This window comes from Salmo salar, chromosome 16 (genome assembly GCF_965601325.2).
Source record: "Salmo salar chromosome 16, fSalSal1, whole genome shotgun sequence".
NCBI lineage: Eukaryota > Metazoa > Chordata > Actinopteri > Salmoniformes > Salmonidae > Salmo > Salmo salar.
In genome coordinates, this window is record NC_138306.1 from 11536373 (window position 1) to 11597320 (window position 60948).

A 60948-nucleotide genomic window follows, 5' to 3' on the forward strand; every position below is an offset into this window, starting at 1 on the left:
GTACGCTACTTCAGTGTCATGGACGCCAGATCAGGCTACTGGGCTATCAAGCTCACAGAAGAGTCATCTAAGGTCACAACGTTCAACACACTGTTTGGAGGATACAGGAAACAGTGCTTGGCATGGTCAACTACTTAGCCAAGTTTGCACCCAGCCTCTCCAATTCTAATGCAACCCTGCGTCAGCTGCTAAAGCAGTCCAGTGAGTTCCTCTGGGACAAGCAACACGACATTGCTTTCCAGAATGTGAAAGACTTGATCACGAGAGACCAGGACCAATCCTTGCCTACTATGACCCCAACAAAGAGCTCAGACTCCAAGTGGACGCGTCAAAGTATGGACTAGGTGCAGTGCTACTGCAAGAAAAAAAGCCCATCGACTACACTTCCAAATCTTTCACAGACTGAAATCAGCTACGCTCAAATCAAAAAGGAGCAGTTCGCCATTCTGTTCAGATGTAAGCATTTCCATTTATTACGTCTATGGATGACAAGTCATTGTGGAATCCGGCCACAAGCCCCTCGAGTCAATTATGAGGAAACCGCTAGCCGCAGCCCAGCCAAGGCTAGAGAGAATGATCCTTCAACTACAAAAATACGACTTCACAATCACTCACAGTCCCGGCAAAGACATCCCTGTCGCAGACACACTCTCCAGGAAGTGTCTTACCTACAAGGACAGCAGCCTCAGTGAAGGCATGGACATGCAGGTGCACACTGTGTACAACAACTTACCAGTTAGTGACACAAAACTGAAGGAGATCAGAGCAGAAACAGAAAATGACACAACTCACACAGCTGAGGAAAGTCATACAGGATGGATGGCTTAAGGAGAGGAGAAAATGCCCTCCGAGCGTCTCAGAGTTCTGGAACCATCGTGATGAACGATCACAGATCAACGGAATCATTTTCAAAGGAGAGAAAATCATCAATCCTGCCAGTCTCAGAGAATAGGTTTTGACAAAGATCCATGCTGGACACATGGGCATGGAAAAGTGCAGACAGAGAGCACTGGGCATTTTGTTTTGGCCCATGTGTGTGCAAACAAATAGAGGACATTGTTGGTAAATGCCCCACCTGTCTTGAACAACGCCCTCAAACACCAAAGAGCCAATGTTACCTCACTGTATCCCAGACTGACCCTGGCAGGTAATGGAAACCGATCGGTTCACTTGGAACAACGAGGACTACAACGTAACAGTGGACTACTACAGCAGATACTTCAAACTTGACAAGCCTCACAGCAGAACATTTACAGCTGTGATCCACAAGTTGAAAGCAGCCTTTGCCAGGCATGGCATTGTAGAGACTGTAATATCTGACAATGGCCCCTGTTACAAATCAAATGAGTTTGAATCCTTCACAAAAGCATGTGAGTTCACACACATCACCACAAGCCCACATTACCCTCAAAGTAATGGCCTTGTTGAAAAATCTATGCAGATTGCATGGACAAAGCAAATGCAGACAAGAGAGACCCCTACTTCCGTCTCCTTGAATACCGCAACACTCCAGTTGACAACTTCAAATCACCAGCCCAGCTGTTGAGGAGCCGCAAACTTCGCTCAATCCTTCCCAGCACCAACCAGCAGCTGCAACCTGAAGTCATCAGCTACAGGGAAGTCCATGCAAAACGTGCACAGAAACAATAACACCAAAAGCGATCCTACAAAAGGTCAGCTAGACCACTGCCACCACTGAACGACGGAGAGTTAGTTAGAATTCAGGAGCATGGCCTCTGGAAGCTAGCAGCCGTCATCCAGTCAGCTGACACTGAACGTTTATATCACGTCCGCACCGCAGAAGGAGCGGTGTACTGCCGCAATTTTTGTCACCTACTGAACATAAAAGAACAACACACTGACGAGATTAACTGTTCCCCTGAAAGAGAACGTGAGGGAGTAAGTATTGAGTCATTTTCCCTTCAAAGATTACGTGAAGGACTAAGTATTGAGTCATTGTTTCAGAGTCTGTTATGTTGATGCAGTTGGTGCAGTATGCAGAATAAATAGTTACTTACCTTGAGTTCAAACTACAGAGCATGTATTGGTTGCATTCAACTGTCGTATCATACTGTGATATGATTGGTTAAGACCACCCAGGTCGTGAGGTCATTTCTTCCAGTTGATCTTGGCCAGAGACACATGAACATGCCAGTTATAGCTAGCTAATAAAGAGCTACGTTTAGTAAGGTCCTGTCAAACTGCATTTTATTATTTTGTACAAAGAGTGCAAAACACGACACAACACACCTGGTCTTCCAGGTTGGTTAAATCAAAAACATGAAGTGCCTGCGGCACTCCAGGACCAGGGTTGCCTATCCCTGAGCTAAACTGTCACACAGCAACAGGAGCACTTGACTGACAGGCCAAACGCCCATCCTCCCTCCCTCCCTACCTCGCCTCAATCTCATTGACTCTGAAAGACACAAAAAAGGGATTTGTAGAGGGGGGTCCTTGGCAGAGAGAGACCAGACTCATTATTCTCATTGGCCATATGGAAACATGCTTTTGTGTACAGAGAGAGTGTCTGAAGACAGCGACGCTGAGGGCCTGTGTGTCTGGGTGAATGGTACAGGCTGACTCTAAGCATATGGCTGTCTATACTGGCAGGAGGGTTCCACAAACAAGGCCTCTGACCTGGCACACCACCACAGGGATCCTGCAGATTTGGTCCCGAGTCCCAAATGCCACCCTATTCCCTATATAGTGCACTACTTCTGGCCAGGGCCTAGAGGAAGGGCCCATATGGCTCTGGTCAAAAGTAGTGCACTATATAGGGAATAGGGTACCATTTGCGACGCAAGCCTTGATCATGAATTGCTCCACTGGGCTTCATAGCTTGGTTAGACGCATTAGAGCCAATATGTACTTATTGGCCTCTCCTTTTGCGAGTTGGCTCGGCAGCGTCTAGCCGTGTCATCTGATGGAGGAGTTTGGTGCTTTGTTTCAGCTCTAACCAAGGTCATTTGGGATGCGGTATTCTTTAGATTGGCTTTCAGACAAGCCTTGAATGCATGATCTGCATCCAGCCTTCTCTCGCAGAGTCTGAACCCATATGTCATATCCTGTGTGCAATACGCATTTTAAACACTTTACAGCAGCTACAATGTAACATATGTGCAAGAACAGTAGTTGTAGGCAAACAGTTGTAGGAACGTGTTTCTGGTGTGTGTTTATAGTCTGATATGGTAAAGATATCAGAAAGATGTGCTGCATTATGATTAGAACAAAAGTAGAGTAAACGAGTCAGGTTGGTGTAATCACTTACTGTAGATGTTGATCAGGAGCTGGATGATGTGGTGGTGTCCGTGTATAGAGGCCAGGTGAAGCGCTGTGTAGCCCTACAGTCCCAAACAAAACAATCAGTGGTATGAACTCAAATCCCATTTTGCTCATGCTGTGTCATAAAATCCAAACATGTGTTACTATGAGTGGGGATCTTAGAGCACAAGGTCTGTGGGAAGTGCTTTGGAATATGGATTGTGAACGGCAGAGTAAAGTATTTGTAACCGGTATGTCTCTCATTCTGTCTATCTGCATCAGTCTGAATGGTTCTATCTGTACATTCTGATATCATCACTAACCAAATGACATTTCCTGCTTTGAAGTGTGAGGAATCTTTGTATTTACTCTGTCTAATGTGGGCTACTACACTTGACTCACATCGAGTCATTCTCTGGCATCATTATCATACAAACACAGTGCTCAGAAACTTGAAAGTTGTTTTCTTTGTCAGAGAGAAGTTAAGTGACAACAGGGTGAGAATTTGATGTCAGTATTGATAGAGTAATGGGTCTTTATGAGGCGCTGGAACACAGTCATGCTAAACTCTTATCACAACAGAGACTTATACTGGGCCCGGGGAGACTCTTTGATCCAGAGTACATCTAGAGAGCTATCAGACAAGCTGAAACACTGTACTGTCACTTTATTTCCTCTGTTTCTTTCTTGTCACTTTCTTTCCAAATGGGTCTTAAATACATTTATCCAATTGTCCACTGAAAATAAGTGTGGATGGATGACTGCAAAGTGATAGGATCGATTTTGAGCAGATTAATATGCTGTACATAAACTTAATGCACTTAACATACTGTACTGTATGAGTATGTATTGTGAGGTCTACATTTGTATGGGTATTAAAGACATGCTCCGGTACTTTGGCGACTAAGTATGTTTTACACCTCTGCTTTGGGCTGGATGTGTCAATGTGTAGTTCATACATGCAGAATTACTGTCTTAACTCAATTAGCCACAAAATCCCTAGTTTGAAAGCAACTGTTTTCATGAAGTTGTGCCGCGTCATTTTCCCTACATTTCCCCCCACATGGGCCAGCCCCCTAGCAATTCAAGTTCAAGCCAATGAGCTCCAGCCCCTCCCATTTGAGTGACAACTAGTTAGAGGCCTGCCCAGCTTTATCCAATGAGGTTGCAAGGTGGGCCCAACGGCTCAGTAGACCCAGCAGAGAGAGAAAGAGCAATGACGTGATGCACATATATGCACATATGTGACATGGTTAGAGCTGTTGCGGTGACTGTATTACCACCACACCAGCAGTCATGACCGCAGTAAAATTCTACGTGACCGTTGAGTCAAGGTAATCTCCTCTTATGCACTCTGGACATCATCAGGTCGCTAATGGCCTGGTACTCAGGGCTCTATTGTCCCTCTAAATGACCTCAGTCATCAATGCAAATGCGATTGAAAATCACATCAAACACTTATCATCAAAACAGTATGTACTGTTAAAAACTCACCTTACTGTGATTGATCAATTTGAAGAAAGATGTTCAATAACGGGTTAAAACTGAGTGGAAAACATGGTCGTTGTGGATGTTGTTGTAAAGCCTAACACAAGGAAATTGACAGCGCTTTCTAAGGTGATGATTCCTTCAAAACATCCATATTAGAGCTTATGGATAAAGCATAGGCCTATATACAGTGCATTTGGAAAGTATTCAGACCCCTTTACTTTTTCCACATTTTGTTACGGTACAGCTTAATTCTAATATGGATTAAATGTATTATTTTGTATTATAATGACAAAGCAAAAACTGTTTTTTTAGGAATTGTTGCTAATTAATTTAAAATAAAAATAGAAATACCTTATTTACATAAGTATTCAGAACCTTTGCTATGAGACTCGAAATTGAGCACAGGTGGAACCTGTTTCCCTTGATCATCTTTGAGATGTTTCTACAACTTGATTGTGGTCAATTAGATTGATTGGACATGATTTGGAAATGCACACACCTCGTCTATTTAAGGTCTCACAGTTGACAGTTCATCTGTGGAGATGGGAGAACATTCCAGAAGGACAACCATCTCTGCAGCACTCCACCAATCAGGCCTTTATGGTAGAGTGGCCGGACGGAAGCCACTCCTCAGTAAAAGGCCCATGACAGCCCACTTGGAGTTTACCAAAAGGCACCTAAAGACTCTCAGACCATGAGAAATACAATTCTCTGGTCTGATGAAACCAAGATTGAACTCTTAGGCTCGAATGCCAAGCATTACGTCTGGAGTAAACCTGGCACCATCCCTACGGTGAAGCATAGTGGTGGCAGCATCATGCTGCGGGGATGTTTTTCAGCGGCAGGGACTGGGAGACTAGTCAGGATCGTGGGAAAGATGAACGGAGCAAAGTACAGAGAGATCCTTGATGAAAACCTGCTCCAGAGCGCTCAGAATCTAAGACTGGAGCGAAGGTTCACCTTCCAACAGGACAACTACCCTAAGCACACAGCCAAGACAACACAGGAGTGGCTTTGGGTCAAGTCTCTGAATGTCCTTGAGTGGCCCAGCCAGAGCCCGGACTTGAACCCAATCTAACATCTCTGGAGAGAACTGAATAGCTGTGCTATTTTCAAAATGTGGAAAAAGTCAAGGGGTCTGAATACTTTTCGAATGCACTTTATATTCAATTGATTTATACAACTTTTTAAAATGTAGATGTTCCAAAGGCACTCATCAGCGGCTTGTATTCGTTGAGGCCTGGCGATGCTAAACGTGTTTATGTTAATTAACTGTCAATTTAACATGAGATCGGCATTCTTTTGCATGACAATAATCGTCTGACAAAATGTCATGACCACCACAGCCCTAGACATAGCACGCAGTTTTCTGGGACCACTTTTGGCTCGTGAGTGCTACTTTCAGAACTACTGGCTAAAATGTATACAAAAGTATTGGAGAATCTCTTTAAGGTAGGTAAAAGAAAAACAGTAAATATATGTGTGGTGGAAGCTATAGTATGCAGAAGCATGTACTGTAGATACTGTATGCTGCTTTTTCAAGGTAAAGGAGACCACCCTTCACTTATAGAATTTCCTGAAAGGTCAAAGCCCCTTTAGTGTGTACTTTGAGCTTTAGATTGGAGGTAAAGGGCATTTAACTAGAGGGTCGAGGGAGCAGGGTGAGATCAAGGCACAGTACATGAATTCAGTGGGAATCCAACTATGTCATTGGTTGGCTAGCTTGTTTTGTTACTTGTCCAAGACAACCCATAAGCTACTGATGTAAACACTGATGTAAGTCCACTGACAAACAGGGAGACGATCTAAACAGACACAGAATACCCTCTCCTTTCACTGATACATGCTGACTTTGCCATGTCAGTGAGTACAAGTTTCAGTTCATTCTGATTGAGGACACGAACCCTCCATGTATGATAACAGTTAATTCAACAACCCAATGTAACTTCACCCCTCTCCTACTCCTGTCTGTTGGATGCCTATGGTGGGCAGGCTGGTATTGACTTCCTTCTGTATGCCTGTTCGTATGAGTCCTCCAGTCCACACATCCTGTCTCCAAACACATGTGAGGAGGGGATATCGCTATAAGGCGTGACAGCTCTCCTTTACCATATTCATGACCACCATAGTATGGACTCATTTCAAATGTGTATTAGAATATTACAATATAACTTACCCCCTTCAGAGTAGAACACGTCGACAGTCAAATCGCCAGGCATGGGGAAGGCCAGAGGAATACGGGGAGAATTAGCAAACATCAAGAGACAGAGGCACAACCTCATTTTACACTACCAACACAGGTCATTTGACTTAGTAAATTGTTTGTCAATGCTCAATTCATATTTTGGTATTTTTGGTATTTTATTAAGATCCCCATTAGCTGTTGCAAAAGCAGCAACTAATCTTCCTGGGATCCGCACAAAACATGAAACATGACATAATACAGAACATAATACAGAACTACATAGATATAAAAAAAAAGGCAAATGTAGCCTACATATCAATGCATACACACAAACTATCTAGGTCGAATAGGGGAGAGGCGTTGTGCCGTGAGCTGTTGCTTTAACTGTTTTTTAAAACCAGGCTTGCTGATTATTTGAGCAATATCTGATGGAACAGAGGTCGATTGCAATAAATGCTCTATATAAAACTGTACACTTTCGTGAATTTGTTCTGGATTTGGGAACTGTGAATAGACCACTGGTGGCATGTCTGGTGGGGTAAGTGTGTGTGTCAGAGCAATGTATAAGTAGACTATGCAAACAATTTGGGATTTTCAACACATTAATGATTCATATAAAAATAAGAAGTGATGCATATGAAGTGCATATACAGTTGAAGTTGGAAGTTTACATACACCTTAGCCAAATACATTTAAACTCGGTTTTGACAATTCCTGTCATTTAATCGTCGTAAAAATTCCCTGTCTTAGGTCAGTTAGGATCACCACTTATTTTAAGAATGTGAAATGTCAGAATAATTCCCAGTGGGTCAACACATTCCCAGTGGGTCAGAAGTTTACATACACTCAATTAGTATTTGGTAGCATTGCATTTAAATTGTTTCACTTGGGTCAAACGTTTCAGGTTGCCTTCCACAAGCTTCCCACAATAAGTTGGGTGAATGTTGGCCCATTCCTCCTGACAGAGCTGGTGGAACTGAGTCAGGTTTGTAGGCCTCCTTGCTCGAACACGCTTTTTCAGTTCTGCTCACAAATCTTCTATAGGATTGAGGTCAGGGCTTTGTGATGGTCACTCCAATACCTTGACTTTGCTGTCCTTAAGCCATTTTGCCACAACTTTGGAAGTATGCTTGGGGTCATTGTCCATTTTGAAGACCCATTTGCGACCAAGCTTTAACTTCCTGACTGATGTCTTGAGATATTGCTTCAATATATCCACATAATCTTCCTACCTCATGATGCCATCTATTTTGTAAAGTGCACCAGTCCCTCCTCCAGCAAAGCACTCCACAACATGATGCTGCCACCCCCGTGCTTCACGGTTGGGATGGTGTTCTTCGGCTTGCAAGCATCCCCCTTTTTCCTCCAAACATGGGTCATTATGGCCAAACAGTTCTATTGATGTTTCATCAGACCAGAGGACATTTCTCCAAAAAGTACGATCTTTGTCCTCATGTGCAGTTGCAAACCGTAGTCTGGCATTTTTATAGAGGTTTTGGAGCAGTGGCTTCTTCCTTGCTGAGCGGCCTTTCAAGTTATGTCAATATAGGACTCGTTTTACTATGGATATAGATTCTTTTGTACCTGTTTCCTCCAGCATCTTCACAAGGTCCTTTGCTGTTGTTCTGGGATTGATTTGCAGATGTCCGACTTGCCAAAACTATAGCTGGTTAACAAGAAATTTGTGGAGTGGTTGAAAAACGGGTTTTAATGACTCCAACCTAAGTGTATGTAAACAAACGACTTCAACTGTAGCAGCCCTAGGGCTATTCATATTTCTAGCATTTGCATATACGTTTTGTGGTACTGGCCACAGTGAGGTAAGGGACTACTTACATGCTTTGTAGAGATGGTGAGGATTGTGTGTCATAGGAAGGGGCAGGAGGTAAGAGGAGAGCAAATTCGTTTTTAATCTTGTTCACAATGTCATTTTTCAAATAAATATATGTACAGTACCAGTCAAAGGTTTGGACACACCTACTCATTGAAGAGTTTTTTTGTTTGTTACCATTTTCTACATTGCAGAATAATAGTGAAGACATCAAAACTATGAAATAACACATATGGAACCATTTAGTAACCAAAATAGTCACCTGGAATGCTTTTCCAACAGTCTTGAAGAAGTTCCCACATATGCTGAGCACTTGTTGGCTGCTTTTCCTTCACTCTGTGGTCCAACTCATCCCAAACCATCTCAATTGGGTTGAGGTCGGGTGATTGTGGAGGCCAGGTCATCTGATGCAGCACTCCATCACTCTCCTTGGTCAAATAGCCCATACACAGCCTGGAGGTGTATTTTGGGTCATTGTCCTGTTAAAAAACAAATAATAGTCCTACTAAGCGCAGACCAGATGGGATGGCGTATCACTGCAGAATTCTGTGGAAGCCATGCTGGTTAAGTGTGCCTTGAATTCTAAAGAAATCACAGACAGTGTCACCAGCAAAGCACCATCACACCACCTCCTCCATGCTTCACAGTGGGAACCACACTTGCGGAGATCATCAGTTCAACCTTCTCTGTGTCTCACAAAGACACGGCGGTTGGAACCAAAAATCTCAAATTTGAACTCATCAGACCAAAAGGACAGATTTCCACCAGTCTATTGTCCATTGCTCGTGTTTCTTGGCCCAAGCAAGTCCCTTCTTATTATTAGTGTCCTTCAGTGGTGGTTTATTTGCAGCTATTCAACCACGAAGGCCTGATTCACGCAGTCTCCTGTGAACAGTTGATGTTGAGATGTGTCTGTTACTTGAACTCTGTGAAGCATTTATTTGGGCTGCAATCTGAGGTGCAGATATTCTAATGAACGTATCCTCTTCAGCAGAGGTAACTCTGGGTCTTCCTTTCCTGTGGCAGTCCTCATGATAGCCAGGTTCATCATAGCGCTTGATGGTTTTTGCGACTGCACTTGAAGAAACGTTCAAAATTCTTGAAATGTTGACTGACCTTAATGTCTTTAAGTAATGATGGACTGTCGTTTCTCTTTGCTTATTTGAGCTGTTCTTGCCATAATATGGACTTGGTTTTTTACCAAATAGGGCTAACTTCTGTATACCACCCCTACCTTGTCACAACACAACTGATTGACTCAAACGCATTAAGAAGGAAAGAAATTCCACAAATTAACACACCTATTAATTGAAATGCATTCCAGGTTAGGGTTAGGTCATGAAGCTGGTTGAGATAATGCCAAGAGTGTGCAAAGGTGTCATCAAGGCAAAGGGTGGCTACTTTGAAGAATTTCAAATTTGATTTGTTAAACACTTTTTTGGTTACTACATGATTCCGTATGTGTTATTTCATAGTTTTGATGTCTTCACTATTATTCTACAATGTTTGAAAATAGTACAAATAAAGCAAACCCCTTGAATAAGTAGGTGTGTGCAATGTTTGACTTGTACTGAATATATATATATATAATATAAAAAAATATATATATAATGGACTAAGGTGAACTGGGCAATACCATATCTATGTGATACATTGTGTGTCCTCCCTTTCGAGTTCAGCTGACAGTGATGGCTCTTTAATGTCAGATGAAAGCTGACTTGGGGGATAACACACACACATAGATACCCCCACATGAAATTCATCGGCAGCCAAAGAAAAAGCTACAAAACCCTCTAAACTGCCTCCAGTGACTGGAGTATGTTAAGTGAATCCAACGGTTTCACAGCTCTTAATGCCATTCTATGGATTATAGATTTTTTATTTGCTTTCTGCTTTGGCTGAAAAGCCGTTTTATCAGTGCCATTACCCCTGTAACGATTAGAGACAAAAAGTTAATTATGTAATTATAGAGCCAATAACTGACTTGTCTGGTGTACTTTGCTCTGGTAAGGATTAAACATTATCTCTCCTGTTTATTTGTATTTTTTTATTTCACCTTTATTTAACCAGGTAGGCTAGTTGAGAACAAGTTCTCATTTGCAACTGCGACCTGGCCAAGATAAAGCATAGCAATTTGACACATACAACAACACAGAGTTACGCATGGAATAAACAAAACATACAGTCAATAATACAGTAGAACAAAAGAAAACAAAAAGTCTTTATACAGTGAGTGCAAATGAGGTAAGATAAAGGAGTTAAGGCAATAAATAGGCCATGGTGGCGAAGTAACTACAATATAGCAATTAAACACTGGAATAGTAGAAGATGAATGTGCAAGTAGAGATACTGGGGTGCAAAGGAGCAAGATAAATAAATAAATACAGTATGGGGATGAGGTAGGTAGATAGATGGGCTGTTTACAGATGGGCTATGTACAGGTGCAGTGATCTGTGAGCTGCTCTGACAGATGGTGCTTAAAGCTAGTGAGGGAGATATGAGTCTCCAGCTTCAGAGATTTTTGCAGTTCGTTCCAGTCATTGGCAGCAGAGAACTGGAAGGAAAGACGACCAAAGGAGGAATTGGCTTTGGGGGTGACCAGTGAGATATACCTGCTGGAGCGCGTGCTACGAGTGGGTGCTGCTATGGTGACGAGTGAGCTGAGATAAGGCAGGGCTTTACCTAGCAGAGACTTGTAGATAACCTGTAGCCAGTGGGTTTGGCGACGAGTATGAAGCGATGGCCAACCAACGCGAGCATACAGGTCTCAATGGTGGGTAGTGTATGGGGCTTTGGTGACAAAACGGATGGCACTGTGATAGACTGCATCCAGTTTGTTGAGTAGAGTGTTGGAGGCTATTTTATAGATGACATCACCGAAGTCGAGGATCGGTAGGATGGTCAGTTTTACGAGGGTATGTTTGGCAGCATGAGTGAAGGATGCTTTGTTGTGATATAGGAAGCCGATTCTAGATTTAATTTTGGATTGGATATGCTTAATGTGAGTCTGGAAGGAGAGTTTACAGTCTAACCAGGCACCTAGGTATTTGTAGTTGTCCACGTATTCTAAGTCAGAGCCGTCCAGAGTAGTGATGCTGGACGGGCGAGCAGGTGCGGGCAGTGATCGATTGAATAGCATGCATTTAGTTTTACTTGCATTTAAAAGCAGTTGGAGGCCACGGAAGGAGAGTTGTATGACATTGAAGCTCGTCTGGAGGTGTCCAAAGATGGGCCAGAAGTATACAGAATGGTGTCGTCTGCGTAGAGGTGGATCAGAGAATCACCAGCAGCAAGAGCAACATCATTGATGTATACAGAGAAGAGTCGGCCCGAGAATTGAACCCTTTGGCACACCCATAGAGACCGCCAGAGGTCCAGACAACAGGCCCTCCGATTTTACACACTGAACTATATCAGAGAAGTAGTTGGTAAACCAAGCGAGGAAATCATTTGAGAAACCAAGGCTGTTGAGTCTGCCAATAAGAATGTGGTGATTGACAGAGTCGAAAGCCTTGGCCAAGTAGATGAATACGGCTGCACAGTAATGTCTCTTATCGATGGCGGTTATGATGTCGTTTAGGACCTTGGGCGTGGCTGAGTTGCACCCATGACCACCTCTGAAACCAGATTGCATAGCGGAGAAGGTACGGTGGGATTCGAAATGGTCGGTAATCTGTTTGTTAACTTGGCTTTCGAAGACCTTAGAAAGACAGGGTAGGATAGATATAGGTCTGTAGCAGTTTGGGTCTAGAGTGTCACCCCCTTTGAAGAGGGGGATGACCGCGGCAGCTTTCCAATCTTTGGGAATCTCAGACAATACGAAAGAGAGGTTGAACAGGCTAGTAATAGGGGTTGCAACAATTTCTGCAAATCATTTTAGAAAAATAGGGTCCAGATTGTCTAGCCCGGCTGATTTGTATGGGTCCAGATTTTGCAGCTCTTTCAGAACATCAGCTATCTGGATATGGATGAAGGAGAAATGGTGGGGGCTTTGGCGGGTTGCTGTGGAGGGTGCCGGGCAGTTGACCGGGGTAGGGGTAGCCAGGTGGAAAGCATGGCCAGCCGTAGAGAAATGCTTATTGGAATTTTCAATTATAGTGGATTTATTGGTGGTAACAGTGTTTCCTAGCCTCAGAGCAGTGGGCAGCTGGGAGGTGCTGCTCTTATTCTCCATGGACTTTACAGTGTCCCAGAACTTTTTTGAGTTAGTACTACATGATGCAAATTTCTGTTTGAAAAAGCTAGCCTTAGCTTTTCTAACTATTTGTTCCTAACTTCCCTGAAAAGTTGCATATCATGGGGGCTATTCGATGCTAATGCAGAACGCCAAAGGATGTTTTTGTGCTGGTCAAGGGCAGACAGGTCTGGAGTGAACCAAGGACTATATCTATTCCTAGTTCTAAATTTTTTGAGTGGGGCATGCTTGATTAAGATGGTGAGGAAGGCACTTTTAAAGAATAGCCAGGCATCATCTACTGACGGGATGAGGTCAATGTCATTCCAGGATACCCCGGCCAGGTCGATTAGAAAGCCTGCTCGCAGAAGTGTTTTAGGGAGCATTTGACAGTGATGAGGGGTGGTCGTTTGGTTGCAGCCCCATTACAGATGCAGACAATGAGGCAGTGATCACTGAGATCTTGATTGAAAACAGCAGAGGTGTATTTGGAGGGTGAGTTAGTTAGGATGACATCTATGAGGGTGCCCGTGTTTACGGATTTGGGGTTGTACCTGGTAGATTCATTGATCATTTGTGTGAGATTGAGGGTATCAAGTTTAGATTGTAGGATGGCCGGGGTGTTAAGCATGTCCCAGTTTAGGTCACCTAGTAGCACGAGCTCAGAAGATAGATGGGGGGCAATCAATTCACATATGGTATCGAGGGCACAGGTGGGGGCAGAGGGAGGTCTATAGCAAGCGGCAACAGTGAGAGGCTTGTTTCTGGAAAGGTGAATTTTTAGAAGTAGAAGCTCGAATTGTTTGGGTACAGACTTGGATAGTAATACAGAACTCTGCAGGCTACCTTTGCAGTAGATTGCAACACCGCCCCCTTTGGCAGTTCTATCTTGGCGGAAAATGTTATAGTTAGCGAATGGAGATTTCAGGGTTTTTGGTGGTTTTCCTAAGCCAGGATTCAGACACCCGGGTTGTCAGAGTGTGCTAAAGCAGTGAGTAAAACAAACTTAGGGAGTAGGCTTCTAATGTTAACGTCCATGAAACCAAGGCTTTTACGGTTACAGAAGTCAACAAATGAGAGCACCTGGGGAGTGGGAGTGGAGCTAGGCACTACAGGACCTGGAATAACCTCCACATCACCAGAGGAGAAGTAGGATAAGGGTACGGTTAAAGGCTATACGAACTGGTCGTCTAGCACGTTCGGAATAGAGAGTAAAAGGAGCAGGTTTCTGGGCACGATAGCGTAGATTCAAGGCATTGTGTACATACAAAGGTAAGGTAGGATGTGAGTACATTGGAGGTAAACCTAGGCATTGAGTAATGATGAGAGAGATATAGTCTCTAGAGACGTTTAAACCAGGTGATGTCATCGCATATGTAGGAGGTGGAACAACATGGTTGGTTAAGGCATATTGAGCAGGGCTAGAGGCTCTACAGTGAAATAAGACAGTAATCACTAACCAGGACAGTAATGCACGAGGCATATTGATATTAGAGAGAGGCATGGGTATGGGTCCAGTGAGTGGTTGGGTTGACTGGGGACACGGTGATTCAGACAGTTAGCAGGCCGATGCTAACAAGCTAACAGTTAGTAGGCCGGGGCTAAACAAGCTAGCAGTTAGCAGACCGGTGCTGGCAAACTAGCAGTTAGCAGACCGTGTTAGCAAGCAAGCTGTTGGCAGACCGGGGCTAGCAGTTAGCAGACCTGGGCAGGCAAATTTAGCAGTTAGCAGACCGGGGCTAGCAAGCTAGCAGTTAACAGACCAGGGCTAGCAAGTTAGCCTTTGTGGGACGTCGCGATGGGGGTAAGTCTGTTTTTGCCTCTTCGTGCGGTGACGTCGATAGACCAGTCGTGGAATTAGTAGGGTTCGAAGTAGCTCTTGGTAGCTAGTAGGCCGCGGTTAGCAGAATGGGCCTTCAGCGGACGTCGCGCCTGAGGAGCCTGTTGGAATCCTCGGGCAGGTTCCGTGCCCCGTACCGGCAGTAGAAGGGGTCCGGATATTGTAGTCCAGGAGTGGGCTTCGGTAGTAGAACAGGAGCCCTGGCCGGGCTAGCTTTAGGCGAATTGGTGCTTGCTCCGGGATGGAAACGCTAGCCAGGAGTAGTCACCCGGGATTGCGGTTAGCTAGTTGCGAAGATCCAGATGAAAATGTTCAGAGTTTGCGGTAGGAATCCGGGGATATGGGGGGAAAAAAAGAATAATAGGTCCGTTATGCTCTGGTTTGAGTCACGTTGTTCTAACTGGCGAGAGTTTTCCGAGCTAAAGGTTAGCTAATGACCGCTAGCAGTGGTTTGCTGACTGATAGCTGGTAGGTAGTTAGCTGGCTAGCTTCAGTTGAGGGATTCCAGATCCGAAGTAAATAGAAATACTTTCGAAAAAAAACAGATCCACGCCACATTGGGTGAGGCGGGTTGCAGGAGAGTATTTAGAAGTTGAGGTTAAGGAAAATATTTTTAAAAGATATGTGAAGAAAAATATGTAAAAATATATATACAAGGGACACGACAGGACAAAGACGTCTGACTGCTACGCCATCTTGGATTATCACATCACATCATAACCAGGCAGCGGGCTGCGAGGACAGGAGATTAACACTTAGAGAGGCAGACGCTAAATTGAATTCTACAGGCCCATGGCTGTCTGAGAAGCCATTAAGTAATCACAACATTGCCCCTTCGAATAAATCCACCACCCACCTGCCTCTGCTGCCTCTCTACATACAAGACAGCAGGGTTTGTGTGTGTTTGTGTGTGGTATGGTTTTCATTTTTATTGACTGTGAAGGCAAACTTAGCCCCGGGCTGAGAAAATAACAAAGCTCTCAAATGTCTATATCTGCCCCGAAATGAATGACAAAAAGAGTATGATGTGACAGATAAAAGAGAAATTAGCATTTTTTAAATAACGAAATGACAGAAAACAAACAATGAATATTTTCACACTACTTAACCAGATAGGGAGGGATATGACATTGAGTGAAAATCCTCATGAGGTAATGCTTAACTGATATTTATTCAGTGCTGCACATTAGACAATGTCAACTGTCTTGGGGTGGAATGGGTTTAAGTGTAGCTAGAGATTGTACACCAGATAATGTATAATACAAACCACTGCCATAGATTTTTCAACTAACCTGTATTCGGCAATACCTTTTTAGTTGTCGATTCAGGCAAAGAAGTATATTATAAAAGTCTGTGTCCAGTTGCAGGTGGTTCATTTTGAATTTAGAAAATGCTCTGTTAGCAACCCTTTCCACTCACAGCCCCTGTCACCCCGTATACGGATTTTGTTATTGATAAGTGCCTAAAGTGGAATTTTTTATTTATTTATTTCACCTTTATTTAACCAGGTAGGCAAGTTGAGAACAAGTTCTCATTTACAATTGCGACCTGGCAATGCAGAGGCTGTACATTAACGTCAGAGTTCCTGTTCTCCGTTTCACAGCGCTGTATTGGTTTTGACTGACAGCCGTTATAAACTTGAGCACCGCGCGCGACAAGAAGATGCCCCCCCATCTCTACCGCTAATTGGGCTACTTTTGCATATTTGTTGTTGTCTGAGTGAACCAAAAATCTCTAGTTATATCAAATTATCTGGTGTTCAATCTGTAGCTAGTTTAAGTGGTGCGGTCCTTTATCAAACCAGCAGCCCAGAGTTGAGGAGAAGTTCCTTTGAAAGACTTTGGACTAAAACACCACAGGGAAACTGAAGTATAACCTCAGCAGGAATCTTAAAGAGTAGCCACACCTGTTCATGTGTGTGTGTGCGTCTGCATCTGTGGTGGACAATTGACGGACATAGCAAATGATAACTGCATGAGGAGATGTGGTAGCTGTGGTCTGTATGAGGTGCGAGTAAAGAGTCAGTGTGAACTGAAGTCATTGACCCTTCACAGCCCGACACCACCTGTCACCGCGGCGTCCGCTCACCGATTTGATGTTGACGTCCACGCCGGTGCGAGCCATCATGTCCACACCCTCCACGCTGCCTTGCTTGGCTGCCCAGTGAAGCGCCGTCTGAGAACACACACAGACAGAGAGGAGGGGCCAGTCATTCAACACTGAGACTGCTCCTACCATACGCACGTACTGACTGAGTGACTGACTGGGTGGAATCCTGACTAGGAACTAGGCTACGTAACATGTAAATAAAGCACTGATGTCAATGGGAGATTTGTGCAGAGGTTTGAGTTGAAGTTTGTTTTGTACATAACCAATAAGTAATTGTATGGTCACAGATACTATTCAATATCTTTAATGAAGGCATATTTCTTGAGTAAAATTTCAGTTAGGACTTACTACGTTTCAATGTTACAATAGAAGGGATAACCGCTCCTCACTCAGGCCAACTGTCAATTAATATAAGAAGAATTGTACATCTACACAGCCTCCACAACAGCAGTGACACAAAAAGAAAAAACATGAATGGCTCATTTAAATAAAATGTCCCTTTGAATTTAATTGATGCCTAATTTGCCTAAACAGATTTGGCTGTGAAGAATGGCCAGGCATTGTGTCTGCTCTGTAATAAGCTGGCTTAATTCGGCCCAATGTTGAGTTTATTGATGCCTCACTAAAGGGCCAGATTCAAGGACAGTTATCCAATTTCTATTGTGTAGAACTGAATGAGTCCAAATCAGATCATTTAATGTATTATAATGAATCGACTGGTAACTAGCTACACAATTAGGGAACACAACAGTCTTATGGGAGAGAAAGAGGAACACTTAGTACACACACCCACACAAACAGAGTCATTGAAGCCCATCTATAATATTGATGTTTATTCTATATACTTACAAACTTGATGTCCAATTTACGGGGATAGAAGAAAAACAAGACGAAAGGAAGGAAGGAGTGAAAGTTTATCGTATGAGCACTGCTCTAACCATTATAATCAATCACAATGTGATACATGGTGGGTATCATAACCTGTGCATCCCCTTTGTATTATGTCCGGATTCCATCCCTGTTCTGCCTTTTCTCCAGAGCAGCTATTCTAATTGTGCGCATGGACGTATTGATGTAGAGCCGGGACTTTAGCCATTCCCCTCCATCCACATTCCCAGTCGAAGCACATCAAAGTAGAGAGAGGTGAGAGGAGAGGCATGCTTTGATGGGTTCACTCTCTGACATGTCCATTCATTGACACCTTTGGTCCTATTCTGTTCAGATTTGGCATGGGTTCAAACTAAACCCTTCAATCAACAAGAGTTCCCCGTAATCTTCCTTTTAAGATTAAGATAGTCCCCATAGAGAACACAGGGAACTATAGTAACAGTAATCTTCTTGTCCTTCTGAACTGATTCTTTGTATCTTTTAACACAGAGACTGTTAAAACTCTGCACGTTTGTGCTTCCACCCCATCCCTTTCATAAGGACACACAGTGTCAACCCTGGCCTTTCCTACCCCGGCCCGCTCCCTACCAACCTCACACTGTCACTACCATGTTGCGGTACAGTAGATTAGATGAAACAAATAGAACAGTGTTTCCCACTGCTTTCCAAGCGTTTAATTATCTCTCGCCTATATATTTCATTCAGCCAACAACCGAGAGCGCGGAAATCTAGCAAAAACCAATGGCTGGGAGGAGGAAAAAAATGGTGTTTTGTCTGTCTGCGGGATAGCTAATGGGAGTTATTTTGGGTTCGGGAGCACATGCATGCGTGCGTGTGTTAATGTAGACTGACCACTGTGCCCGTCGAGGCGGGATGCTGCCAAGCTGCTTTAACCGGCCTGGTTTCATTACAAGGTGCTAACCGAGCTCTGTGATGCCTGTTGGGGTTCTTCCGTCACTCAGTCAGACTGTTTGGCCTCCCTAACGCTCCAGACACAAACTGATTAAAAACGCTTCTCCATCCAGGTCTGGAGCTACTGTCACTCACCATGTTATGATGAGCAACTGTGACCAGTATCTGACTGTCCACTTTACATCAGCTATTTAAAAAATGTAAATATGTTTTGCTGTTAAACTTATAGGATTAGTAATGATGCACATAGTTGCTGAATACAATACAATCGAACAGTATCATATTGTGCTTCAACCAGTACCTACTGTTTACAAAATGTCCCATGTTAGTTAGCATTATAGCACACTATAATTGCATTAGATTTACTGTGGCCATAAGGTACAACCTTTCTTTTCAACAGGGTGTTTTAAATCCGGGCCCATGAATAGAGAGAAAAACCTTCTGGGAGGTATCTGCCATGCATCATGGGACAGTTTGACAACAGTGACCCTGTTCAAACTGGTAACTGCCATCCGACCGTCTGCTACCATCAGATTGGCATCTGTGGCCCTTTAGTGGGTGGTATTCTGGTACAGGGACGAACAACAAAACCAGTTCCCAATGCCCATCTGAAAGCAGCAGGAAAAAGAACATCAAAAAGGCGTAAATTCCACTTCTTCCATTTTGATCAAGTGAAGCATAGAAAGAAATGTAATAATCTCAAGTGGCAAGGGTTTACACCATTGATGTTGTTACTTCTGCATGGTGGGGCCCATGGAGCTGGTATCGGGGGGCTATACAAACCGACTGAAGGAGGGAGAGTTTTAGGAGAGGCCATATGGACGAGGTCTTTTGCTTTGGAGCCTTTCAATAGACAGCTTAGCGCTTGTTTATGCAGTCTCGCTCAATGCTGTGTGAAATTCCTGCTCTGGCTTCAGCAGTTGCCTTTCAAAGCCGGACTGTGGCAATAGGCTACCATATGCGCTGCTGTTCTCAACAGACATACCTCAACAACGTTTTCATAGCGCGTGAAATAATGCCTTTGTGTTGTAGCATACTGGTGTAGAGCCAGTTATAGAGAAAGTATTGGTTGGGGTTCAACTAAACCAAAGTAATGCTGAATTTCTGTACAATGACAGTGGCAGTGAAATTCCGTGTTTAAAACACACAAAATGTTCAAACAAAAAACCTATGTAAAAAAAAAAAAAAAAACACTACAAAATTCATGGAATTGTTTCATTCTACGAAAAAATTATCAGTAGCTCTCATCTGGTGAGGACGGTATAGTGGTATAAATCTGCCTTCAGGCAGTGAAAGCTGTGTTTTTTCAACTATTAATTACCATTCAATTACAATATCATTACACACCATGATCATCTGGGCTCCGGCGTCATGTCTGCATCCCAAACGGCACCCTAGTCTCTAAATAGCTCTATGGGCCCTGATGAAAAGTAATGCATTATATAGGGAATAAGGTGTCATTTGGGACCTAGCCCATGACTACAGAGTGAGCTAAACTCAGTGGATACAGTCATTTGGATTCTCTGGCCCATCACACTGACTGACCGCTAATACTAAACAAAACTCAGACGCCTGAAGAAAGGCTTAATAAAAAATAACATTGTGTATGTAGGACAGTACAGTATGTTTTTATTCAGCTGTGTGTGTGTGTGTGTGTGTGTGTGTGTGTGTGTGTGTGTGTGTGTAGGTGTGTGTGTAGGTGTGTGTGTAGGTGTGTGTGTAGGTGTGTGTGTAGGTGTGTGTGTGTTTGACTGTAGGGTGATAGGGAGAACCAAGGCATGTCAGAATGTATGGAGGGTGTTTGTGTGCCTTGCAAAATAATTCCAGCTTTTTGTTTGTTTTGTAGATAAACATGCTGTCACGCCCTGAGTTGTTTCACCTGTCTTTGTGCTCGTCTCCACCCCCCTCCAGGTGTCGCCCATCTTCCCCATTATCCCCTGTGTATTTATACCTGTGTTCCCTGTTTGTCTGTTGCCAGTTCGTTTTGTTCGTGGAACCTACCAGCGTTTTGTTTCCCTGCTCCTGCCTGTTCCTTACTCCTGTTTTCTAGTTTCCCAATTCTGACTGTTCTGCCTGCCTTGACCCCTGCCTGCCTTGACCTGTCATTTGCCTGCCCCTGTTTAAAGAATAAACTTTAGTTTCTTCAACACTGTCTGCACCTGGGTCCTACCTTAAAACTTGATACATGTCAGAAATTGGATGTTGGTGTGAATCCCATTTAGTAGACTTCTGAATAAATGTTGCTCCTGTTTTAAAGAACAACGAGACACCAACCTTTGACACTGCCGGAGCACTATGAAAGAGCACTATGAATTATCAATGATTAGCTAATTGAAATAAAAGTATTGGGGATGTTTTGTTTTAGCTGTAAGCCAACAGCAACATTTTTGATCAGTACAGAAAGGAGGCACATGGACATCGTGAAAATGCCACTACTCACCCCCTTGGTTTCCAGCAGCAGGTTAACACAAAAGAGTTGTAGAACGGCCATCGGGCAGTACAATTCATAGGAGAAAGAGAATATTGAATATTATGGTGCTTGTTATAGTATAAGATGTCATTCCTATAGGAGTAAGTTACATCCTGGACACTCCCTGAGGTTGTGGTCAGAAATATTAACTCCTTGTTTGTGTTCAGTTTTGTCTGCAGAATTTGTCAATTATGTATTATTTGATCGTTTGAATCATTTACAAAATTCATCCTATCATGGTTCACAACAGCTGGTTGTTGAGATTTTTTAACACCTTCCACCTTTAATCTTGGATAGAATCATACGTTTTGGAAACGGGGATAACCCGTCCTTTTTGTCACATGTTCTTCTCTAATCTGGCTCTCATGTCCCTCTGATAAAGGTGGGGAGTCTCTTTCCCTTCATCCCTCTATCTCCCTTCATCTCTCTGTCCCTACATCTCTCCATCCTCCATCATTTTAATTCGCTATGCTAAGAAGTTTACTAACTGCTTATTTGTTGTAGCTGAAGTGTCTGATTTCCTTAAGACCATTGTTTTGTAAGTGCTCAACTCTAACGCCAGAGTTTCAGTGGGAAGGGAGGGATTGATTTAACAAGCCAGCGGACCGGTCAGATAGAAATGAATACAGACGTGTTAGCCAATAGGTGGAGGAGAGGGGCTGTCGATGCACACTGGAGAGAATGCAGTATATTTAGTGGGGGTCTGAAGAATTTAAACCTGTGTCTTTAGAGTCCACCGCCTGTTTCCCCATTACTCACTGGGTAAATCAAGGAGGCCATTTACATTTACATTTTAGTCATTTAGCAGATGCTCTTATCCAGAGCGACTTACAGTAGTGAATGCATACATTTCTTTTTTTTTTCTCCTACTGGCCCCCCGTGGGAATCGAACCCACAACCCTGGCGTTGCAAACACCATGCGGACTTTGCAAACACCATGCTCTACCAACTGAGCCACAGGGAAGCCAAGAGTAGAGGGTATACACTTAATATGTTGATGTCACACTAAGTTTCCTCTTCATCTGTACAGTTTGGCAAAGTACTGACTATTCAAGAAGGTATTACGTATTTGTTTTTGGTAAAACATCAAACTGCAGAAATAAAACAAAAAAACGAAGCTACTGTATCTGGACTACTTTTCTGTGTGAATTAGCAACGTAACAGATAGGTTAGGGCCAGTGAAAGAGGAAGGGAGGACGGTAGGAGAAATATTGGAGGCTACTTACAGTGATGAAGTCCTGGTGAGAGCGTCAAACACATGGGAATAGAGTGCAAATGTTAGGCATCTGGAAAAAAAATGGGTCTAATTTATTACCTTAATATTTATGGTATATATCATAACTTTTTCATGTGCTCCGCATTAACTGTATTATAAGAACATCCTTCAATATAAGTACCAGATGGCTTTCAGAGGATCCTTATCTGAAGATCTCATCTTTAAACAAGGTCAATGACATCAACATTGCGATCTGACAGCTTTTGTGGAGGTGAAATGGTCCATGAAAACCTGATGTCTCAAGAGAGGGCGACAAGACAGCTACTATGTGCTGGTTCAATTCTGTGTGACAACGCTTGATGGGATTGACTGATAAGGGATCAAGCTACCTTTCCTGATGTTTGTTTTTTGTCTTTCAATCTCAGTAGCCTCAGTAGCTAGATGCCCATCAACCCCATCAACAGAGGCTCCCTTATCTGATCCTAGATGAAGAGAGGAAGCTCCCGTGTGCCATCATGCTGAATCCTATAGGAGGCCAGAGTGTGTGTGTTTAGTGTCAATCCTATGGGAGATGGGCTTGAAAATGTGCCAATCAAATGCATGGCTTTGGATAGACCAGATCAAAACAGGTTTACCCTAGTCCAGAGCCTTATATTTGGTATCTTCTTGGAGGCCGGGATGGGGCTGATGGTGAGGTAGAGGGTGAGGGTTAGGGGGAGGTAGTACCTTCTTTGAGGCCAGGCTGGAGTCCTGTGTGAGGAGCTGTCGGAGAGCAGCTGTGTTCCCCAGGGCACAGGATCGTAGCCAGTCCTTCTCCAGAGGATCCAACTGAATCCTGGGGAACACAGACTGAGTAGAGAGAGACAGAGAGAAAGATAATCAGTAGAAATGAAACAATGAAAATATTTTACACTTGTCTACAGTTGCTGGTAGAGTCTGACTAAAACTACACCATGCTAATATTCCCTAAAAGCTACACAAACATGATGTTTGTTGGTAATTTCACACCAAGAAGAGCATCTCTGAACAACTCTTGTCATTCTTCTTGAGAAACAAAACAATCTCTTTCACTCAGCCTATAATTATTTCACATCATTTTCACTACAATCCTCAGCTTTCTTCCAAAGCACACATTTTTTCATCCAGTCTGAAGACTCTCCCGGGCTGTGTCCCAAAGTACCTTATTGCCTACATAGTGCAGTACTTCGCTGATCAGAAGTAGTGCACTATATAGGGAATAGGGTGCCATTTCTGAATCTTTCATGAGCCTCTGCTTGCAAGGTGATGAGTAGGGAGGACAATCCATTTATCTTCACCGAGTGGAAAGGCTATTATCAGTGGGAAGTGAGGGAATTATTCCCGATAGTAAACAAACAAAGCCAACTAATAAAGTAGATAAGGATCTATATGCAGGCAGGGAATCTGTGGTAGAAACGGCAGGTACTCGCTCCAGGGCTAAAGAGAGGCAACCAACCCAAATCTGGCTTAAGCTGGCAAATCAAGGTCAATGATTAACTTGAGGGGATTTTCAGCATTCGAGGCTGAGGCAAAGACGAATTGTCAACACTGCTACTCTGAATAGTAGAGCATCAATCTAACAAACAGAGCGACATGAGTACCTTTGAGTGCACTCGCTTGTGCAAACCAATCTAAAAATATTGATGTCTTTTTTTAGGTTGTAGAATCATATTAAACTTTTCTGAAAGTCCCAGCCCCACCACCCACCCCCCTGTTATGTTTGACCTTTATCCGTGCCCGTGGGCTGGGTGGGTGGTCTGATACCATTAGTGGTGTTTATTGACCAGCAGGACAGCGTGAATGAGAGAGAAGCAGAGAGCCAGGCTTTAATCAGTGGCCTGCCAGGGAGGGCCTCTTCTTCACAGTTCACCTGTTTACACTGGCCATGCAGGTGTCAGCTCCACATTAATTATAAAATCCTGCCTCTCTACCTTTCACCCTGGGAGGCTGTCCCTCAGCCTGACAACAGCACCACAGTGGGGGGAATGGTGGGAGCAGAGAGGCAGAGTTAGCTAGAGGATAGAGGGCGGGAGGGACACTTTGAAAGAAAGTGAGAGGACATACAGTATAACAAGTGAGCATAATGCGGTATGGCAACGCCAGGGTCGTGGGTTCGATTTCAGCGGCGGCTACCCATACAGAGCGGGAATGAGGGAAGAAAAATGTATTCAAATTTAAAATGATAGTTTTCATACTATTTGTGTAACTGGAGAAGTCTCCACGTTTTTCCAAAGCCAATATACAGTAAGAGACTGTAGTAAAGTAGGTCTAATTATGGACACGAACCCCTAGTGTTATGATGAGCATCACTGTAGGGACCCATCTCACTCTCCTACCTTCTTATGGGTACCGTTCTCTAATTACCCCACTTCCTCTCTCCCGCACCCTCTTTCTCCCTCCCTCCATCCTTCCCCTCTCGTTCAGTTATAGGAGATACCCTGCTATTTCCATCGATGGCTCCTCTCAGGCCCCTGCTGCTTCCAGTCAGTGAGAGGTAGGAGGCTGTCACAGCCAATGAGCAAATGAGTCTGTGTCCCACCACGGAGGAAGACAGGAGTGATTATGGGATATCACCATGGGAACGGCGTGGGGGAAAAGAGGCTCCATTTCATCCTGATGGCAGCTCAGAATACTGACGGCCTCCCAATGCCCCACGAACACACTGCCTGTTAGACTGCTGTTCGCTGTTCTCTCTCTCATATATGTAAACACACACTCACACAACGTTTTTGGGTAATGCATAGACAGGAAGATACTCTCTTATATTGGAATAGAATACATGGCACCAGAATGCTGAGCATACCATGACAGACGATGCAGCCACACTTCTGGTATCTTCTTCCTGGACATATCCCTCGCTCTAAAACAGAAGAAGAATCAGGAGTTAGCATGAGCATCAGAGATTTCGAGAATTTTTTTTTGTTGCAACATTTGTGGCAAATAACAGTACTATTTCCATATTGTCAATTATAAAATATTTGGACAAAAACGCCTCTGTGCTTAAATTTTTGGGTATGAACCTCCCTTAGGGAAAAGGAAAAGAGGGAATATATAATGAATCTATTAAAATCCTAAAATGATTCTCTAAATTCTCAAAGGCTTCCCAAAACACAGAGACGAAACTGCTTTCATCTTCAAACTGACATCTTTATTTCCAGTCTACAGTCAGATGAGGTCTCTAGTGATTAATGAGCAAGCTTGATTTTTGGTTTAATTCTTTCATTTTCTAAAATCCTTTGTTTCGTTTCGACCGATCAACGCTCCCTCTCTCTCTCTCTCTCATTACTATGCTGTGTGATTACCTTCAGAAACATAAACAAACTAGAGCACATCTTGCATTGTTGAGGTAAGCTGTCAATGAGGAGTTTAATCATTGTATTTCAAGACGGAGGACTTTAGTAATATACTTCTTGTAGCTTACGTGAGCACACAGGGAAGGAAGAAAAAAACCTACGGAGGACGTTGTGGGTTGTTATTAATATTAAAGGGAGACTACACTCAAAAACTATCTTTCATATGATGCAAAACGCATCATCAAGGCAAGTTTTGCTCCGTAATGAAAGTGCTCCATTGTGAAAACTGCTGACATGCATACTTTTTGGGGATTGTATTAATAGTGGACTAATGAACAAACATTTTTGAGTGTATCATTCCTTGAAACATGCCCACTCCTGCTATACCCTACTTGGTGTTACCTTATCCCCCATCCTGTCAATTCTAACCCCTCTTTTCCTAACAATACCTCTATTTTGAAATGTGAAATGTACCAGCTCGATTTGGCATTGATGATGTAACTTTTTGTGATGACAGTTTTGGTAAACAGTATCTATCTATATATATCTATATATATCTAAAGACAAGCCTTTGATCAACCAATATATATATATATATTTAAACATTTTATTTTTTTTTTTAAACATGGAAAAAAAGACCCAAGAGGGGTGGGGAAGACCAAGAGTTCTTGAGAAGCCCACCATAACACTCCCTCCCTTATCCATCCCCCAATTCTCTCCACAGCATGAGAGCATCATCGCAGAAACCCCTAGTGTTGTGATGGATGCTTGCTGTTTTGAAATGGACACGATGGCAATGCCTTGTCAGAGAGGGAGGGGGAAATATCCCAGGAGAGAGAGGGAAGGAGGGTGCCTCAACTTTCCTCATTAGCAACCTAAGGACAGATTTTCATTGTGAAAATTACATTTCTTTATGGTGATGGGTTACCAGCACATCATTAGACAGTCAACCACAAATGAAAGGGTAAAATATTCACCAAACCAAGGAATGAGGAAATAGAAATACTTGAAATTACCTCTACTCCTTTTCTCCATACAACATCACCATCCAGCCTTCCTTCCTTCCTTCCTTCCTTTCACATCCACAGCCTCTAAATATGGGCCAATGAGATAGAAAAAAATAAACTTTCTCTGTGTTGATAAATGAATGAGGCTCCTCTCCTCTACCTCGGCTGAATAAAGTGGCCAGCTCTTAGCATAACAAAGCCATTTGCCAGCCTGCCCTGCACTTCCACTCCTCTATCTGCTCACACTGTCTAAACACAGGTGTTTCACTTTCTCTTCATTTTCTCTTCTTTCTCCTCCCTCGCTTTCGAACACAATGCGAGCCCCCTTTGGATGCACTGACAGCTTAAGAGGGGGGCAGAGGGGGGCATCCGACCTCTCTTCCATTCAGGAGTAGAGGAGTAGCTAGTCTCCCTAATTAGCTGTGTGTTTACGGGGCCACTCGATTCCGTCAAGGAAACTCTACATTCTGCTTGAGCAATTAGAGTTGCGTATGAAAAAGGAGGGACTTTGTAGAATACAAAAGAAAGAAGAATAGTTAAGGACACAGAGAAAAAGAGAGCGAGATAGCAAGAAAAAGAGAGAGTCAGGGTAGTATTATGAACATATTATACAACCGCAATCTGAACAGGAAAAAAGCCTGGTCCCTTCATGTATAAAAGAGGTGTGGTATACTGAGTGGACTAAACATTAGGCACACCTGCTCTTTCCATTTGAAAGACTGACCAAGTGAATCCAGGTGAAAGCTATGATCCCTTATTGATGTCATTGTTAAACCCACTTCAATCAGCGTAGATGAAGAGGAGGAGACGGGTTAAAGAGACAGTTGAGACATGGATTGTGTATATGTGCCATTCAGAGGGTGAATGGGCAAGACAATTGAGGCTGTTCTGAGGGCAAAAAGGGGGGGGGGGGGGGTGCAACTCAATAATAGGAAGGTGTGCTTAATGTTTTGTACACTCAGTGTATATCAGTGTTGTGTGTCCCCTCACCAACCTATACAGAATAAAACAATATTGACCCAAAGGAGCCTGAGAGATCCACATCCCTTTTCCATCACCAAAGCCAGTTAATGACTGACGCGACTGTTTTCAGCTTTTCTCATCGTCAAAAACAAGAGAGAAAACATCCAACAATGAATACATTATTTTGTAGTAACAAGAGAGATAAAGGCTAGCTTTGTAATTTCAGAAACTTGAAGTTCAGGTTTTATCAAGACCCTCAAAAGACAAGCCTTTGATCATCCAATTAAATGTAATTAACTGTCTTGTCCATCATAGTGTTTTCATCTTATTTGATTAAGGTATTAGGCAGAAACATTAATGCAAAATAATTCAGAAATAAAATAAAAATAAGAGTGTTGTAGTAGAAAGAGTTTTGCCTTATAATCTATAAGATTTTATAGCCAATTTCCATTTCTACGGAATTTACTTTGGGAACACCTGAGGCGCTAAATGATTTACTTTGCCTATGTCCCAAGCCATATTCCCAACATAGAGCTTATAGGGCCCTGGTCAAAAGTAACTATGGACTATGTAAGGAGTAGGGTGCTATTTGGGATGCAGTCAATAACAACAGAAACCCACTACTCTCTGGTTTTTGCACTACTTCCCTTTTAATTACTCTTACCCTTTTTTTCTCCCCAATTTCGGAGTTACAATCTTGTTCCATCGCTGCAACTCCCCTACGGACTCGGGAGAAGCGAAGGTCAAAAGCCATGCGTCCTCCGAAACACAACCCTGCAGACTCTGCTTCTTGACACACTGCTTGCTTAACCCGGAAGCCAGGAAACACCATCCAGCTGGTGACCGAAGTCAGCTTGCAGGCACCCGGCCTGCCACAACGAGTCACTAGAGCCAAACCCTCCTCTAACCCGGACGATACTGGGGCAAATGTGCACCGCCTCATGGGTCTCTCAGTCACGGCCGGCTGTGACACAGCCTGGGATCGAACCCGGGTCTGTAGTGACGCCTCAAGCACTGCGTTAGACCGCTGCGCCACTCGGGAGGCCCCTATTATTAAAATCTAAAGTTAGCCCTGCAGTCATGATTTAATAATTCGGTCTGAAAATTAAATGGCCTAAATAGTCGAGTGAGATGGAAAGGAACAAGTGGGGGCTTACAGCCTACTCTCTAATCACACAGTAGTTAGGGAAGTCAACTTTTGCTGATGCATGTCTAAGCTACGTCTATGCTACTAACGAGGATATCAACATTAACTCTCACACATTTCCTTTGGCATAATGTCCAAGGTGGTGGCACTGGCTCATTTGCCCCATAATAGTTAAGAAAGTCAATGGAGCACCATTTATAAATAATGAATGTACAGTGTTAGTAAAGGAAAGGAGGTTTACTTAGAAACATTTGAGTTATTTCTGAATACTGATACTGATTTAACTACGATAATACATCAAGGTAGCAAGTTATAAGTTGAAGATGTGTCAACACAATGACTGTTACGAATCAAGCATATCAATGGTAGTTATTCCTTCTTGGTTGAGGATTTCAATTTATGATTTGTAATTGAAAAAACCCCTCCAGCACCAACAGGCAATATAAACAAAGCAATGCCCCCCTAAAAAAAAAACATTCCTGAAAAAAATTACGGCAATAACTCTTCTGGTAACTAATGAAAAATCTCAGACACATTAACATATTAATTGAGATTTTGACAACAGGGCTGCAGCAGTGATGAGCATATTCAAATTGGGCTTTCAGGAACGCTCAAGGAGCTAAATTAAATGAGAGGGGAAAAATAAGATAACAGTACCGTCAGCACGTACACTAGGGTCAGACCACACGCTTCTGGAGTTTAGAAAAAAGCACTTATCTCAAACCAGAGAACCCACAGCTTATGTCATCTGCCCTTCCATTCAGAGGATCTAGCGTATGATTGTTTGAGGAATGAAAAAGCCATTTTGGCGTCGGCGGGCGTGAAAGAGAGTGCCTGTTCTGTAGCATGGCCCCGCGTTGTCAAAGCCTCCGAGGGTCACCAAGGTCAGGGGAATTATGATTTGACGAGCGCTCTGCCCGATGTCTGAAACAACGATACAGCCTCGCTGCTCATTGGAGAGGTGCCATGGTTCCATATTCCCAGCTGACCTCTGGATAAAGCGGTCCTTTTTTCAGCGATAATGAAACTGGATAGCTCTGAGGTGAGACATGAATGTTTTGTTAACAAAGGAATATCTGTGTCGTTTGGTTAGAGAGGTACATCTTGGGAAGATGAGGGTCTTGGTGAATGAGAGCCCACCTAGGCCAATCTCTTACAGCTTGTCGTGGCTTTATCAGACTGGGCCCAGGTGCCATAAACACAATAGGCTATCAACAAAATGGATGCTGTCAGGAAGAAGGGAATCGATGGCAGAGAAAGCATCTGAATGCTATTCTGATATGTGCTTCAGAGCTCGCTTTACATAACACTGTAATGGCAATGACATATCACCTGTCAAGACAAAGTCACCATGAGAGTACCTGGAGGGGTGCTCTCATTTGATCTATCAGGGCTCTAACTCCTCTAGCTCCAGAATGAGACAGGGTGCACTACAGTGCCTTCTTCACCACACTGTCTGTGTGGGTGGACTATTTCAGATTGTCAGCGATGTTTACGCCGAGGAACTTGAAGCTTTTCACCTTCTCCACTGCGGTCCCGCTGATGTGGATGGGGGCGTGCTACCCCTTATGTTTCCTGAAACCCACAATCAGCTCCTTCGTTTTGTTGATGTTGAGGGAGAGGTTATTTTCCTGGCACCACTCCGCCAGGGCTCTCACCTCCACCCTGTAGGCTGTCTCATCATTGTTGGTAATCAGGCCTACTACTGTTGTGTCATCTGCAAACTTGATGACTGAGTTGAAGGCGTGCATGACCACGCAGTCAGGGGTGAACATGGAGTACAGGAGGGGGCTGAGCACGCACCCTTGTGGGGCCCCTGTGTTGAGGATCAGCATAGTGGAGGTGTTGTTGCCTACCTTCACCACCTAGGGTTAGCCCGTCAGGAAGTCCAAGACTCAGTCGCACAAGGCGGGGTTCAGACCCAGGGCCTCAAGCTTAATAATGAGCTTGATGATCAGCATTCTTACATAGGTATTCCTCTTGTTCAGATGGGATAGGGCAGCGTGCAGTGCGATGGCGATTGCATCGTCTCTGGATCTATTGGGGACGTATAGAAATTGAAGTGGGTCTAGGGTGTCAGGTAAGGTGGAGGTGATATGATCTTTAACTAGCCTCTTAAAGCACTTCAGTTGCGCCAGCTGATCGTGGTGTTGGCGAAGTAGGTCTTCCTGTTCGACCGACCATCTGGGAGATGTCTCGGTTGGCTGCTGCTTCCATTCTGTGAGGCAATATTCTGTAACGTAGACGCAGGGAGTCAGGAAGCAATGTTTAATGACGAAGAACATGGAGCGATACAAAACTAGAGAAGCGTCTAACACGGAAACATAAACAATATTGCCTGGTGGATGATAACAACGGAGTGCTAGATAAAGGGGAAGTAATCAGGGAGGTGATGAAGTCCCGGTGGGCCTAATAATGAGGCGCAGGTGTGCATAATGAAGGTTGCCAGGTGTGTGTAAATATGGGTTGCCAGGCCCAATGGTTAGTAGACCGGCGACGTCGAGCGCTGGAGAGGGGAAGTGGGAGTAGATGTGACAGTTACTGAGATTTACCGCCCAAAAGTAACTCCCTTTTCCCGTGATAAATTACTGAGAGAAAGTGGTAAATTATTTCTATGAACAACATGGCGTGAAAAGGAACTGTTAAATTATATGGCTTCTCTACGGCCTCTGCGTGATGAATCATCAACGCTCATGGTGGGAACAGACAGACCATCTCAGTATGGAACGCAGTTCAGAATGCATGTAGACCAACGTATCATCTCATCATGGTAACTTTTTTCTTGTGACAAGGAGGCCTACATTTGCTACAACACCGTCTATGCTACAGTAATATAAAGACTGAATGCGCGTCTAATTTACCCATCTAAATCTGGCTTTCGGGGGTCACTTTGTTTTTTAATTGTAAAGATATTTTGTTTTTTTAAATTGCAACTGCAGAGTTTTAAAACAGCCTATCACTCGAATATTGTTTCTTTAAATCAGTTCACGTGCCAGAATTCTATCGCAGTCTTTCTCTCTATCAACTCCATTCAAATTGCATCCAAAATATATAATCCTGATCTAGATTGATACTGTATATAGCCCTATATATAAAGTGCATCCGGAAAGCATTCAGACCCCTTCACTTTTTCCACATTTTGTTACGTTACAGCCTTATTCTAAAATTGATTAAATTGTTTTTTTCCCCCTCAATCTACAAACAATACCCCATATAGCAAAAACTGTTTTTAATACATTTTTCCAAATGTATCACAAATACATAACTGAAATATTACATTTACGTAAGTATTCAGACCCTTTACCTTTGACAGCGATTACAGCCTTAAGTTTTCTTGGGTATGACACTATAAGCTTGGCACACCTGTATTTGGGGAGTTTCTCCCATTCTTCTCTGCATATCCTCTCAAGCTCTGTCAGGTTGGATGTGGAGCATCACATCTTGTTTCTCATGGTCTGAGAGTCTTTTGGCAAACTCAAAGTGGGCTGTCATGTGTCTTTTACTGAGGATTGCCTTCAGTCTGGCCTCTCTACCATAAAGGCCTGATTGGTGGAGTGCTGCAGAGATGGTTGTCCTTCTGGAAGGTTCTCCCATCTCCACAGAGGAACTCTGGAGCTCTGACAGAGTGACCATTGAGTTCTCGGTCACCTCCCTGACCAAGGCCCTTCTCCCCCGATTGCTCAGTTTGGTCGGGTGGCCAGCTCTAGGAAGAGTCTTGGTGCTTCCAAACTTCTTTCATTTAAGAATGCTGGAGGCCACTGTGTTCTTGGGGACCTTCAATGCTGCACACATGTTTTGGTACCCTTCCCCAGATCTGTGCCTCAACACAATCCTGTCTTGGAGTTCTACGGACAATTCCTTCGACCTCATGGCTTGGTTTTTGCTCTGACATGCAATGTCAACTGTGGGACCTTATATAAACAGGTGTGTGCCTTTCCAAATCATGTCCGATCAATCGAATTTACCACAGGTGGACTCCAATGAAGTTGTAGAAACATCTCAAGGATGATCAATGGAAACAGGCTGGACCTGAGCTCAAATTCGAGTCTCATAGCATAGGGTCTGAATACTTATGTATTTGTGTGTTTTATTTTTTAAATACATTTGCTAAAATGTCTAAAATCCTGTTTTCACTTTGTCGTTATGGGGTAATTAATCCATTTTAGAATAAGGCTGCAACGTAACAAAACGTCGTAAAAGTGAAGGGGTCTGAATACTTTTCCGAATGCACTGCATGCTACCTCTTTGTGATGTAATTCAGAAACACAATGTCAAACTTTCAATGCTATTGCAGACGACACACTGCAAATTGCAAATAAACGTGGTGAAGCCCGAAAACTGCCTGGCATGGCGGCAAATATTTTACTTTTAAACTCGGACAAAACAGAGATGCTAGTTCTAGTTTTCTTGAAACAACGACATCTGCTGTTGGATCTGACAATGAATCTTCATGGATTGTCTTACTCTTGTTGGGTTCAACATTTTGAACATTGAGATGTTAAATAAATGATAGAGAAAGAAGCATAGAATCAAAGGAGAAAGTTAGGGGTTCTCTGCAGAAAGACAGAGAGCTGTGGAATGTGTTGAGGGACGGGAGCAGAGCACCGTGTTGATATAGGGAAGACAGATGGATATCTGCGGATTAGGCGAAGGAGGGGTTGAGGGCAGGAGGTGAGGGGTGAGGTCAGTTCCCCTGAAGGGAGTAATCAGGGTTAGTATCTGGTTACCTTCTTTCTCTTGGGCATAAACTAAGGATTGGAGAGAGGGAGTGTCTTAAGTAGGATGTATATAACCAATGGAGAGAAATGTTTTGCTGTCTGATTACAGCTGTACATAACCTTTGGGAAGAATTAAACTTGGTTGAAGCTTCTCTAGTGTCCGTGGGTTATTTACTCTGAAAAATAAGAACCTAACACTCTGTATCCTGATCTCTCTTTTGACGAACATATCAAAAATATTTCAAGAGCAGCTTTTTTTTCCATCTTCGTAGCATTTGAAGAATCAGAAACTTTTTGTCCAAAAACGATGCAGAAAAGCTCATCCACGCTTTTGTCACTTCAAGATTATACTACTGTAATGCTCTACCGCGTGCTACCCAGATAAGGCAGTAAATAAACTTCAGCTAGTGCCAAAAACGTCTGCTAGAACTTTGACTAGAACCAAAATATTTGATCATATTACTCCTGTGCTAGCCTGTTAAGGCTAGGGCTGATTTCAAGGTTTTACTGTTAACCTACAAAGCATTTCTACTACTTATCTCTCCGATTAGGTCCTGCCGTACATACTTTACACGTACGATATGGTCACAAGACGCATGCCTCCTTATTGTTCCTCGAATTTCAAAGCAAACAGATGGAGGCAGGGCTTTCTCCAATAGAGCAACATTTTTATTGAATGGTCTTCCTTTCCATGTCAGAGACGAAGACACGGTCACAACCTTTAAGTCTTTACTGAAGACTCATCTCTTCAGTAGATCCTATAATTGAGTGTAGTCTGGCCCAGGGGTGTGAAGGTGAACGACAAGGCACTGGAGTAACCAACCACCCTTGCTGTATCTGCCTAGCCGGCTCCCCTCTCTCCACTGTGATTGTCTGCCTCTGACCCTATTACGGGCCTGAGTTACTGGCCTGCTCTCGCTCTCCCATGTCGTCCCTAAGAGGGTGCATCATGTCATGACAGGCTTTTTTTGCTATACTTGACTTAAATGGGTTGAGTCACTGACGTGATCTTCCTGTCCGGTTTTGTGCCCCATCGGGCTTGTGCAGTGGGGGAGATCTTCGTGGGCTATACCCTGCATTGTCTCTGGGTAGTAAGTTGTGCTTTGGCAAAGTGGGTGAAGTTATATCCTACCTTGTTGGCCCTGTCTGGGGGTAAATTTGGACAGGGCCACAGTGTCCCCCGACCCCCCCGTCTCAGTCCCCAGTAACTATACTGCAATAGTTAGGGCTAGAGGGCAGTCTGTCCTATCTGGTGTAATTCTCCTGTCTTATCCAGTGTCCTGTGTGATCTTAGGTATGCTCCGTCTAATTATCCTCTCTCCTTCTCTCTCTCTTTACCTAACCTCCTGGAGGACCTGAGCCCTAGGACCATGCCTCAGGACTACCTGGCCTGACGACTCCTGGCTGTCTATCTAATGTTCTCTCTCTCTATTTCGCTCTCTCACCTTCTGTTTCAACCTCTGAATACTCAGCTATGACAAGCCAACTGACATTTACTCCTGAGGTGCTGACCTGTTGCACCCGCTATAACCACAGTGACTATTATTTGACCCTGCTGGTCACATATAAACGTTTGAACAGCTTGAAAAATGATCTGGCGTAAATGACCGTGTACTCTTATAATCTCGACCCGGCCACCCCTCGGAGACTGGTTCCTCTCTAGGTTTCTTCCTAGGGAGTTTTTCCTAGCCACTGTGCTTCTACATCTGCATTGTTTGTTCCTTGGGGTTTTAGGCTGGGTATCTGTCTAAGCAATTTGATGTAAAAAGTGCTTTATAAAATACATTTTATTGATTTATTGATGAGCTTAACATTCAGGATGTGTGTTGCCCTCTTATGGAACTAAACCAGGGGAAACGTTTACATTTTTACATGTTAGTCATTTAGCAGACTCTCTTACCCAGAGTGACCTACAGTTAGTTAGTGCATTCATTTTAAGATAGCTAGGTGAGACAACCACATATCACAGTCATAGTAAGTCAATGTTTTCCTCAATAAAGAAGAAGTTATCAGCAAAGTCAGTGCAAGTAGGAAAAGTGCACGTTTAAAAAAATAAAATAAACGAGTACCTAGACTTGGACCCACGCCGCTTCTTCTGTGAGAAAATGTTGTACTCTACGGATGCTGCAGAGCATGAACCTGCAGGAGCGATTCACTGTTCTGATGTTTGCAGAGAACGACAGGGTGTTGTCCAGGGTCATGCCAAGGATCTTTGCACTTTGGGAGGGGGAAACAGTGGAGTTGTCAACCGTGATAAAGAGGTATTGGAGTGGGCAGGCTTTCCCCAGGAGGAAGAGCAGCTCCGTCTTGTCGAGGTTGAGCCTGACGTAGTGGGCCGACATCCAAGCTGAGATATCTGCCAGGCACACAGAGATGCATGTCGCCACCTGAGTGTCTGAAGTGGGAATGAGAAAAGTAATTGAGTATCATCTGCATAGCAATAATTGGAGAGACCATGTGAGGATATGACGGAGCCGAGTGACTTGGTGTATAGAGAAAAGAGGAGAGGTGCTTAGAACCGAGCCCTGGGGGACACCAGTAGTGAGAGCACGATGTGCAGACACAGATCCACTCCATGCCAGCTGGTAGGAGCGACCTGTCAGGTAGGATGCAATCCAGGAGTGTGCAGAACCTGAGATGCCCAGCCCTGAGAGGGTGGAGAGGAGGATTTGATGGTTCATGGTGTTGAAGGCAACAGATAGATTTAGGAGGATGAGAAAAGAGGAGAGTCAGCTTTGGCAGAGCAGAGAGCCTCCGTGACACAGAGGAGAGCAGTCTCAGTTGAGTGACTCATCTTGAAGCCTGACCGGTTAAAGTGAAGAAGATTGTTCTGGGTGAGATAACGAGAGAGCTGGTCAGAGATAGCCCGCTCAGGTTTTTTGGAAAGAAAAGAAAGAAGAGATACTGGTCTGTAGTTTTTTTTAATCAGAGGGGTCGAGTGTTGGTTTCTTGAGGAGGGGAGCGACTCTGGCCATCATGACATCAGAGGAGACGTAGCCATTGGTGAGGGATGAGTTGATGAGGGAAGTGAGGAATAGGAGAAGGTCTCCAGAGATGGAGTGTGGAGAAGGGGATGGGGTTGAGTGGGCAGGTTGTCGGGTGGCTGAACATCACTAGTTGCAGGATTTAACCTGGAGAGAGAGGGGCGAAAGAGGTCAAGGAGTAAGGTGGTTCTGTGTGAGTGGGCCCAGTGGACTCAGTAGGCTGAGTGAATGACGAGCGGATGTTGTCAACCTTTTTTTCAAAGTAGTTGACAAAGTCGATCACAGAGAGGGAGGAGGGATGGGGAGAAGGTGGAGGATTAAGGAGGGAGGAGAAGGTGGAAAATAGTTTCCCAGGGTTGGAGAAGAAGAGCATGTAGAGAGGAGGGAGTGGAAGGATGAAGTTTAGTTTTTCCTCCATTTTCACTCAGCTGCCCACAGCCTGTTCTGTGAGCACGCAGTGCAGGAGGAATGGTCGAGCCAGCCGGGAGGAAAGGGGAGAGTGGGAGTTAAATGAGTAATTGTGATGGCGCATGACCATCTGGGTAGGGGCTGAGTAGGTAGGGTTGGAGGAGAGTGGGAAGGAGAAAAAAATAAACAAAATAGTAAAATTGAAAATCTCAGTTTCGGAGAAATGAGTAATAGCAGTGTTCTCATGGGTAATCTATGTCTCAGCCTTGTTGACCACCGATTGGCAGTTCCAAACACTACCAGAGACTAGGAATTGCACATGGGTTGTGCGGGCAGGGTACACTAGATTAGAAGGGTTGCAGCCACGGAGTGGGGAGTTTCTGTAAAACCTAAAGGCAGAGGAGTGAACAGGAAATCACACATACTTGACAAAATTATACAATAGCAAAATCTGATCATCTGAAATATCTTGTTTCGGCGACTGTCTTCATTTTGGGCGACAACGCGGTGAAAAACTAAGGGAGATTGAAGTACTTACACTAATTGCTGATTGCCTAGCAGAGGTGAAGAAAAATACCCCCTCCAACAGACATACCCACCAATTATCAGAAAGCTCTCACAAATTCCCTTGAAACCAGTTGAAGTCAATGGTCCAACACTTCAAAGTCACAAGTACTGAGCATTCAGCAGTTCAAAAAGCAATGATTAGGCTACTAGCTAGAAAGAGGCAGCATTTAACTAGAAAGGTCCTAGCCAGACTATACCAACAACACTTATTGAAAGACAAAAATAAACTTTGGCTACTCTTGCAGAGATGAGTTGTCTTCCCAGGCTATAGATGAGCACTGATCGGATGACAGCCCTGTAATGTGTATACATGTATGTGAGAAGCTACTCACCCTCCCTGTAATGTGTGTGTTCGGGAGAAGTCACTCACCCTCCCTGTAATGTGTGTGTTCGGGAGAAGTCACTCACCCTCCCTGTAATGTGTGTGTTTGGGAGAAGTCACTCACCCTCCCTGTAATGTGTGTGTTTGGGAGAAGTCACTTACCCTGGCCAGGGACACAGTGTCACTCTTCAGGGACAGCAGATCACAGCAGGCCAGTAGGTCTCCCCCTTCGATGAGGCTGGGACTGAGGTCTGCACTGAGAGGGCTGGGGCTGAGGTCTAAAGTGGTCACTGGAATCATAGCTGCGATTGCTAGTTCTTGTGGTCTCTCTGGTCCTGTTGGTATCTCTGGCCTCTCTGCTGGTGTCTGTGGCCACAGGGGTCCAGCCTCCACTCTGCTCTCAGTTACCTCTGGCGCTGTCTCTCCACCTTGATTCACCACTGGCCCCCGGCTCTGATGACACACAGGAGAAAAAACATTAGTCAATGGGGAAACACACATGCACACACACACACTTGGATGCAATATTCCAAACATTTTGTTTTTAAGTACCGTCCTGTAGTAGTGGCAGTAGTGGCAGTCAGTGCCATTTAAGATGACGGAGGATGATAAAAAAAAAATGTCTGAGCAGAGACTGCGACGAATACAACCGGTGTAGACCTTACAGTGAAATACTTACTTCACAGTAAGGTCTACAACTGTTGTATTTGGTGCATGTGACAAATAAAGGCCATGCTCAAAAAAATGTAAAGAATCATCCTCCGTCATCTCATCTTAAACGGCACTGACAACCACTGCTCCAAAGATGGGACAGTACTTAGAAACAAAAAGTTTTGAATATTGCATCCAAGTGTGTTTTTCTATTACAGCTTATTGGATGACAGTCAGTCATATTCCATTCACCCAGCTCAATGCAACATCGATAGGTTTAGACTACTACATGATACTAACATTTTCCATATACCCATGATGAGGTTACTACAACCTAGAATGAACGTTTACAACGTAGGGGCACATGTCAAGAGAATTTTGAGTAATCAAGGTGACAGACAGTGACACATTCAATACCGCCTTGCACACTCTTCCCTGCATCTAGCTGATCTAGGGTATAATCATTAGTCCAACAGGTGCAAATTTGAGTTTCTATTGTACAAATTCAGTTATGTTTATCCCTGTTTCGTTCTGTTTGCTTCCGTTTAAGAAATCGGTGGAATGAATACACCCCGATCATACGCAAACACCATTCACTTTCATAGCAGCCACATAAAAACAGCATGATCACTTTGCTCATTGTGTATACAGTGCATTCAGAAAGTTTTCAAACCCCTTGACTTTTGCCACATTTTGTTACGTTACAGCCTTATTCTGAAATGTATTAAATTAATTGTTTTCCTCATCAAATCTACACACAACACCCCATAATGCAAAGTGAAAACAGGTTTTTAGAAATTTCTGCAAATGTATTAAAAATAAAAAACAGAATTACATTATTCACTTAAGTATTCAGACCCGAAATTGAGACTCGAAATTGAGCTCAGGTGCATCCCGTTTCCATTGATCAACTTGATTGGACATCATTTGTAAAGGCACACACCTGTCTATATAAGGTCCCACAGTTGACAATGCATGTCAGAGCAAAAACCAAGCCATGAGGTTGAAGGAATTCTCCGTGGAGCTCTGAGACAGGATTGTGTCGAGGCACAGATCTGGGGAAGGGTACCAAAACATGTCTGCAGCATTGAAGGTCCCCAAGAACACAGTGGCCTCCATCATTCTTAAATAGACGAAGCTTGGACTCTTCCAAAAGCTGACCACCCAGGGCAAACTGAGCAATCGGGGGAGAAGGGCCTTAGTCAGGGAGGTGACCAAGAACCTGATGGTCACTCTGACACAGCTCCAGAGCCTCTGTGGAGATGGGGGAATCTTCCAGAAGGACAACCATCTCTGCAGCACTCCACCAATCAGGCCTTTATGGTAGAGTGGCCATCGGAAGCCACTCCTCAGTAAAAGGCACATGACAGCCCGCTTGGAGTTTGCCAAAAGGCACCTAAAGGACTCCGAGATTGGACTCCAAGACTCCAACTGTTTGGCCTGAATGCCAACTGTCAAGCCTGGAGGAAACCTGGCACCATCCCTACGGTAAAGCATTGTGGTGGCAGCATCATGCTGCGGGGATGTTTTTCAGCAGCAGGGACTGGGAGACTAGTCAGGATCGAGGGAAAGATGAACGGAGCAAAGTACAGAGAGATCCTTGATGAAAACCTGGTCCAGAGTGCTCAGGACCTCAGACTGGGGCGAAGGTTCACCTTCCAACAGGACAATGACCCTAAGCACACAGCCAAGACAATGCAGGAGTTGCTTCGGAACAAGTCTCTGAATGTCCTTGAGTGGCCAGAGCCCGGTCTTGAACCCGATCGAACATCTCTGGAGAGACTTGAAAATAGCTGTGCAGCAACGCTCCCCATCCAACCTGACAGAGCATGAGAGGATCTGCAGAGAATGGGAGAAACTCCCCAAATACAGGTGTGCCAAGCTTGTAGTGTCATACCCAAGAAGACTTGAGGCTGTAATCGCTGCCAAAGGTGCTTCAACAAAGTACTGAGTAAAAGGTCTGAATACTTATGTAAATATGATATTTCTGTTGTTTTTTGTTGTTGATAAATTAGCAAAAAACTCTAAACCTGTTTTTGCTGTCATTATGGGGTATTGTGTGTAAATTGATGAGTGGAAAAAACGATTTAATCCATTTCAGAATAAGGTTGTAACGTAACAAAATGTGGAAAAAGTTAAGGGGTACTGAATACTTTCCGAATGAACTATATGATTTCTTCTCGCAACTATCGACACGCTCTCCTCCTCTCACCTTTTTCCTTCACTTTTGGACTTCAGTGCACAAAAAAAACATTCCAAGCCAAACCTTCATATCATGACTGCTAACCGCTACACACAGCCTACATCGTTGTCATATCATAGTCAACACAGCTACTAGAACTAACATGTTAGTAAACCCGCTACAATAATGCAGTACAGTATACAGTCAGAAAGCAGTTTAGCAGTTTTACCGGCGGGCCCGGTGGCAATAAATGAATCAAACCAAAAACGTACCTTGACTTGGAAGAGTTCCAGTGTTGGATAGCCATAGCCAGCTAGCTAAAATAGCATCCCTCTCTGTTTGAGCCAGGTGTTTGAGTAGGCTAAACTAGCGAGCTGCATTTGCTAGCTAAGTAAGTGAATGTGAAATTTTAACAAAAATATTACAAAATATAACAAAATCTCTCTCTCACTCTTGCTTCTCCTTAATTTTGGAGGAAATTAATTTGTTCAAAACTGTTAAACTATTGTCTTTCTCTGTCTTTGAGTGAACTACTCGCCACATTTTATGCACTGTAGTCCTAGCTAGCTGTAGCTTATGCTTTCGGTACTAGATTCATTCTCTGATCCTTTGATTGGGTGGACAACAAGTCACAGTTCATGCAGCAAGAGCTTGGAGGACGTCTTCCGGAAGTTGTCATAATTACTGTGTAAGTCTATGGAAGGGGGTGAGAACCATGAGCCTTCTGGGTTTTGTATTGTCCATGTACCCAGGAGGACAGAAGCTAGCTGTCCTCTGGCTACACCATGGTGCTACCCTACAGAGTGAGGCTACTGAGACTACTGTAGACCTCCATTGTGACGTGAATCCATTTAGTATAGTTTTATCCTAAAAGGGTAACTTTTTTAATGTTTCACTCTTCTTATTTTCATTAAATTCACTGAGGAGGATCGTCCTCACCTTCCTCCTATGAGGAGCCTCCACTGCTATGGAGAGCTATGGTTATTTTGTGAACTTCAAGGGCTGTTTTGCAGACATAATATGTAGGCCAATATCTTCTATTCTAATCCTGCTCAGATATCTTGAAGTCATTGTAAAATTAACTTAAATTCCAGATGCTCGGCTATGCAAATCTGAATTAATCATCTCTTGCAAAACACAATTGTGTTTGTCCTGAATGAATGCAAAACTAATTTACCAAAAACAAAAAATGCAGAGAGAGAAACCCACTGTCGGCACTCTACACGATACGATCTACCCCCATCAATTCCAATAAGAGACCTGTCTTTCAAATGTGCTTTCGTGTGCCACTGAATTATCATATGAGAGAGTGTTTACAACTCAACAAAATATCAGTCCGTCTGCTTGTGTGAAAGTCACTCGTTCCTATGAAGGTACAAAATGAAGCACCTGCCTGGCCTGTAGAAAACAATTAGGTCGCAGTAAAAGACAAAGGCAGCAGGCAGCAGTTTAACATCCCATAGTGCTATGATTGTCCTTTAACTGTTCCGACTGTCATCCCTCGAGAGCTAATTATCCAGACGAGTCTGTAGCATACACACACACATTGACACTTTACACAGATTCATTGTTCAATCACAGTGTAAAATGCACTAAAATTGGTATTGTAGAGGATATCGCTCCAATCAGTTTGATTTCAGTTAATTACAGTATGTCTATGTGCTCGAGTGTTTCTGCGTTGCATAATTATGACACCATTTGAAAAGAGACACCATTTGAAAGACTGGCGCCTGTCTGCATTGTAATTCGGATCTAATAGTGAGATTAAAAGTCAGGAAAAACAAGTATTTGACAGGCGGCTGGTAGGGAGCATACACCAAAGTCGGGTTTAAAAGCTTGGCCCTTCTGAGTGTCAACCAGGGATGTATAGGGTTATACTGTAGCTAGTGCAATACAGTGATACAGTGATATAAAATTCACATTTGGTGAAAGAGCGAGAGAGTTATTGTACTCACCATTTGCTCATTTAGTTTTCATGGCAGGCAATGACCAGGCACACAAACACAATGTTATCCTCCTACTGTTAAAGAGTAACGTTGGTGAGCTTTTCTGTTGAAATCCGTGGTGAAGATATGAGTTGTAGTCATGTACATCAATTCTTTTTAATTCACAACTGAGAGCATGTAAATGATCAAGTGGGTTTGAATTGGGAAGACAAACGCCAACAGAAAACAAGATGGGAGACATTTCTACATATATGGCACGGGGGGGGGACTCTAATTGGTACAGTATCTGACAAACAATATACATCAATGTTTCTCTATTACACAAATAGCACCACATAGACCATTAACAAGGACACGCAAATGAAGTGTGAAGGCAGTAAGAAACCATAGATGTGAAGGGCAGTATGGAGATGAAGAGGCAAAAGGAGGGGAAGGAGACGACATACACGATGTCGCCCAATCAAAGACAATAGAAGGAGAGCAGTGATTTGCTATGCCGCGACAGCCAGCAGCACAAAAAAGGGAAGAAAACTCCAACAACTAAATGTCAATTGCAGGGCTATTGCTAATTCCCTCTGTTGTTGAAATGTATGTTGACACTGTTTTGTGTGGCTCCCACTTTTAGTACTATTGTGGGACCATAATTGAATTACATTTATTGTGATATCAGATGCTATTGCTCTGGGTATAAAGATCAGGGGTACTGGGAGATCTCTTCAGATTAGGGTTTGGTGCCATAGCTGTTGCTAGCTCTCTGCTCATATGATTTCTCCTTATATTTTATTTGTCCCCCAGAAGTTGAGTAATTAAACGTTGAGTCATATCTGAAGTCATAGTGTCCAGGGATAATCATTCTTTACCCCGGGCCTTACACTATTTATTTACTCAATTGCTCAGATGTGGTTGCTCTGTTTATCTCCTTCATGAGTCTTAAAAAGTTAAATGGAGACTTCTTTCAATGGCTGCCGTAAAAACAAATCACACACTCCATCAAGCATGTGTCTACCGTTATGGCATTCCAAACACAATTTTTCACTTTAACCAAACCTTAAGGAAGTCGATGAGCTGAAAATGCGGATGATTATTTTTAAAGAGCCACCGAACACGTCGATTGGCAAGTGTGTATTTAATACGAGAATTCAGTCTTGGAGGTGTGTTTCCTGACCGATTCTGCGTTTCATTAATTATGTTTGTCCCCCACGAGACACTGTAGACGTGGAAACCGATTTCACTTCCTCAAAATTCCCAGAAAGAATCTAAGATAACTTTGATGTTAATTTTGATGTTTTTGCTGAGGATGTTTTAGTTGCGCAATTTTACATCTAACTAACGGTGTTCGGTGTAGTATTTCTGAAGTAAAAAAAATGTGCGACGTGTTGTCTTATGTAAACAAAGTCGGAGCTGCTGGGCAGGTCTGTTTCACAGTCTATGCTACTGCCTGCTAGTGGGCAAATGGACAACGTCAAATCAAAACCCAACCTTAATTTACCCACTGTGACGCACGGATGTTTCAAACTCTATTTTAGACAAAACTGACTACATGATCAAAATGATCCTATTTACACTAAATGTTGACACTGCCACAGAGGCCATTTTCAAAGGGATTCGTTTTCGTTTCTTTTTAAAGGAAGTCATTCTTTAACATTGAAAGCAGGAGGAGGACAACAATAACAAAAATCCCTATAGACAAAATGGCCAAATACCATGGGAAATGGCAGAATACCTACGGTAAAAAGGACATCCAAAAGAAATGACAACTGTAGATACACTACATGACCAAAAGTATGTGGACACCTGCTCGTTGAACATCTCATTCCAAAATCACGGGCATTAATATGGAGTTGGTTCCTCCTTTGCTGCTATAACAGCCTTCACTCTAGTGGGAAGGCTTTCCATTAGATGTTGGAACATTGATGTGGGGACTTACTTCCATTCAGCCATAAGAGCCATAAGAGTGGTCGGGCACCGATGTTGGGCGATTAGGCCTGGCTCACAGTCGGCGTTCCATTTCATCCCAAAGGATTCGATGGAGTTGAGGTCAGGGCTCTGGGCAGGCCAGTCAAGTTCTTCCACACTGATTTTGACAAACCATTTCTTTATGGACCTCGCTTTGAGCACACATTGTCATGCTGAAACAGGAAAGGGCCTTCCCAAACAGTTGCTACAAAGTTGGAAGCACAGAATCGTCTAGAATGGAATTGTATGTTGTAGCGTTAAGATTTCCCTTCACTAAAACTAATAGAGATTGTCTATGGAGAATGCATGGCTGTGTGCTTGATTTTAAAGACCTGTCAGCAACGGGTGTGGCTGAAATAGCCGAATCGACTAATTTGAAGGGGTGTCCACATACTTTTGTATAGCTAGTCACTAGCTGCTAGTGTATGCTTAAATTATATTTCATGCTATATAGTTAATCATGCTAAAATGTAACAGGGTGGTCTGATCTAGTTCTAATAATTCCAGAAGCTCAAGGGGTTAATAGAGATAAGGATGTCTAAAGAAAGGGGATGCTGGAACAGACCCTCTCTCTCCAGATTGGCATCTTCCCCATTTCCTCCTGTGCGGGGAGGGGGGGGGGGGGGGGGGGGGGGAGTGTGTGTGTGTGTGTGCGTGTGTGGCCAGGAGAGTGTGTATTCCCCAGTGAACACTGAGGCCTGTAAATTGTTTATCAGACACTAATGCAGGAGGCTAACCCTATTTGCATTCATATTAGTTCCCCCCGTACCGCCATCTGAGGGAATTACTTATTCCAATTCTTCAGAGGAGTAAATAACTTTATGCATGATATCGGTATCTTCATAATTCAGATCGGTATAGTCAATTTGGTTTAAGTGCTCCTCGGCTCCGCCTGCCGTGTGTGAGGGAGAGGCTGTGAGGGAAACTTATTTGGAGGCGGTTTGGATCACTGAACATGAGAGCGGGAAATGGATTCTGTCGTAGGAGCGCTGGCTGTAAGAGAGTTAAATTCTCACATGTTTACCCCCTCGGAATCCTTCCGCCTCTGAATAAAGCATCTTACAGTCTATAACTACAGTATGTGTGGCTTGGTTTAAACATTCTGTTCCACTGTGCTGAATAGCTACTTAAGAAACGTACCTGGACTCATTTGTAGGCCTACTTTAATATTGTTTTATTTTTGAAAGTGGAGTTTTCGCCAGAAGTGCAGGTGAGACTAGTATAAAGACAATAGTGCAAACTAAATCAAGATGGAAAACGGAGGGTCGGATAGAAAATGAACGATAGAGAGATGCCCCTTACCTAAACACACACAACCTATTCACTAAGGAGGGCTTTGTGATTTAAGAATGCATTTGCTTGAATAAGAAAATCAGCTGCAGTAGGGAAAAAAAATCTATATTATTAAGGAAGTTCAGACCATCTCTAATCAACATTGGGATATGTGGAACCAGGACATAAATGCCTTATTACCACCCTAAACCTATAAAAACATGTACAATATGAACATAGAGAAACAGATTTGAGTGGAAGAAATTAAAAAATGGTTTGATGAAACCGGATAAAGAGAGGATGGGTGAGAGAGAAAAAGCTGTCAGAAAAGCTGGGCTTTGAACATGATCAGAGACATCGTTTAAACAAAGAACAAAGAACAAATACGGAGAAGAAAGGCCTACCTGCGAGTTGGGAAAACAAAGGGGTTCAGGAAGAGAAGACATTTGGCAGTGTGAGCCGTGTGGCAGAGCTCTAGTCTAGAGTGGTGTGGAACAGTACAGTTGAAAACCATGAATATCAATGAGTGAATATTATTATTTTCCATCAGGTATTGTATCTTTACTCACCCCTTCTGTCTGAGTGATCACCACCGCTGGGATACAGCCGCCTTGTTCCCCTCCCGCATCTTCCCCACAAGCCTCATCTGTGGTGTGGTCCTGGTTTGGGTTAAGTCGTCTATCTGGGTCCACTAGGGCCTGCTCCTGGTCTGATCCAAGCAGTTTCTCTTGGTCCTGTTTTGGGGTTGGATCTGTGCAGTGTGGTAGATCCATTCCACCAGCTAGATCATGGTTTGAGTCCTGTGTTTGGTTCTGGTTCCCAGCTGATACCAGAATGGGGATGTCATGAGGGCTGCTGGGGTCTTGTGCGGGACCAAGATATACTGGATCCTGGTTCACACCACTCAGCCTGTTTTCACCCTGGTCTGCGCTATGAGCTGTGCATTGCTCCAGGTCTAAATTACATTGATAGTCCTGGTTCCCTGGTGGATCCTCATCCTGGACTGAGACCTTTATGGAAGGATCCTGTTCTTCCGTTGTGCATTTATTGGAGCCTAGTGAACGATCCTGATCCTGGACTTGATGGAAGAATTTCCGACTCGCCTGGTCTTGTGCTGGTCCATGGTTAAAAACATGCAGTGTTTCCTCATCTTGCACTAAACCCTGTTCTAGACCTTGCGGTCTCTCCTTGTCTTGTGCTAGACCCTGGTCTGGACCCGGCAGTGTTTCCTCATTTTGTGCTGGACCCTGGTCAAGACCTGGCAGTGTTTCCTTGTCTTGTGCTGGACCCTGGTCAAGACCTTGCAGGTTCAGTCTATCCTGGTCTGGTGCTGAACTCTTGCCTAGACTATTCCGCCAGTCTTGGAACTGTCTCGGTGTCATGGGCTGTTGGTGATGTTCTGAACGCCTTGACTCCCCGTCCATGTCCTGCTGGGACTCCTGGAACTGAGGTAACACAGAAGAACACTCTTTCATAGGGCACAGAGTCACCTGCCAGTGGAGAACAACATGATGCAATAGTTAAAACATACACATATACAAACGTGTGCAGCTGGGCGCACTGACACAAACACACACGCATTTGAATTCTAGGCTAAAAGCCTTCTTTCTTAAATACTGTGGTTAATGGGATATCTAGTCTATACTAACAAAGGCGTCATGTCCATAGGGGGCACATGCCTCCTCAGATTTGTCCTGTTTAAAAAAAAATACAATAATAATAATAATAATATTGTGGTTACAATTTTGTTGTTGTTTCTCTGTAATATTACTAGCCACCTAGTAATTTTATGAAATTGGCTTTAGCTAGCCCAGATTGGGAACCTATCTCCCAGCCTCATTGCTTCTTGGTATGTAGCTATTTCAGTCTTTAAATCAAGTTAGAGTAGCTAGCTTGTCTAACTATCTTAGCTGGCATGCCTGCTGGCAAGATTGGTAGACTTTAGAAAAGCAAACAATTACTACATTTACTGAATAAGTCTCAAATTACTTTCAATCTTTTATACAGATTTTAGCAGAGATGCATATAAGAATATTTCGTTTCTTAAAAAATATAACCACCAGTCAGGAGGATTTACAGAGATGTATCCTCCTGACTAGGCTACCTAGGGCTACCTACACCTGGGGCAACAGGTAGCCTAGTGGTTAGAGCCTAGGGCCAATAACCGAAAGGTTGCTAGATCGAAGCTGACAAGGTAAAAATCTGTTGTTCTGTCCCTGAACAAGGCAGTTAACCCACTGTTCCTAGGGCGTCACTGTAAATAAGAAATTGTTCTTAACTGACTTGCCTAGTTAAATAAAATACAGACAGCTTAAGAGGTACAACGGAGCCAGGGCCTGTTCACCCCACTACCATCTAGAAGGTGGAGACAGTACAAAATGTGATTTGATATGAAGAAAATACAATTTTTGGGATCGAATTAAGCATAATGATTATGGCCCTAGATTGCAGGAAAATATGCTTCACGTTTGAAAAATGTATGTTCATCACCACCCTGGATTTGACGAAGGGATATTGGCAAGTGCCGGTGGCTCCGGAGGATTGCCCAAAGACTGCCTTTGCCACACCGGAGGGGCTGTTTCAGTATGTGTTGATGCCCTTCGGACTGCATGGTGCCGCTGCAACTTTCCAACGCCTCATGGATGCCATTCTACGGCCCCATCAAGAGTACGCAGCGGCGTACATAGACGATGTGGTCATCCACAGCGAGGACTGGGATAGTCACCTCCTGCAACTACGGGCGGTGCTCGTGAGCCTGGAAGCCACAGGGTTAATAGCCAATCCCAAAAAAATGCTGCCAGGGTTTTTCCGAAGCGGAATACCTGGGGTACACCATGGGGAATGGGAAAATACGCCCACAGGTAGAGAAGACCAGGGCAATTCGGGACTGGCCTCGACCCCGGACCAAGCGGGACGTTAGGGCCTTCTTAGGGATAATGGGATATTATCGCCATTTCATCCCTGGATATGCAACCATTGCCAACCCCCTCACAAACCTCGTCAAACCGGGTAGAGTGGAAGGACGAGACGGAAAATGTCTTTTCAATTGCTAAACTATCTCTGTAGAATGGCTACCAAGAGAGGGGAGCTATCCAAGAAGATCCATTAAGACGGTGACAAAGCTGTGATTGTTGTTATGGTTTAAAGATAATCGTCTTGTGTTCCTGTGTCATCTAAAGAAGAAGATGTATGTTGTTCCTTGGGAGATTCTCATTGATTGTGTTGGAGTGTTTGTATTGTCACAAATCTCTCAATAGAGAACTGTGTTCAATCAAGAAAACCTACTCCTGACTCGTTTATTCCACCTTTCCGCTTTTGTGACACCAAATTACTTGGTCCGCTCACACTACCAACAGGATATTCAAAACTGTAATATCTTATGCTTTACGGAGTCATGACTGAATGATGACACTATCAACATACAGCTGGCTGGTTATACGCTGTACCGGCAGGATAGAACAGTGGCGTCTGGTAAGACAAGGGGCGACGGACTACGTATTTTTGTAAATAACAGCTGGTGCACGATAACTAAGGAGGTCTCAGGCTATTGCTCACCTGAGGTAGAGTATCTCATGATAAGCTGTAGACCACACTATCTACCTAGAGATTTTTCATCTGTATTTTTCGTAGCTGTTTACATACCATCACAGTCAGAGGCTGGCACTAAGACAGCATTGAATGAGCTGTATTCCGCCATAAGCAAACAAGAAAACGCTCACCCAAGGCGGCACTCCTAGTAGCCGGGACTTTAATGCAGGCAAACTTAAATCCGTTTTACCAAATTTCTTTCAGCACGTTAAACGTGCAACCAGAGAAAAGAACTCTGGACGACCTTTACTCCACACACAGAGATGCATACAAAGCTCTCCTTCGCCCTCCATTTGGCAAATCTGACCATAATTCTATCCTCCTGATTCCTGTTTACAAGCTAAAATTTAACAGGAAGCACCAGTGACAAGATCAATAAAAAAGTGGTCAGATGAAGCAGATGCTAAGCTACAGGACTGTTTTGCTAGCACAGACTGGAATATGTTCCGGGATTCCTCAGATGGCATTGAGGAGTACATCACATCAATATGTGCATCGATGACGTCGTCCCCACAGCGACCGTACGTACACACCCCAACCAGAAACCATGGATTACAGGTAACATCCGCACTGAGCTAAAAGCTAGAGCTGCCTTTCAAGGAGCGGGACTCTAACCCGGAAGCTTATAAGAAATCACGCTATGCCCTCCGACGAACTATCAAACAGGCAAAGCGTAAATACAGGACTAAGAATCATACAACACTGGCTCTGACGCTTGTCGGATGTGGCAGGGCTTGCAAACCTTTATAGACTACAAAGGGAAGCGCAGCCATGGGCTGCCTAGTGACACGAGCCTACCAGATGAGCTAAACTACTTCTATGCTCGCTTCGAGGCAAATAATACTGAAACATGCATGAGAGCATCAGCTGTTCCGGAAGACTGTGTGATCACGCTCTCTGCAGCTGATGTGAGTAAGACCTTTAAACAGATCATCATTCACAAGGACGCAGGGCCAGACAGATTACCAGGATGTGTACTACGAGCATGCGCTGACCAAATGGCAAGTGTCTTCACTGACATTTACAAACTCTCCCTGTCCGAGTCTGTAATACCAACATGTTTTAAGAAGACCACCATAGTGCCTGTACCCAAGAACACTAAGGTAACCTGCCTAAATGACTAAGTAACTGGATCCTGGACTTCCTGACGGGCCGCCCCCAGGTGGGAAGGGTAGGTAACAACACATCCACCACGCTGATCCTCAACACAGGGGCCCCTCAGGGGTGCGTGCTCAGTCCCCTCCTGTACTCCCTGTTCACTCATGACTGCACGGCCAGGCACGACTCCAACATCATCATTAAGTTTGCCGACAATGACGAGACAGCCTATAGGGAGGAGGTCAGAGACCTGGCCGTGTGGTGCCAGGACAACAACCTCTCCCTCAATGTGATCAAGACAAAGGAGGTGATTGTGAACTACAGGAAACAGAGGACTGAGCACGCCCCCATTCTCATCGACGGGGCTGCAGTGGAGCAGGTTGAGCGCTTCAAGTTCCTTGGTGTCCACATCACCAACAAACTAACATGGTCCAAGCACACCAAGACAGTCGTGAAGAGGGCACGATAAAACCTATTCCCCCTCAGGAGACTGAAAAGATTTGGCATGGGTCCTCCTCAAAAGGTTCTACAGCTGCACCATCGAGAGCATGCTGACTGGTTGCATCACTACCTGTTATGGCAACGGCTCTGCATCTGACCACAAGGCACTACAGAGGGTAGTGCGAACGGCCCAGTACATCACTGGGGCCAAGCTTCCTGCCATCCAGGATCTCTATACCAGGCGGTGTCAGAGGAAGGCCCTAAACATTGTCAGAGACTCCAGCCACCCTAGTCATAGACTGTTCTCTCTGCTACCGCACGGCAAGCGGTACCGGAGCGCCAAGTCTAGGTCCAAGAGGCTTCTAAACAGCTTCTACTCCCAAGCTTCTACCCCTTAAAATAATGACGGACTGTCGTTTCTCTTTGCTTATTTGAGCTGTTCTTGCCGTAATATGGACTTCATCTTTTACCAAATAGGGCTATCTTCTGTATACCACCCATTCCTTGTCACAAGACAACTGATTGGCTCAAACACATTAAGAAGGAAATGAATTCCACAAATTAACAAGGCACACCTGTTAATTGAAATGTATTCCATGTGACTACATGATGAAGCTGGTTGAGAGAATGCCAAGAGTGTGCAAAGCTGTCATCAATGCAAAGGGTGGCTATTTGAAGAATCTTACATATATTTAGATTTGTTTAACAATGTTATTTGTTACTAATTACATGATTCCATGTGTTACTTCATAGTTTTGATGTCTTCACTATTATTCTACAATGTAGAAAATAGTAAAAAAAAAAAGAAAGAAAAACCCTTGAATGAGTAGGTGATCTAAAACTGTTGACCCGGTAGAGTATATACAGTGCATTCAGGAAAATATTCAGACCCCTTGACTTTTTTCACATTGTGTTGTATTACAGACTCATTCTAAAATGGATTAATCAACAACAACAAAAATCCCTCATTAATCTACATACAATACCCCATAATGACAAAACAAAAACAGGTTTTTAGAATAAAATAAAAAAATGTAATTAAAAATCTAAAACTGAAATATTACATTTCCATAAGTATTCAGAGCCTTGAAGCACCTTTGGCAGCAATTACAGCCTTGAGTCTCTTCTTGGGTAGGACACTACAAGCTTGGCACACCTGTATTTGGGGAGTATCTCCCATTCTTCTCTGCAGATCCTCTCAAGCTCTGTCAAGTTGGATTGGGAGCGTCCCTGCAAAGCTGTTTTCAGATATCTCCAGAGATGTTCGATCGAGTTCAAGTCCAGGCACTGGCTGGACCACTCAAGGACATTCAGACACTTGTCCCGAAGCCACTCCTGCATTGTCCTGGCTGTGAGCTTAGGATCGTTGTCCTGTTGAAGGTGAACCTTCACCCCAGTCCTGAGGTCCTGAGCACTCTGGAGCAGGTTTTCATCAAGAATCTCTCTGTACTTTGCTCTGTTCATCTTTCCCTCAATCCTTACTAGTCTCCCAGTCCCTGCCACTGAAAAACATCCCCACAGCATGATGCTGCCACCACCATGCTTCACCGTAGAGATGGTGCCAAGTTTCCTCCAGATGTGACATTTCACATTCTGGCCAAAGAGTTTAATTTTGGTTTCATCAGACCAGAGAATCTTGTTTCTCATGGTCTGAAAGTCCTTTAGGTGCCTTTTGGCAAACTCCAAGTGGGCTGTCATGGCTTCCGTCTGGCCACACTATCATAAAGGCCTGATTGGTGGTGTGCTGCAGAGATGGTTGTTCTTCTGGAAGGTTCTCCCATCTCCACAGAAGAATTGGAGCTCTGTCAGTGTGACCATCGGGTTCTTGGTCACCTCCCTGACCAAGGCCCTTCTCCCCCGATTGCTCAGTTTGGCCGGGCGGCCAGCTCTAGGAAGAGTCTTGGTGGTTCCAAACTTCTTCCATTTAAGAATGAGGGAGGCCACTGTGTTCTTGGGGACCTTCAATGCTGCACACATTTTTAGGTACCCTTCCCCAGATCTGTGCCTCAACACAATCCTGTCTCAGAGCTCTACAGAAAATTCCTTAAACCTCATGGCTTGGTTTTTGCTCTGACATGCATTGTCAACTGTGGTACCTTATATAGACAGGTGTGTGCCTTTCCAAATAATGTCAAATCAATTGAATTTACCACAAGTGGACTACAGTCAAGTTGTAGAAACATCTCAAAGATGATCAATGGACACAGGATGCACCTGAGCTCAATTTTGAGTCTCATAACATAAGGTCTGAATACTTATGTAATTAAGGTATTTGTTTCTGGGGGGTTTTATAAATGTGCAAAAACCTGTTTTCGCTTTTTCATTATGGGGTATTGTGTGTAGATTAGATCAATTTTATAATAACGCTGTAACTTAACAAAATGTGGAAAAACTCAAAGGGTCTGAATACTTTCCGAATGCACTGTACATAGTAGTATCATCCACATATTGATGAAGTTTACACATTTTAACAGATTGACCAATGGTGTTTATATAAATAGTGAAGAGAACAGGTCCAATCACGATGGCCTGAGTTCTGTCACTAAGATAATCATGAAACCATGAACAGGCGTCAGACCTCAGGCCTATCGAGGACAACTTATTCAATACAATAGCGTGATCACCAGTATCAAAAGCTTTTGACAGGTCCACAAAAAAAGCAGCACATTTCATTGTAGTGTCTAAAGCATTGACAAGATCATTAACAATGGTAGTGGTTGGAGTAATAGTGCTATGCCCAGGCCTAAGCAAAGTTGTACATTTACCAAGGACTCAAGAATCATAGCTGACAAGGAAGCCTTGAAATGTGACGATACTGATTAAAATCACTACTATCCCCATCGTTATGGAGTGGCAGCACAAGAGCTGATTACCATACTTTTGGAATATTTCCTTATAACAATGTTAAATTAAAACAAAGTGGGTTATTGAGCCAACAATGAAGGGCGCTGCACACTTAAGCAGACTGGGATACAATTGGTCAGCCCCTGTTTATTTCTTGTTGTCTATTGTTAGCAAAGCATCCAGGACTTATTTTTCTGTAAATAGCCTAAAAAAAAGCTTTGAATGTCATTTCTCTGCTCATTCAGCAAGGTTCCCCTATCAGCATCCAGCCCAATATCATTGTGAAGAGGCTTAGAAGTTATTTCAGAGATAGCCCGCTGAAATAAAATGGTGATTAAATGCATCAATGGTGGCATTTTTTTCCCCATAATGAGTGTCTGAATGAATTTGTTGTGGCAGAGAGGAGGAAGTAGAACCCTTCAGGGATTTGACAGTTTTCCAGAATTTAGCCAGGTTACAATCGGAAAGAGCGGTTACATAATAATCAAATTTAGCCTTTCTTATTTGTCTTACACAATGATTCCTCAGTGGCTTAAAAGCTTGCCAGTTCGAGCCTAAGCATGTGTTCCTGGCCTTGACCCAAGCATCTATCCATTTTATGAATGACTTCTGATGATTCTGAAGTGTACCGGGCATTCAATCTACCTTGAACCCTTCATTTTTTGAAGGGAGCATGATTCTCCACAATAGTATTGAAGACATCTGCAAAAATGCTCAAAGCTAAATCAGGTTCAGGGATATCTTAAATACAATCAAGGTCACTAAAATAAAGATCCTGTAAAAAAAAAAAGTATGTTCACTGAAGTTTTTAAAGTTCCTCTTTGTGATGACACGAGCCTTAGATTTTTGTATTCTCACATCTCTAACACAAACAACTGGGCAATGGTCACTAATGTCTTGGGCAAAGACACCAGTAGAAACATATTTCTCTGGTGTATTCGTTAAAATAATATCAATAAGAGTTGACTTTGAAGGATCTTTAGGGTTGGGCCGTGTGGTCTTAGTCAACAGCTGGGTTAGTTTTAGAAATGTACACGGCTTTCAGATTTTCTGAAGCCTGCGTTTCCCAATCATAATTTAGGTCACCCAAGATAATAACTTCTGATTTAATAAAAGAAGACAAACTAGTTACCTTTTCGAGTGCACAAATGTTAGCCGAGGGAGGACGGTAAAGACCCCTATAACAGTTATGGATGCATCTTCCCCAGACAAAGTCTTAAAGATAGCAGCTACAATTTTGGGACAAGGGAAATGGATTTCTGTAAAGAGACAGAGAAATGATGTTTAATAAGACTGGCCACTCCAACACCACTACCCTGTCTGCCAGCTGTGAACACATTCTAACCCTCAATATTAAATGAAGGTGCTATGTTAAGTATGACTGTATTTACAAATATAAAGTGAATAGTGTCTTGGTCGCGCAGTAGAATAAGAGACAGATACTGCAGGGTTAGTTGCTCAGCAGTCTGATGGCCTGGTGGTAGAAGCTATCTCGGAGTCTGTTGGTCCGAGACCTGATGCTCCGATACCGCTTGCCAGATGGTAAAAGAGTGAACAGTCCGCGGCTCAGGAGACTGGAGTCCTTGACGACCTTCCGGGCATTACTTAAACACCGCCTAGTGTAGATGTCTTGTCATATCATAGAGCTGCTGATTAGAAATAGATCACCAGCATACCACATGCATTCATGGCCTCTAATATGATTGTCACGCACTCCACACCTACCAACAGTGGTTATAAGATGCAAGCCTACATTATGCTGTACCTCCCCAACTGTAATCAGTACAGTACAGTGCATTAGTGAGGGATGCTTAAAAGGCATGAAAATGCCATCTCTAATCTACCCAACCTATCTGTAGTCTATAAACTGAGAAACTGCATACGATCCACAAATGATCATGCCCAACAACCGCACCATTTCCCGCTGCGCGCGTGCGCACACACACACACACACACACACACACACACACACACACACACACACACACACACACACACACACACACACACACACACACACACACACACACACACACACACACACACACACACACACACCATAAATTGCACCAATAAGGAGTGCGGTCATGCTTATGATGTGCTTAGAGAGACTCCTTAAGGAGAAGTGTTTTCACATTGCTCAGGCTTCATTATGCTGAATCAATATTTTTTTAGTGTTTCAGGTTATTGACTTATTTTCATATAAAGGTACTCTTTCTTCAGGCTCACTCTGGTAATTGGTTGTGTAATTGAAAAGGGAATTATATCCCAATCTCTTTCCCAGGCGTTTTAAAAGTCATTAAAAATGTAAATGTAAATGTAAAAGTCTACTGTAAATCATGTGGCTGTTGTCTTTTAAATACTGTTTATGAAATGTTGTAAAGTCAACTTATTACCGCTATCTGTCACAGATAAATGAATGGGAGAACAGATTAATTTCAGAATATCAACACAGCATTCGTATCTTAAAGGCCAAGTGTAGTCAAAAACGTGGTTTTAATGGTGTAAGAGCTGATCGAAAAGGCAGCCTGAAAATTGGTGGGATGGACATTTCACCAGGCTGTAAATGAGTTAATAGACCAATAAGAAAGGGATTTCCAAATCTGGTAGGTTGGTGTGGCTGTCATCTAAAGAAAACCAGAAACACTGAGCATATCAAGATGTAACGTTGTTGCTTTTTCTCTCATAAGACAATGACAGAGACTGACCACACACCATGGGCCAGTGTGAAAGTGAAGTCTTAAGCTACCCACTCTAATTATAGTAACAACAAATAAGATTAACTCTACCCATGCACACAGGTCTAAGGCCAGACTCAGCAGAGCTGCTCAGGGTTGTGTTTACAATAGAAGCTTACAGTAAGCATGGGCCATATCAATCAAAACTTGTTTAGGCTTTTAGGCAAATATAATGTAAACAAATATTAAATTGCATGTTACTTGTATGGCTACCTGAGGTGTAAAACGTATTTTTTCCCCCCCATTGGTAAACCTTTCCTCAGAACGCAATAGCCAAAACGTGAATTAGGATAGGACTAGGCTACTCACCTACTGTATCTGCTCTTGTTTGAGATTTTTTTTTTCCAGGTGTAGGCTATGGTCCGGATAAATACTGTCCCTTTCTTTTTCTTCTGATAAAGGGTGGTCAAACTATTTATCGGACTCCATTGATGTCGATGTGTAGCCTATTCGTGGCCCTATTGGCGACAGCGAGAAGCAGAGATGTTCAACTGATAGCAGAAACGATCTGTAGAGTATGAGGATGATCTAATGTCTGTTTTCTAGCCAGCTTTCAGCACGTCACGCAACTCACAGATCGTAGATTGGCCTAATCGTCTACTGAGACGTTCCTGAGCTTGAAAATGTGACGTCACTACCTACAGTGCCAACATTCAGCACTTGGACAGTTCCCCACAAGTTATCTGTCTGTCCATGCGACTATTTCTTCTATGCCTGATTGGCTATATTGTTGGCAACTGTATTCAGGGGCAAGAAGTGTTATTCATAAACATCTACTGACAATGCAAATAACTAATTATTTGAAACCACAACAAACAATTAAATTAAACCAAATTGTAAGACTGTACAATTATTCCTTTGTTTTTATTAGGCTATCTGCTTTTACTTGAGTGTTTTTAAATGTGTGTTCTCTGGTAAATAACATATTTAGATATATGGAATTGTGATATAGCCTATATATCTGCAATTGTTACAACTGAAGAGCAGGTTAGGGATCCTGTCAGCAGCGCATACAGCGATCCCTCTCGGGTTAACGAGGAGTGCAGTTGATAATAAAATAATCTATAATTGTGTCTAAATTATATAGATTGATCTCATTTTATGTGTTAGGGTACAGATAGCCTTTACAATACTAGCTTAATGATTTGATAATAGTCTAATTCGATCTCAATTATAGCATAACGTGTGTGTGTGTGTGTGTGTGTGTGTGTGTGTGTGTGTGTGTGTGTGTGTGTGTGTGTGTGTGTGTGTGTGTGTGTGTGTGTGTGTGTGTGTGTGTGTGTGTGTGTGTGTGTGTGTTTGTTTGTTTGTGTGTGCCCGCGCGGGGGTGGAGCTGACAATCATAGAATGAGGTTGCCTATTCCTCCGCTGACTTTCCCACATCCAGAGCCTGGCAGGTTGGGCATTGACAAAGCGTTCCGCTGGAAGGCTACATGCAGACAACTTTCCCTGACAAATTGCTGCAGCAAACAACAAACCAACCAACGAAACAGTTCGCAATGTTATTGAATGGATTAGTTGTTTTTCAAACGCGAACATTGAGGGAAGGGAACTGTTTTCAGATGTGAGTTTTCGTGCGCTTTTCTTGTGTATGTGCATCTAGGGTCGAAAGTGGACATACGTGACTGACTTTAGGAAGTCACTCACCATGGCTTATCCTCAAGGCTTTCTCTTCCAACCGTCGGTGTCTCTAGCTCTCCATTCCTGTCCCCCGTTCAGTTCCAGTGTGATTTTAGGAGGACCAAGGACTGAGGAACTGGGCCGGTCGTCTTCAGGCTCAGCCTTCGCCCCATACGCGGGATCACCGGCATTCAATGGTTCATCCCCTGGCTTCAATTCTCACCTCCAGTATAGCGCAGAGCAGACGGCGGCACTGAACTCATTTGTGGTGAGTGAATACTGTACAGTTTAACAATTACACACTGTTCGATTTCGGAATAGTTATTGGGGGAAAAAATGCATTTCGTTTCTTTGAAAAGGCCTATTTGTATCCAGATTTTGTAACGAGTAAGCTGAAGTATAGCTTTCTGATAGAGGTCACATAAACCATGTATAAAAGTTAAGTAATTTATAATAAGAGCTTATGCAATGATTAGTCACAATTATTTGCAAAACGAAAAAAAAAAAATGTTTTGTTCAAATTGTGTCCAATATTGTATCTGTCATACGTTGTATAGCGTATGTATAGGCCTATAATGTAAATACATTTTTGTCCAATATTGTATCTGTCATACGTTGTATAGCGTATGTATAGGCCTATAATGTAAATACATTTTGAACTCTAAATATGATCAAAACATTTGGAAATTGAAGGTCTAGAAATTATTAATGTCCACCTTTAAGCTTTTCAGTCTTGTGAGGTCAAACTATTCAGAGAAATTCGTATCTATTGACTTTCTATTGACTTTCTAGGGTTCCGCGTACGATCCCTCAGCGGGTATCGCTGGCTCTTTAGAGTATCACCCGTTCGGTGTTGCATTGGGCTATCCATATGGAGACCCTGCATACAGGAAAAATGCTACAAGAGATGCGACTGCCACTCTCAAAGCGTGGCTCAATGAACACCGTAAAAACCCCTACCCAACCAAGGGTGAGAAGATCATGCTGGCCATCATTACTAAGATGACCCTTACCCAGGTGTCCACCTGGTTCGCTAACGCCAGACGGCGGTTGAAGAAAGAGAATAAAATGACGTGGACCCCGAGGAATAGAAGTGAGGATGAGGAAGAAGATGACAACATTGACCTGGAGAAGAATGACGACGACGAAGAGCCACTTAAGCCCACGGCAGAAATTGGGTCGAAAAATGTAGCAGGTGAGTTTAAGTCACTTTAAAAAAATATAGGTTTCCATGCTGCAGTAGGTCTAAAATATAGATTTTTTCCAGGCATTTCATTAGTTTCAAAAGTATTGGCCAATATTTATGCAATTCACTGGATAGACTTAAACATGTTGTTGCTTTCGTTAGACCTTGACAGGGTGATTAGGCCTAATCCTTGGAACGCTTTGGTCTAATTTATTATATCTTCTTGCAGTTGGGCAGCATCCAAATCCAGTGGGAATCCCCTGTGAGAAATACAAAGAGGACAATTGCGGCAATGACATGGAACCTGTCTTAATTGATCCGAATGTAAAGGACCACGGGGACAGGAGAGTGCCCGAGATGCCACGGCCCACCACCGCAGCATCTCCCCAAAACGCGGACCTTGGAGTGGAAAGGGATTCAGACTCGGCAGCCTCGGAAAGTCCACCGAGGCGTAATGACTCAGGCAACTCCAGCAATGCCACATCAGTGATTCACTCGGCTCTTCCGGCCCCGAAACCAAAACTGTGGTCGCTCGCGGAGATTGCAACTTCTTCGGATAAATGTAAAGGATGTAGTGATGCCTCTCAGACCGTGCCCAGACAATTACGTACAGAGATTCCGGGCGGTAGGCCTATGTCATCTCCATTGCGAGACGCTCCTCAGAATCTTTTCCCTCACAGTGCAGCCCTATCCAGACATGTCTATTATACGTCTCCCTTTTTCCAGGGTTACTCGAACTATCATGGCACTTTTGGACACCTGCAGAGTCCCGGATCCAACGTGGGGCCAGCGACACATTTAAATGGATTACATCAAACTATGTTACACAGAGCCGAGGCTCTGGCAAGAGACAGCCAAGCCAGGAGCCAAACACAGATAGATATTTGTAAAGACTTGAGATATGAAATTAAGAAAGGTATGACACATGTCTAGTAGCCTGTGTGACATTTGGTAAGCTATAGGCTCTATATAGACATTTATTTATTGTCCAACTGGGAAAATAAACGATATTTTCAGTGGGGGAAAAACGTATTGGGATGCAAATGAAACATTGACAATGACTATTCTTGGGAGTCCCTAAAAAGGCAACAAACAATTATTTAGGAATGTGAATATTCAATTATTACATATCGAATTTTTTTAAAGGATAATGTGGAGAAAAAAAGTGGATTCCTTTGTCAAACCACGTGGTGAATAATTATTAATTAAAGAAGACTAGTTTTATTGTAGTCTTTTTTAGAAGAAAAGTGTGTTACTTTGTCATTTCTATTGACTTTGGTTAATTTCGTGTTGCATGGCTGCAATAGTTGACGTGTGCTTTGTCAAATAATCACAGCCATGTGAAGCGCACAACTCCACACAGAAAGTTGCCAATGCCGGCAAAAGTATTGGATTACTGGATTTAAAAAAAAACTATCCATCATTGCATTGACTGCATTATCAAAGCACCATTCCAATACGCAATATGTCCTGTATTGCAATAAGTAGGCTATACATTATTCTCCAAATTCCCTCTGCATGTAGTCTAGATTTTAGTAGCCATTACTTGAAGCAACTGTGGAAAATGTAATCCTTATATCAGAAATGCTCTAGTCTGTTTTTTATTTATTTTTAATTTGAGC

The 60948-nt window shown here is 43.3% G+C and overlaps 2 protein-coding genes and 1 long non-coding RNA gene across 3 annotated transcripts in view; 1 reads left to right on the forward strand and 2 right to left on the reverse strand.

The window, feature by feature from the left end:
* The window catches only part of LOC145861077 (uncharacterized), a 14879-nt gene extending 11400 nt beyond the window's left edge, over positions 1-3479 (reverse strand). Inside the window, exon 1 of the long non-coding RNA XR_014380840.1 lies at positions 3269-3479. This is a non-coding gene — a long non-coding RNA (uncharacterized LOC145861077). The remainder of the gene's footprint in view (positions 1-3268) is intronic.
* A 13340-nt stretch (positions 3480-16819) lies between these two features.
* On the reverse strand, positions 16820-47401 carry LOC106573253 (uncharacterized). Its single transcript, XM_045696906.2, has 6 exons — positions 46381-47401; positions 37967-38257; positions 25199-25255; positions 23104-23226; positions 22388-22399; positions 16820-16957 (listed from the first exon to the last, which is right to left on the reverse strand). Exons 1-6 carry the CDS (start codon positions 47284-47286, stop codon positions 16820-16822), a joined length of 1527 nt encoding a protein of 508 aa, XP_045552862.2. The 5' UTR covers positions 47287-47401.
* Positions 47402-57878: 10477 nt separating this feature from the next.
* LOC106573254 (Iroquois homeobox protein 5a-like) lies at positions 57879-60573 on the forward strand. The gene is made up of 3 exons (XM_014148158.3): positions 57879-58408; positions 58933-59335; positions 59556-60573. Exons 1-3 carry the CDS (start codon positions 58169-58171, stop codon positions 60257-60259), a joined length of 1347 nt encoding a protein of 448 aa, XP_014003633.1. The 5' UTR covers positions 57879-58168; the 3' UTR covers positions 60260-60573.
* The last annotated feature ends 375 nt before the right edge of the window (positions 60574-60948 follow it).

What these genes read in the sequence shown, in the direction of transcription:
- LOC106573253 (XM_045696906.2), bottom strand. Translation starts at nt 47,286, where the DNA reads ATGAAAGAGTGTTCTTCTGTGTTACCTCAGTTCCAGGAGTCCCAGCAG. An exon ending in TGATCACTCAGACAGAAGGG is followed by an intron (nt 38,258 to 46,380) that starts GTGAGTAAAGAT and finishes GTGTGTCATCAG; the next exon opens with AGCCGGGGGCCAGTGGTGAA. An exon ending in ACACTGTGTCCCTGGCCAGG is followed by an intron (nt 25,256 to 37,966) that starts GTAAGTGACTTC and finishes CTTCTGTTTTAG; the next exon opens with AGCGAGGGATATGTCCAGGA.
- LOC106573254 (XM_014148158.3), top strand. Translation starts at nt 58,169, where the DNA reads ATGGCTTATCCTCAAGGCTTTCTCTTCCAACCGTCGGTGTCTCTAGCT. An exon ending in CGGCACTGAACTCATTTGTG is followed by an intron (nt 58,409 to 58,932) that starts GTGAGTGAATAC and finishes TTGACTTTCTAG; the next exon opens with GGTTCCGCGTACGATCCCTC. An exon ending in TGGGTCGAAAAATGTAGCAG is followed by an intron (nt 59,336 to 59,555) that starts GTGAGTTTAAGT and finishes ATCTTCTTGCAG; the next exon opens with TTGGGCAGCATCCAAATCCA.